This window comes from Vipera berus (assembly GCF_964194415.1).
Source record: "Vipera berus genome assembly, chromosome: 3".
Lineage (NCBI taxonomy): Eukaryota > Metazoa > Chordata > Lepidosauria > Squamata > Viperidae > Vipera > Vipera berus.
In genome coordinates this window covers 149,123,659-149,195,747 of record NC_138204.1, presented here as the reverse complement: position 1 = coordinate 149,195,747, position 72,089 = coordinate 149,123,659, and the positions used below count along the sequence as shown (strand labels likewise).

The 72,089-nt window shown below is 37.9% G+C and overlaps 1 long non-coding RNA gene across 1 annotated transcript; it reads left to right on the top strand.

The window, feature by feature from the left end:
• The first annotated feature begins 34,103 nt into the window (after positions 1–34,103).
• On the top strand, positions 34,104–63,805 carry LOC308665129. Its single transcript, XR_014025827.1, has 3 exons — positions 34,104–34,126; positions 58,965–59,024; positions 63,738–63,805. It is a non-coding gene; the product is annotated as an uncharacterized lncRNA (long non-coding RNA).
• Positions 63,806–72,089: the final 8,284 nt, after the last annotated feature.

Sequence of the window (72,089 nt, the reverse complement as noted above, 5' to 3'; positions counted from 1 at the left end):
GGGACCAGATTGTTGGGGGGCAATGTGCTGACATTTGTAAACCTCTGTAAAGCACTATGGAGTGGTGCATAAGTCTAAGTGCTATTGTTATTACCACTGATGAAGTCCCTAACAGCCTCCTCTGACTAATCCATGTTTCCACCCTTTAAAAGCAGGAAAGATGCAAAGTCTACCATAAGCTAGGCTTAATATATATTTAAAATGCAAAGTGGCTCTGTCCCAAACCCCATAATTGTGATCTTACCCATAGATCAGACATGTCAAATTCGTGACGTCACGTGACGTCCTGCAACGTATCGGAGCTATTTCTCCATAGATGATGCACCCCTTCCCACTGTAATAAGTGCAGAATTTCTTTGGGTTTATAGAATATGTCTAGTTAGTACATTGAAAAATACAAATGATCTCCAAATACAATATGTCTGAATGCAAAATGAACTATTTTAATTCATGACCATTTATATTCTTTGGTACTGTATTACAGTTCTTCAGAAATTTATTTTTCCAGTTAAGCCACTACAAAGAATCATTGTAATGTATGCGTGTTGCATAGCAAAACTCATAGTTCATGGTCACAGTGACAGCTTCTTTTTTTTTCTCATTCTCAGCGTCCAAATCAGTTTCTATTTAGCAGAAACGTCCCTTCACTTTAGGAGACTTAAAAGCTTGGCTTTGAGAATAAATTTTTTTTGCTATTTTATTATGGCCTGTAAATTTGTGGATCAATGGATGATGTAGCATATTATTAAGCTATAAAGCAACTAGCAAACATTACAAAAACCCTGTTCATTCTATATGTGGAAACACTGAAGATGAGACTAGGCCAAAGGACAATTAGTAGGAAGTCACATCATACTGATTACAAAACATTTAAACATCAATGTTCCTCCTCTCCCTGATTCATCATAACTTTGTTGTGGTTTTTATTTACCAAAACAAAGCTGGCATAGACAATGTCATCAATTATTACCTCACAGTCCATTTTGCCATTTTTAATGGTACCTCAGTAAAACAGGGGTGCAAATACTGAGTTGATCCTTCTAACAGATTCACCAAATATTTGTGGAAAACAAAATAAAACTATTTTTGTGATAAATGTCATATGGTCAGGAAAATCAACTCTGCCCCTATGGTGTGTATGTGTGTTTGGAAGGTCCAAACTCAGATGTAATTCCTCCAACCCACCTATCCACCATTATAAAGTCTTATTTTTTAAGAAAAAATATTTTCTCTCCTAAGTTAAAATACAAAAGAAAAAGAAAAAAGAAGACATCAAATTAACACATTAACATTAACAATCAACATAAAATGTCCATTAAAATGTCTTCTTGTTTATTTTTAGGTCTTTCACATCTGTATGATATTCAATAAATATTATACAAATTTGCACTTTTTTCTTAAAATCAGCCAAAACAATTGATGCCCATATTGTTTTTGAAATGTAATGTAATGGAAACCAATCATTAGGTAATGGATGACCTTAACTCTATTTTCAAAGTGCTCTGCTTTTGTTAATCCCTTTTTTATATATATTGTGAGCCTGGACAAATGCTAGCAGTTTTCTTTTCAAAGTTTTTCAGAAGTGGTTTGCCATTGCTTCCTTACTAGGGATGAGAGAAAGTGACCGGCCAAGGTCATCCAGCTGGCTGTGTGCCTAATGTGGAACTATCGCTCACATTCTCCTGGTTTCTAGTCTGGTGCCTTAACCACTAAACCAAACTGGCTCTCAATTCAGTTCCTGTTAATCTGTTCTATTTTTTCTCTGCTTCCTGATTTTTAAAAAAGTTCATCATATTATCTATCTTTACTCTGCTCTGGTAAGCCGCTTAGTGCTTTCAGCAAACTTAATAAGTTACAGTACCCGTAAGGCCTCTAAATTGTTTATACATTTTAATAATAGGCATAACATATATAATAGAATTAGATAAGGATAATTTATTTGTTTGGGATTATTGCTCATCTTAAAATAATCCACAAATTGCAAAACAGGGTGCAGAAAAAGCGCAGAAACTATAAAGCATCCTAATTTTGTAGAAAAATCAATCATTAAAAAAAGCTTATGTTCTTGTTCTAGTCTTAACAATGCTCCAATGTAACAGAGTGAGCGCCTGTTACTCGTCCCAGCTTCTGCTAACCTAGCAGTTCGAAAGCATGTAAAAATGCAAGTAGAAAAATAGGGACCACTACGGTGGGAAGGTAACAGCGTTCTGTGCGCCTTTGGTGTCTAGTCATGCCGGCCACATGACCACGGAGATGTCCTCGGACAAGCGCTGGCTCTTCGGCTTTCAAACAGAGATGAGCACTGGCCCCTAGAGTTGGAAACGACTAGCACGCATGTGCGGGGGAACCTTTGCCTTTACCTTTAATGCTTTTTAAAAATCTGCTTTCCTGGTATGTGTGTTCGTTTTTTTGTTTTACTGATATGTATGTTTCACTGATTCATATTTCTTTCCTTCCTCTCTCATATTTCTCATGGGATTACTGAAAGCCAAACCTTATTCACCAATCTTCTGCAAAGGTGTTTTTTTTAGTTTACCTTCCTTCATCTATTTCTAATATATATTTCCTCATTGTTTAGCCAATCTTTTACAATGGTATATAAAAATTTTCACTTTCATGTGTTAAAAACATAGATGCAGGTTCTTCAACATAAGAATTCAACATAAAAACATCGGCAGGTTTTTTTTCAAATGTGCTATGATATGAAGAATGTTTTTTCTTTTTCACATCCTATGTTATTACCTAACAGAATGAACTTGGGAAACAGATTACAAGTTGTCTAAACACTAGATGTGTACAAGATGGAATTCAGAGTAGAAAATGCAACAGGCCAAGATCAATACTCGATCAACACTTCGAAATAAGTTAATTCTAGTAAATATTTAGTCACAGAAGCTGAAAATTTGATTGCCTGTGGTTATTTGTTTTGTTTCATTAAACTTGATATGTTAACAACTGCTGGAAGTTTTCAGCAGTTTTCCCTAAAACAAACTTAAAATATTAGAAAAAAATAAAATAGGAATTCAAATTAATAAAAGCAAGTAAGGCAAGTAGAATTAATAATAAAGAAGTAAAACAGTTAAAAGCCTGCTCAAAAAGACATGTCAAGAGCCATTTTTAAAAGCTAATAAATCTGTTAAGCTCCTCAGCTTTGCAAGCAAGTACATTCCAGAGACGTTTAGAAAAGCTTTAAGAGTATCTTTTGTTTGATCAAGTCCCTCTAATAAATGAATGCAGAATGTTTACAGTTAATCATAGGATCAACCAGAGAAAAACCAACCTGGAATGAATCAACCCCTGATTTAGTGAAATGTATAAGCATTGCCGAAATTATTGGAAATGAATAATCTAATACAAGGGTGTCAAACTCAATTTCATTGAGGGCCGCATCAGCATTGCGGTTGCCCTCAGGGGGCTGGGTGGGTATGGCCTGGGTGGGTGTGGCCTAGTGGGTGGGCGTGACTAGAGTGCGTATGGCCTACTGGGTGGGCATGACCAGCTCTACATCGTTCGCATCAAGGGTGCATATGGGAGCCTGGGCAGGAGTGAGACAGATCTGAGGGTCTCTGGGCCAGGGCCAAGGCAGTGGGGGCCATTCCCTCACTGTTTCCAGGATGGCTTCGCGGGCCGCATGAAACCACTTCACGGGCTGGATCTGGCCCCCGGGCCTTGTGTTTGACATGTCTGATCTAATACATTTCATTTATATGGATTTGTTTCTTATGCTTTCAATGTATACATGGTTGTACTTTGACAATAAAGGTTCATTCCGCTTTACACAATCTTTATGAAATGAGGAAGCCTTGCATATTTGATCAATAATATATCTGGACTGAAGGGGTTTTAGCTTTTTTAAATGTTGTTTTAATTGGGCTTAATTAATTTAATGTATTTTAATTTTATATTATTTTTATATTGTATTTTATGCTGCCCTGTAAACCGCTCTGAGTCCTTCGGGAATAGGGCGGTATAGAAATTTATTTAAATAAATAAATAAATAAATAAATAAATACATGTGGAAATGGCATAACAACCAGAAGAAAAACCCTTCTGAATTTGGCCATTGGGGCACCTAACCCATACTTTGTATTACCCAGTGGCCAATCAGATATACAGTATTACATGATGGGCCAGTCAGATGTGATCAGGAATATATGGAAAGGAGCACAATACAGGTAGTCCTCGACTTACATCAGTTCATTTAGTGACCATTCAAAGTTACAATGACTCTGAAAAATGTGATTTATGACAGTTTTTCACACTTATGACCTTTGCAGCATCCCCATGGTCACGTGATCAAAATTCAGACTCTTGTCAACTGTCTCATATCTATGACGATGCAGGTGTCTCGGGGCCATGTGATCACCTTGTGTGACCTTCTAACAAGCAAAGTCAATGGGAAATCCAGGTTCACTTAACAACCTTGTTACTATCTTAACAACTGCAGTGATTCACTTAACAACTGTGGCATGAAAGGTCATAACATGGGGGCAAAACTCACTTAACAACTGTCTTGATTAGCAACAGAAATTTTGGGCTCAATTGTGATAGTAAGTTGAGGACTACATGCACAGATGGCCCTTGTTTAATAATCTCTTGTTCAGGTACTATTCAATCTTGCGACTATGCTGAACAGATGGCATTTATAACTGGTCTTCGAAGTTCAAAACATCACAGTGCTCTGCAGTCATGTGATCATGACTTGCATCCTTCTCTGTTGGCTTCCCACAAGCAAAGTCAACGGGAAAGCTGGAGGGAACTCAGAAGTCACATTAATGTGAGGACCTCACTTAATGATAGTAACCTGAGACAGTTCTCGCTAAGTGACATGGTCACATGATATTGCACTTTGAGACTGCATGTTTTAGTGACAGAAATCCCAGTCTCAGTTACCATCATTAAGTGAGGACTACTGATAGGTCTTTTCCAATACTGGCCCCTACTTGCTGTTATTTGTCTAGCAATCAGCCATCAAGATTTGTAGCAATGGATAACTTGGCCCTACATGAAGTTACCATATCCCCTGTTAAAACTGTCTAAACTGATGTTCTTCATTACACCTGATGGCATCAAATTCCAGAGCACTATATCATTTATCTTCCTTGAATGTCCTTGCATTTAATTTTAATGGATGATCCCAGGGTGAAAAAGGAACCTTGAAGTCAGAGAGAGGAGAAATTATCTCTAGCCAGATTTTTTTGTACCATTAATGTTTTGGGTATCATATTCCCCCTTATTAGGTATGGACAAATTAGCCAGCATTCTATTCAAATCTGAGAATCAAGGGTTGCAAATATTTAATTCAAGTTTAAGATTAAGTTAGCAATATTCAAGATGAATCACCATAATAACTATAGGTGGTTCATTATTTGACATAATAAGTGGAAACAGCAGAGACTGAATAATAGAGTAATTTTTGAAAATCAGTCTGAAAAGTGATTCATTCAAAGCTCCTTTAAATCAGACCTCCCCTACTAGGTCGAGACAGTTGATTACTGACCAATAAAATGAAAATGAATTGGTCAGTCTTCATACTATGCACTCCTCAACCTCCTCTCCTTTTTTCTCCCCCCACCCCCATTAAGGATATTGGTGACTAAGATGATTTGGTGATAATTTTTTTAACTTGGGAAGGCATGAGAGGGGAAAGAACAAAAATTAAAAGTTGGTTGGTTGGTTGGTTGGTGGTTGAGAGAGAGAGAGAGAGAGGCAGACAGACAGACAGGCAAGAGAGAGGGAGTGAGAGATGATAAGGATCGGGTCAGAATAGGAATGAGAAAGAGGAAAAGGAATCAGCTGAATGCTTGCAAGAGTGCCACAACACATACGTACACACAAGAGATGCCTGGTGTCAAAACAGTGTGACTGCAGTGACAGTGAATATTCATCAGTCTCTGTCCCCACAATTATAATCTTACAATGTAGCTAAAAGACATGAATCTGAATGACACATTACAAGGACAATTAATTTGAGGACAGATCTGTTAATCCCAGAATCCAGTACAGTTCCTGCCTCCTCCCCAGTCAAGGCATTACGTAAGGAAGAATCAAAAAGGACTACAAATCCCTTTCTGAGTTCCTCAACAACATAATTGAGTGGAACTCCACAGAGGATCTGAAGCAGAGAAAAATGAGAAATGCCTTTCCAGCTTCGACACAGAACTATCCAAAAAAGCTGCATTTTCCATAAACCATCCCCCAAACCTGCATTTTGTATCAGAGTTACAATATGTGCCAAGATGAAATACAATCCTAATGCATATCGTTAATAACATGAATACCCACAATTAAAAGCCTAAAAATAAATCAGAAGCAAGAAATTGGTTAAGGAGATGTTGAGATTATTGAATAAAAAAGGAGTATTAAAAGAGACAAGGTGATTGCAGGGAGGCTGAATATATTCTTTGTGCCTGTTTTCACTATGGAAGGTGCAGACAGGGAAAATACAGACTGGCATTTTCAGAAAGAAAATCTGAGGGACTGAGGTAAATAGTGTGGAGAAGAGATTACATTCTAGGCCTTATTCACAGATTGGAAAGAAATGAATCACTGGTTCCAGATGGTATCTAAGTATTCTTAATAAACTCAAGTATGAATTAATTTCTGAACAAAAACTGATTAATTCATTGTATTTATACACTGCTTCTCATTATGAAAAATCCAAATGCACAAAATAATTTTGAAAATGTTTTGGAATTAAAAAGAGAATAACTTTTGCTGCATGGATAAAAAAATGATTGCCAAATTATATTTGTTGTCAGCCCAGGAGCATTCTCCATTACTGTTGAAGCAGGAGTTAGACCCAAACCTTAGTTTCCCTTCCCTGGCCAATGTGCTCTGTGTTTAAGGGACTTCACATAAAAGCAGAGCAATACACTTATCTTAAGTTGCAGTTCTACATGCTTTTACCTGCGTGTAGATCTCATTGAATTTCTTAGAGTTTTGCTAAGAAAGTAGCAAAGTATCTGTGATGTTAATCTCAATGAAAATAGAACCCTTCTCACATTTAACATATTGTACAAATAATAAAAAGCAGGTATACTTACAACAGACGCCTCTGTGATTCTTGTGAGCAATTTAAAAATAGAAATAGACATAAATAAAATTTGCAGAAACGAAAACGGCACCCATATGTGTCTACTTGGATATATTCCCAGGGGGCTCAAACAAATGCTTTTTAGTCTGGAACTTGCTATTTGTGAATGTTAAAATGAGACAGAAAGATAAGGGGGGGCATTTTTAAATGGTATACCTTCTAAGAAGTGATGTTTTAACCTACAATTTAAACATATAGAAATGTAAAAACAAACAAAATTAGCAAAAGGATTTCAACAGCCCTGCCAAGCAGCACCTTCCAGAATAAACATTCTACATGCCTGAACGTCTAACAGGAAAAAGCTGGAAGGACCAAATGAGCAGGAGGGGAAAATGCAAAAATAAAGGAATCTGCACATCCCTGCTTGTGACCTAGAACTAAGTTATAGGCAGTGCTTTTTTTGTAAAAGAAAAAGGTGCCGGAACTCACGCATGTCATACAACCCGCCTTGCCTACCCTACAAGGTTCCATTCAAAAAAGGTGCCGGAACTGCGTTCTATGAGAAAAAAAGCCCTGGTTATAGGTAGTGTTCAATAAAACATTAATTATCTCTTTTGTAATATGTCAAAAGCAATGTGGATTCAGTTAATGCAAGTTTGAGGTTAGCTTGAACTACGGTACGTGCCACAAGAATTATTTTTTTTCTTTTTGGGTTTTTTTTAATGAAATACCATACCAATATAGATTAATTGTCAATGTGTATCATGGCTTCTCTCTTATGTAATGATTTAATTCATTTCCACTTCAGTTGTGAATTAATCCCTCGCTCCACCCTGGTTTCCCTAACAATATTTCCACATCTTTGTGTAGGTTCTTGTGTGCCTGTGTGTATGCTTTCCAGGTGTAGGATCTTGAGCCAGTCACTCTCTCTTAGCCCAACCTATCTGATGGTGTTTTGAGAAAAATAGGAGGATGAAGAAGTATTATGCATCTTCACCACCTTGAGTTACTTATAAAGTAATAAAGTTGGAATTTAAAAAAGCCTAAAAAATAAAAATGAATGATTTTTTTAAAAATAGTTTTTCTACTATAAAAGGCTTTTCAGGATACTTTTCTTCTATGTACATATTTTGCAGGCCTTTTTAAATTGTAATTGGCAGGCACTCAATTAGTAGTTATATATTAAAATTCAGAGCAAAAAAAACCTTTACCCATATGTACGGTTCTGTAAACCTACATAACTATGTAGATCCCTTTCCCCAAAGGACTTAAATTAGTTTTTGAGCAGACTGGTTAACACTGGCCATTAATGTTGTTGGTTTGGGTTATTTTAATTTTGTACATGCGAAGAGACAACAATTGTAACAGATGCTTTTTGACAGCACAAAATGTCAGTATGCTAGCTTAACTGTAAATTGCAAACAATCCTTTCTTAAGTAGAAAATGATTATACAGAAAGGGGACATCAACCAGGAGTGTTTGTAAACCAAATGGAGAGAAAGAAATGATTGCAAAAAACAGAACTGATGAGAAAAGTTGGCCAAAAAAAGGGCTTAGAGTTTTCAGAATAAGAGAACTAAGGCTTGTAGATAGCAATGACATGGATCATGGACTGTAAAGGCATTAGGTCAAACTGCAGTGAAGCCCAATGCTAACGGGAAAGCAAAATGTTACACAATGTAAGCTTAGGCTGAAGGAAACCGTCAAGGTTCCATATTAAAATAACATGAGAATGAACATATGGATGTCGCAAAGGCAGTTTGTGAGGCAAATCTCATTTTACTTGGAATAATAGACCTGAGAATAAAACAGAAACTTAAATTTTTACTGTTCATTTGTCAGTTTATAAGAGCACAAAAGTAGTTGCTGATCTAGGCCAATTTCCAAATTAAAATAGTAACTTATTCACTATTTAAAATGTATTTAATTAAAAAAATTAAAATAACCTAGTATTTGATTGCAAGTTGAAGAATTTGTAAAAGAAGAAAAGAAAAGAAAAGAAAAAAAAGAATGATCTGCATTCAGCAAACCCTGAAATGGGGTTTTTCTAGTACTACTAGAGCTGGCCTAGAAATGTCTAAACAAATATTAATAGCACTGTTCCCAAATAGTACTTCTGCTTGCAAATGTAAAAATAAAGAAGAGAACTACAGTTTACATAGCGTTCATATTTAAGCATTCAAATGTGTATACTTACTCTCCTCATCCCTCAAATAAAATTTTAATAATGACCTTTAGGATACAGATCATTCCATTCATAAATTTGGGCTGGAGTTTCATCAAAAGTAATGAAAGACAGGGAGAGAAGGAAGGAAAGAAGGAAGGAAGGAAGGAAGGAAGGAAGGAAGGAAGGAAGGAAGGAAGGAAGGAAGGAAGGAAGGAAGTTTTATCACACTTATTATAGATTATTGAAGCACACTGTATATGTGCCAAAAAGTTCTTATGTATTGAAATATAGTATGATAGAACAGATCAGGCAAACACTGCCTGCCATCCTTTCACATAATCTCCCAGATATATCAAGATATGCCTGGAGGTGATACATTTATTTATTTGTTTGTTTGTTTGTTTGTTTGTTTGTTTGTTTGTTTGTTTGTTTATAATGAGACTTGTATGCCACCCTATCTCCCGAAGGACTCAGGGCGGCTAACAACAATAAAATACAATAAATACAAATATTTAAAAAAATTAAATTATGTCAAAGTCCCACTAAAACCAATAAAAACATTTAAAATCATAATTAAAACCCCATTATCATCAGTCCAGGTCGGCCTGTTGAAAAAGATATGTCTTAAGGTCACGACGAAAGGACCGAAGGTCTGGGGCCATCCGGAGCTCCCGGGGGAGCTGATTCCACAAAGTAGGTGCCCCAACAGAGAAGGCCCTCCCGCCTGAGAAAAAAACTAGAAGAGAACAAATAAGGTTTCCAAGCATACAGTTTCTTAGGCATGGGTGTGGAAGAAAATTAAAGTGGACTAAGGAGCTGACAGGAAGGAACTATGATTGGTGACAGAGATAGCAGAGACAGCAAAGATGTCTGGCAAACCAGATCAGAAGTTGGCAGTTTTAGCAGAAATCAGTAATGGTGTTGACCAAAGACCCACTGAATATTGTTCCTTAGTGAAAGACGACCAACAAAGAAGGAGTAAAGCCAATCAATGGATCTGTCTACTCTGCACAGATTTCTCAAGACGGGGAATCAAAGTTCAACATTCTGCTATTGCCAGCTAAGCTTATCTGAACCCCTGGATTAACTGTAAGAGGAATTTAGGATAGTTATGCACTTCACAATAACCTTAGGCACACTGATTTCAAAAGGCAGGCAGGGAAGGAGTGAATACTTAAATGACAGAACAGCTGGAATCATAAAAGGTAATTAGTGTTTTTACTGCTTTTATCAGAGTTGTGCCCAAAGGAGGGACTGGGGAATCAAAAGATCCGTTTGCTTTATCTTGTTGGTTTGCTTTATCTGTAACAGAATTACACAAACACAATGTATGACATTTCACAAGCTATACAACGTACCGTAACTCCCAGAAAACTCAAAAAATTTTATATCTTACAATGTTATGGAATAAAAAAAAACCTCTAAACTGGTTTACAAAGAAGACTTGAGAACTTTTCTCTAGTTGATAATCAGAATCCCTGTTCTCCCCATGACAGCTACTACAGAAGTTGGATTTGTGATTTAGAAACCCTTTTTGCAGTAAAGGTAAAGTCAACATTGTTAATTGGCTGTTACTCTATTTAGAGTACTCAGTACATATGATTTGGCGCTGGGATATGGAAGGTTCCCCTACATGTGTGTGCAGGCCTAACACAAGCAAATATTTTCACTACAGCCACATTTTGTGTCCTATTGTACACTGGCTTCAACTGAAGCTAGGATCTGGAAATAGAGCATTTGGAACAGATTTTCATTTTCCCAGGACAAAGAGGATGGATCTGATCTACCATCATTTCTTCACGAATCTCCAGTGCCAAGATATTTATTTGGATCTTAAATGTACTATGAAAAACTAATATAAAGAAGGAAGGTGGGTGGGAGTTGGTATCCATCGCTTATATAAAACAGTGGAAAGGAATTGATTTAGAAGCAAATAAATCTGCCTTAACTTGTAGTTTGATGACCCACTCAATACTTTCTGGAAGGGGTGAAATCATGGACGTTGAGATGAATCCTTATTGTCTACACTTTACTGTCACTTAAATTTTTATGCTGAATGGAGTTTATTAGCTAGCTCCTTCATTTAATGAAGGGACGCGGTGGCTCAGTGGGTTAGGACGCTGAGCTTGTTGATCAGAAGGTCAGCAGTTTGGCAGGTCGAATCACGAGTGCCACGTAGCAGAGTGAGCACCTGTTACTCGTCCCAGCTTCTGCCAACCTAGCAGTTCGAAAGCACGTAAAAATGCAAGTAGAAAAATAGGGACCACTCCGGTGGGAAGGTAACAGCGTTCCATGCACCTTTGGCGTCTAGTCATGCCGGCCACATGACCACGGAGACGTCCTCAGACAAGCGCTGGCTCTTCGGCTTTGAAACGGAGATGAGCACCGGCCCCTAGAGTCGGGAACGACTAGCACGCATGTGCGGGGGAACCTTTACCTTTACCTTTTACCAGTGCTTTTTTTCTCCTCATCAGCACCTTCTTCATCAGCACCTCTTTTCTTTGCAGAAAAAGTCCCACACCAGAACTACCATGTGAAATAAGTTGGATTAAAAGTGACTGACCCACAGATACCCAATGCACTTCCATGGCTGATGATGGATTGGGACTTTGATCTCCCTATTCTTAGTTCACTCCCTCTACCACTGTACAACACAATTGGGACCCAGCTCCTGTTGCTGGAAATTCCATCCCTTTTTGACCCCAAACAATATTTATTGGTACTTTTTTTCTTAAAAAAGTGAAGGTATAGATAGGTACCACTTCAATGGGAAGCAAACAGTGCTCTGTGTTTCACTGTATGACATCACTGCTGCATGACATCACTGATGCAGTGTGATGTCATGCTGGCCACGTGACCATGGAATTATCTTCAGACAGCACTGACTCAATGGCTTACGGACTCCTGCAACTAGCAGAGTAAAACCCACAGTGACTACCTTTTGCTTTATAGATGGAACGCATTACATTTATTTATAATAAACTGGTCCCACCTTACCTTGACATAATCATCTGAATATGGTCTATAGTTGGGGAAAAGAAGGATGCCTGATGAAATAGTGTTTCTTTATAATATATGAAATCAAACCTTTATTATGGTCAAAGACTAGCATGATTTTATAATACATTTTCCCCCATTGTCAGTGTTATTCATTGTAAAATTCAGAGCTATGAACATTCATTGTTACAAAAAATAAACATCAAAAAAGTGGTTTTCTATAAACTAATATAAACATCAGTAAACTAGGTGTTAATTTCTTTCTTTAAAATACATGCTACCGCTGCTGCTTAAAAATTTACAGCAACTAAGTTTTCTATCTGCAGAATTTTCTTAAAGATTATGCATTTATGTACACATATTCACACACAATATACCAAAAACAAACAAGATCCTGGTGTAGCTGTCTTAAAATTAGGATTTTTTTTAATGCCAAAAAGGGACAACTTTGGCATTTGCAGAACTAGAATTTTAAAAACTACAGTAGTTCCTCTATTATCTCCCAGCCTCTACAATGCATTCAGTATACAAAGTCCTATTTAGATTTTTAATGGCATATTTTCTACTCATCTCTTAAGAAAATCTTTTGGTTGTTTTCTGTTTCACAGAAATCTTTACAGAAGCATGTCCAAAATCTCCTGGATTTCAGTGCTTGTAAACCAACCTTCTGGAATTTGTGACGTTATAGTACTCAGACATTGTCAGTAAGTCAGGAAGTACAAAAGAATGATTCACAACATAAAATATTCCGTTACTTCTACCACTATCAGCTTAGGTGCTTTGGACAGCATAATATTTTTCCTTTTTTCATATCTATGTAATGGCTAGTTATATGGTTGTTTATAGTGATAAGATATTAATAACCACAATATTTAAAATCACACTCTGTCTTAGCTAACTTGGAAAGATTTTAACTTAGCTTGAAAGTAATTGAATCCACATGTACATCTGTCTGTATGCATAAAACTAAAGGCCCAACATAAATCACAAGCATCTGTTGAGTGATTCTCATGGTGATAATAATATTTAGCATTTGTCTATTGCTCCAGAGTCTAGACTATGTAAATCTTACAGCAAACCCATAAAGTAAGCTGATAAAACCCTCTGTAGGTACAGATGTGCAAAAAGAGAGATCAGGGAGTAAGATCCTTGCAGCACTTAAGATTTAATCCACAACATTCTTATTTTATAACTCAGTCTCTTAATTATTGCATTGAATCAGAAAAAAAATAGAAGATTTCATAGTTCAAGCATCTGAAGATAGTTGTGAAGATGGGCTGTGCCTGTCACTTTAAGAATTTCTTGGTAAGGTATTATCTCCATTTCATGAATTATCTGACCTCAAAAAATGGTGTTTTCCCAGCTGCAGGTCTGTCTGCCTCTTCAACTCACACTTATCTGTTCTATATCCCTGGGCTGTTAGCAGATGCTGATCACAGATTCAGCACATGTGACACTAAAGAATTTTTAAAAATGGATAATTGAAAAACTGTACTGAACACAGTCATATTTTCTTTTTAGAAAAAAGCAGCAAAATAATAAAAGGTGTCTGAAGAAGAAATAGTAAGAAGCAGTATATTCTTTTTCCTTCCTATTCATTCACTGAGTACTAGAAAAAGACTGGCAGGAAGGATTAAGCCCTCCCAGCTTCTGTACCATATGAAAGTTGTCCCTTTGAGAAGCAAGCAGGACCTTCGTCTTATTGTCTTCTTTCCCTCACATCTGCATGGTTAATTTGAGCAAAGGCTTGGGATCATTTATTTATTTATTATTGGGACTTATATGCCGCCCTATCTCCCGAAGGACTCAGGGCGGCTGACAACAATAAAACACAATAATACAAATGTTAAAAAAGATTAAACTAACAAGCCCCAGTGATAAAATATTAAAAACATTTTCTTTTTAAAAACCCCTATCATCAGTCCAGGTCAGCCTGATGGAAAAGAAATGTTTTGAGGTCGCGGTGAAAAGACCGGAGATCCGCGGCCATCCGGAGCTCAAGGGGAAGTTGGTTCCACAGGGCTGGCACTCCCACAGAGAAGGCCCTCCCCCTGGGGGTCGCAGCCGACATTGTCTAGCCGACGGCATCCTGAGGAGGCCCTCCCTGTGTGAGCGCACCGGGCGATGGAGTCGTTCCTGGCCAAATCTCTAATCAGCCAGAGAGAGAGATGATGAGTAAGCAAGCCATGGAGGCTTGCTCTATCTTGATTTTAACTAAATCTCAAGAGAGAGAAAAATGGGGTTGATTTTGCTCACCCAGGCAATGTTCTTCCATGTGACTGAAGATTTGTCCCTTCTGGCAACATATTTTACTTTCATGATGGAGCAGGAGAAGGTTTCCCACAGTTGCTTTTATTTGCTACAAATCTATAGCTTTGGAGCCTTCTTTTCCCCCCAAAGCAAAGAGAATGGGAGTTAGAAATGAAGAAGCATGGCACATAGCCCTCCAAGAGGCTGAGTGGATGCTCATTTTTGTAGCAGTCTCTTATCAAAATGAGGTAATACCAAAATGGTGACCTTGGGTGTTGTGAGAGAAAGCACCATGGCCTAGTTGTACTCTTCCTTTCAAAGGATGAAATTAAAGAGTACAGTAAAGTGGCAGTCAAGATTTTGCCAATGAAATAAATTCTAAACTTTGTGAAGGATCTTTGTCGAGTAATTTTAAAAAAAAGACTCCTGTTAATCTTATAGAAGTTTGAAAAACTATTATGAAAGAAAATGTAAATACTGTGGGATATTTGATAACAGTGCAAACCTGCAGTAAATGTACCGTACTAAATGATACGGTTTTGCTGAGATAACATCCTTTGGTCTTTTGCTCTACGCTCTTTGTCAGCACTGCAGGACTGGTTATTTGAATCCTGATGCAATGTTTATCAAACTAGCCATGAAAATAAGCTTGATGGTAGATTGCACTCTCTTTGATAGGAAAAAAAGGGAGGGGGGGAATCCTTGCTACAGGTCCCTTCCTTCCCTGATTCACTTTTTGTTAATCATCTGATGTCACCAGGGAGATGTGAAGTCTTTATAATTACAACTCAAGCCTGAAAAAGAGAAGGCAAAATTAGATTTCATGCATTAATGCAGAATTCCCCTCTGGGCCTTTGTGGCCTGCGAGTTTTTCTTTTGCCCGTTGGAACACTGCATGAATTGTGTCTCCAGGTTCGATTATATAAGTGGCCTCTGAAATGAATTTTCAACCATTTTTTAGAAAATAATTACAAAATGCCCTTTGTCATAAAGAATTGCTTCTTGCAGTCCTGCTGAGTAAGATGTAAAGAAAGCAGAGAGCCTTGGATACGGTGGCCAGTGTCCTACTAAGCAGCAATGCTTCTTTCTTTCATTGGCCCTTGGAGAAAGAATTCAGGTTATCCTCAGCACAATATTAGTGTTCTGTTCAGTTATGTATACGAATAGCTTTGTAACTGTTCCTTGCTTCTAGGTCAAGGGCTCAGCCTGTGGCGAGGTGCCAGTTTTATTCCTGGGCTCTCATAATCCCTTGAAATAAATCAACTTTCCATTGAAATCCTCAACAGTTCTACTTCAAACTATTGCCTCTAGCAGGATGCTCTTTTATACTTTGGTGGTATTAATAATTACCAGAAAGGAGAGAAGGAAATAATGCAGTTATCACTTTGGGCTTGGATACAAAGCTCCAAATATAATCCAAGTTGCATTTTATTCAAGAGCTGTCTGATTTGCAGCCCTAGCTACAGATTTGAGCATTTGTAATAATGAAAGGATCTTGGATTAAAAGTATGATCTGCTTGGTTAATATTGATTAAACTAGAAGTATAATTATAACTAAACTTGAACCCAGATAGGCTGCAAACCTGTTGTTCTACTTCTAGGTAGCAGGCTAAATTCCAAGATAAGTTAAATGATATCCCAAACGCTAAACAGATTAACAAGCGAAAGCTAATGCTTTTATTCTATTCATTTTAAAATAAGCAACACGAAGCGCATATTGTGGTGTTCCTCGAAGAATGTCAAGATTGTATTTCAGTAAATTTAAGGTTTTCAATAAAATCCTGGATAGATTATTTTCCTTTAGGAAATGCAAATTTCCTGCATCTGAAAACTTAATACAACATGTGTATTTTTTATAATTTCTAAAATAAACTTCAAGCTAACTATCTAAATATCAGGTAACCGTATTTACTGTGATTTTCCTTCTTTATTTTCAAAGTGATGCAAATTATACTAGAGTTTTTTGGCATTTGTCAAATAAACCAATCTGTTTGTTTGAGATTTTTACGTGTTATAGATGCAATCCCTTGGCAGATGCTAAGGATGTGATACAGTATTATGGCATCTCTTTTTTTTCTAAAACTCAAATTTCGTTAATTTCCACTTGATATCATATGTCTCAGCATTATATTCCTTATTATGGAGAGGTCTTAGCTGTTTTACAGTTTCTTGCAATCTTGATGAAAAAAAGTTGAATAAAAACTTTGGAGGAAAAATATATAGATTATTGAAACTTCTAATTGCTGTGATACAAAGATGCAGAATTTAACTGAGATATATTTATCACAACAGCTATTATTTTTATTTCTTTATTTATGCTGCTCTGTTTTTCCCAGCAGGAGCTTTATTCAACATAAAACAATAAAAACTGATGACACTAATATTGCCATTTTTAGTAAATAATTTGACTCTTTTCTAAATTATGTCTATACTCCCAAATACACTGTTTTTCCCAAGATTAAAAAATGGAAATCAAAAATGGTAACACAATTTATCAAATTGTCCTTGCTTCAAATTAACAAATAAATAGAGATAAAAGCTAATCATAAATTCTCAGTCATCCAGACAATGTTAGAAAAGAAATACATTTTGAAAGGGGAAGTCATTACCATAATATAATCAATCTTTTTTAGAACCCACTAAACAGTTTGCAGACAAAATAAATCTAGCTCTCGTTAGAAAACTGCAAGAGGCCACATAAGACAAGATAAATAAGAAACTCCAACAATGGTATCCTATTTATCAAGCCAAGAACTAAAGTGGATGCAAGATTGAAACTAGTCTTAACTCTACAATATAGAACTGCCTTGGCTTGCTGCCACCTAGGGACCAAAAAAAGTAATGTAGTGTCTCTTGAAACTTTTCTTATGTGTTCACACTGCTGTAAGTTCATGTATTAATATCTTCTAGAAACTTTCACAGGGACCTGGGGAGCTTTTAAAAGCAGAAATTAAAACATCAGAATAATAAACTACCATAGGGATGGGATTTGAGATATGAAATGAAAGTTTGGAAGAAATGTTTTGGAACTTGCATAAACCCAGAGTCATTTTGTTGTGCTGTTCATCACAGCAACTCCACCCTTCTTTTTTTCGATTGCAGCTGCCTTAAGAACTGTACTTACTAGCTTTAATGGGCTGGCCATGCGTTTATCTTTCCAATACTAAAGAATGAGCCCTTTAACTATAAGTAAGATACAGAGAATCTACTTTCTTTGTTCAGATGTCAGCTGCCAAGCAATAGGACTATAATTGAAAAGAATGTAAACATTTCAATTCTTGCCTCAAAATCAAGAGCTCGCATGTCAGAGCTTTCTTCCCAAATGGAACAGTTATAGGACTCTTACAAAAATAAATTCAAATGATTTATGTATTTAATTGATTTTAATAGTCACCTATCTCAACAAGTGATTCTGGATGGCAAGCCATATAAAAATAAAAATAAGAACACATACTGTACAGCAAGTACAAACATTAACATACATTGCAAATGAGGAAGTAACACAGTCCGCAATTACTAACTGAGCTATCTCATTGCATCTCTAACAACACCGCCCTAATAAGTAGTTCATTAATAATAGGAGATTAACCTGTTCTTGCACAATGTACATCATGCTATACTTTATTAAAAAGAAAAGAAGTGGAGATAATTGGATAATTTCAACACATTTGCTAAGTCAGCAGTTTTAAAACACATGAGCAATATTTGGTTTTGCACACACACTCTGGGTATTTTGAAATTTGTATGACCTGAGGACACCTAATCATTGTTTTTCTGCTTCAAACTGAAAATGAATTATGAACTTTATATGCTTTATGACAATAGAATAGAATAGAATAGAATAGAATAGAATAGAATAGAATAGAATAGAATAGAATAGAATAGAATAGAATAGAATAGAATAGAATAGAATAGAATAGAACCTTGGAGATCTTCTAGTCTAAAAACTTCCAGTGTTGAAGCATTCACAACTTCTGGAGGCAAGTTGTCCCACTGGTTAATTGTTCTATCAGGACATTTCTTCTCAGTTCTAGGTTGCTTCTCTCCTTGATTAGTTTCCATCCATTGCTTCTTGCACTGCCTTCAGGTGCTTTGGAGAATAGGTTGATTCGTTCTTCTTTATGGCAACCCCTGAGATATTGGAATACTGCTATCATGTCACCCTTTGTCCTTCTCTTCATTAAACTAGACATACTCAATTCCAGCAACTGTTCTTTATATGTTTTAGCCTCCAGTCCCCTAATCATCTTTATTGCTCTTCTCTGCACTCTTTCTAGTGTCTCAACATCTTTTTTACATCGTCATGAGCAAAACTGGATGGAGTATTCCAAGTGTGGCCTTACCAAGGACTTATAAAGTGGTATTAACACTTCACGTGATCTTGATTCTATCCCTCTGTTAATGCAGCCTAGCACTGTGTTGGCTTTTTTGGCAGCTGCAGCACACTGCTGGCTCATATTTAAGTGATTGTCCACGAGGACTCCAAGATCCCTCTCAGAGTTACTACTGAATGAGGTACCACCTATACTGTACCTGTCTATTTGGTTTTTCTTGCCTAAATATAGAACCTTACTTTTTCATCATTAAATTTCATTTTGTTAGATAGTGCCCAATGTTCAAGTCTGTCAAGATCCTTCTGTATCTTAAGCCTATCTTCTGGAGTGCTGTCTGTTCCTCCCAGCTTGCTGTCTTGAAGACCATGGTATAAATGTTTTAAATAAACATGCATACTTATGTAAATATATATTTATATTATTACAATAGCAATGGTAGGCAGTTGGACCAAGCAAGGTAAATTTCTTTTTAATACCTTGAATTATAATTGCATAGGTCACTGAGAGTGTACAGTAGCTTAGAACTTTTAAACATTCAAGCTTTCATCTTGTCATTATGATATGTGCAACACATAATTACCGGTATGCTATTTGTAATTGTTCTATTCCTTTACTCAACACATTAATCCTCCCTTATGTCTATGCAATATTTCCTTTTACTACCTGGATTAAACATGCAACAATTCATATTAACATACCAGATCCACTTGCAGAAATGTATGCATATGTATATTTTGCTGCAAAAATTACAAACAATAATTATATCTTAATTGCTGTTATTTAAAATTGGATTTTTAGGATTTGATTTACGGTAATCTACAGTTTTCCCAAAATACCATGCTTAACCAATCTTCTTCCTTATATATCAATACCAATAGTAGACGATTCCTTGCAACTGAGCATCTTTTTTTAGATGGATGGCCAGATTGCTGGCTGTAAATCTTTTGGGGCTGGCATTGCTGAGAAAGACAAACCTGCGATTTCCTATGGTAGGCAGTGGGGCGAAGGGCAGGGCTGCATACACAGTACATGTCTCCTTCCTTTTCACTCGTAAGCTCATGTACAGTCCCTTTTCTTTCAATAGCACACACAGATACAGGTAGTCCTCAAATTGAGGACTACCACAATTAAGCCCAAAATGTATGTTGCTAAGTGCAACATTTGTTAAGTGAGTTTTGTCCCATTTTACGACTTTTCTTGCCACAGTTGTTAAGAGAATCAGTGCAGCTGTTAAATTGATAACCCAGTTGTTAAGTGAATCTGGCTTCCCCATGGACTTTGCTTGTCAGAAGGTCACAGAAGGTGATCACGTCACCCTGGGGGGACACCTGCAACCGTCATCAGTGTGAGTCAGTTGTCAAGCATCCCAATATAAATCACATGACCCTGGGGATGCTGCAAAGGTCATAAGTGTGAAAAATGGTCTCTTTTTCAGTGCTGTTGTAACTTTGAATGGTCACTAAGTGAACTGTTGTAAGTTGAGGACTACCAGTATATCTTTTAGCCCTATCAACAGCCCACAATAGCAAATCATCAAAAGGCTAAAATTATTCTTATCGAGATTGATTATAAGAACAGAAACCTGCAAGACTGATTGTGTAGTTCCTCCTCCTCCTCCACCACCTCCTCCTCCTCCTCCCCCCTCTAATAGCTCAGTGAATTAGAGTAGAGGTCCCCAACCTTTTGGGCACCAGGGACCGGTTCCATGGAAAAAGATTTTCCCGTGGACTGGAGAGTGCGTGCTTTTGTGTGCTGCCTGCACCCCACGGAGGGGGCTTTGCTTGTTTGTGCAGACCAGTTGCTGGCATGCCATGGCCCAGTAACAGTCCACAGACCGGAGTTTGGGGATCCCTGAATTAGAGAGGTGTCTGCATGAGCTGTTTCTAGATGTTATCTGGCTGATCTAGGCTTTAGCCCCCTTGACCTAGGCAACAACTTCTGCTTATCTCCATCAAGCTCATCTTCCTTATTCTGTGCAGCAGTTTCCCTTTACAAGGACATAATAGTCAATTTTCCCCCTTGGTAGTTATTCACAACTCCCATTGAAACAATCCCATGGTTTCTCCAGATTGACCTGCTAATCTCAAACTCTCTCACATCTAGTGGAGATGTGTGTATTTACCGGTGTGGAACTCACGAGGTGTCTTCAGCCAATCACTGTTGAAGCCAAGCTAGCGGTAGCTGATCATTGGGAAGGCTTTTTCTGTTTTATCCAAGTCAGCAATCATTGGGTGCACTGCCTCCATAGCGTCAATACTCCTCGAATTAACCTGCCTGCAGAAAAGAGAAGCAGATACATTTTAACATCACAGAGCAAGGAAGAGAACAAACCCATGGTGTTTCCACATGTCTTTTTGTGCACGTGTATCTGGTAGTTTGGATGCAATGAGTGCAGGGGAAAATCCATTTCAAAATGATTAACCCATGAACAAAGAAGCTTCAAAACTCTTCTGTTCACTATGGCACTAAGATCCAACTTGCAACATAGGAAGGAAGTGTCCTAATAAGAGCCTTGGTGGAGCAGTGGGCTAATGCCTCCTTAAGTAACACCAGCTGCCTGCAATTAGTGCAGGTTCGCATCCCACCAGGCTCAAGGTTGACTCAGCCTTCCATCCTTCCGAGGTAGGTAAAATGAGGACCCAGATTGTTGGGGGCAATTAAGCTGACTTTGTAATAATGCCGCTTGGGGGTGTGTGTGAAAGCCCTAATAAGCAGGCATATACATAGAATGAAGGCTACTGCTAAGCTTGTAAGCCGCCCTGAGTCTTTGGAGAAGGGCGGGATATAAATGGAATTAAAATAAAAAAAAAATAAATAAAATAATAAGTCCCGTTGAACTGTTATTATTTTCAGCAATTCTTTCCCCCTCGTTGGATTGAATGAAATCATAACCCAGAGGTAGGCAGTAGAAGTATGGCAGTAGTCTCTCCAATGGGAAAGCAATGCACCCAATCACAGGATGACATTTGAAGAACATGTTTTGTCCATGTCTGAGAAATTCCGAGACTTTTTCCCTTTATACACATAGTCCTCAATTGGCAACAGTTCATTTAACCGTTCCAAGTTACAATGGCACTAAAACAAGCGGTGTATGACCATTTTTCACACTTACAACACCGCCGCCATGGTCATGTGATCAAAATTTGGACGCTTGGCAACTGACTCATATTATGACAGTTGCAGTGTCTTGTGTGATCAGCTTTTGCGACCTTCTGACAAGCAAAATCAATTGGGAAGCCGGATTCGCTTAACAGCCATGTTACAAAACCTAACAACAGCAGTGATTCACTTAACAACCGTGGCAAGAAAGGTTGCAAAATGGGGCAAAACTCACTTATAACAACAAAAAACCTGGGCTCAATTATGGTTGTAAGTACCTCAACCATAACTCACACGCATCGTTCCTCTTTTGTATAAAGACACATACACACAGGTCCCAGGTAGTGGCACTGTTTTCTCTCACAGAGGTACTAGTTTCAAGGCAGGATGATATGGAGCTTTTGTTCTTGTCTTTACCGGGTTTGTTTTTTTAATTTGTTGTTTGCTGCCCAGACAACAGCCATACAAATCAAAACAAATCTATAATCCTTCTCCTGCTCATTCCCAAAGACACATTTTCCCCTCATGGAGACATACTCTCTCCTCTTTGTGCCCTTGAAAATCTACTGTCCACAATAGGCTCTTAGGAAATGTTCTCCAGGTTGCCACTGGTTTTCCTGCCTCTATAATTCCAGCTTGAAGTGTGTGCAGAGAATATTACTCTCTAGGCACACTTTAAGACTGACCCTCTTAGCACAACGGATAATGCATCTTCTGCTTCTCACTAAGTTAAAACCAGCATTTGCTGATCTTGAAAACTCAAGTAAGGTCTAACCTGTTTACTACTTGGAAGAGAGGGAAGTAGCAAATTCCAGGCTACACTCAGAAGTAAAAGAAAATCCTGAAAAAGATGAAAGTAAAGCTCTCTCGTATTATGGTCAAGAAAAGTATACTGCATAAAAATGTCCATCAGGTTATCAGAGGAGTTGGGCCCAAAAGAGACTTTACTTTTGAAATTTAGGGACAAACCGCCATGTGGGATGCATTTTAGGCAAGTTTTTAAACAATTAGCATGTTGAGATGGGTTTTTTTTTAATCCAGTCTACCCAGTTTTCATTTTATGAGTAATCATGTTATTAAACATAAAGGCTATTCCCCCCCACCACATCCCTCAAAATTACTTCATTTAATCTTTCCAAATAGGTTATGCTCCATATGCATGGAGTATAGATTATTCAAAGTATTCTTTCATTTTTTAGTCTCATATACAATATTCCTGTTGTACTTAACTTTAAATCCATTTTAATTTGAAATAAGTCTATTTTTTCAGTTTATATCATTTTCACATAGGGTTTCATCTGCTATTTGGCTTTCTTTTTAATCCCACTTAGAATTCTTAATTTTGTTTGCTGATTTTTCTGAGGTTAAGCTCTAGTTTCTGTCACTCTTCTGTCACACAAATTAAAGAAGCTTCTTGCATTATATGACATATGTACTTTAGGAAAATGGTTTAGATATAATGTTTTGAACAGATTAGTCTTACAGTCTCTAAATGCTTTGATTAGTCTGTCTCTAACTCTAGACCATTATGGTTACCAACAATGTGCTGAGCTTTAATGGTACAGGTAGTTCTTGACTTACGACCACAACTAAGCCCAAATTTTATGTTGCTAAACGAGAGATTTGTTAAGTGAGTTTGGCCCCACTTTACGAGTTTTCTTTACACAATTGTTTAAGTGAATCATTGTAGCTGTTAAATTAGTCACATGGTTGTTAAGTGAATCTGGTTTGCCCATTGACTTGGCTTGTTAGAAAGTTGCAGAAGATGATCACATGTTCACAGGGCACTGCAATTGTCGTCAATGTGAGTCAGTTGCCAACTTTCTGAATTTCGATTGTGTGACTTTGCGGGTCAGAAGGTCACAAAATGTGATCATGTGACCCGGGGACACCGTGACTGTCACAAATATGAACCAGTCTGAATTTTAATCATGTGACCATCGGAATGCTGCGACGGTCGTAAGTGTGCGAAATGGCCGCATGTCACTTTTTTCAGTGATGTTGTAACTTTGAATGGTCGCTAAATGAACTGTTGTAAGTCAAGGACTGCCTGTGTATGAGAATGACCTTGGGAGACAGCAGGAAGAACCGAAAACCTGATGGTAGTCATCCAATTGGCAGGTGAGTCCACAGAGGGAAGGGTGGGGTTTAGCAAACACTTCAGAAGGGACCCTCTCTAATTTCTTGGACCATCCAGGTGAGGCGAAGAGATGTACTTTCAGACTTCCAAAATTTTATTCATGTAACGTTAACGAAAAGATTAGAGCTAGTTCTTCCGCGTGTGCTTCTTGTCTGGACTACCTTGTCAGGCTGACGTGAGCTTTAAAAACGATTATATTTTCCCCACCGCAGAGATAGAATTGGGCTTTCTGTAAACCTCCTGAGAAAACGCTGCCCTTTTCACCCTCCCCATTAGACTTTCCCCTCCCTCTAGCCTTGTTTGTACAATGTTCTGCCAGTGCTGGATACTGGAGCATAGTATTGACCTATATAGTCAGCCAGTCTAATTAGTAACAGGATTATATCAGGCAGTTGTTTTATTTGGCTGAAATCTTTATGCGTTGCCCAGCCTGTCTCCATAGCTGCTACAGCTGCTTCTCGCACTGTTTTGGCCTATTCCGTGCCTGATGCATTGGTGGTGAAACTGAGTTCTTTCCAGTTGTTTTTTTCCCTGAAGTTTCTTTCCATTTTCATGAAACACAACTTCCTTTAAAAAAAAACCAGAAGAACTTCTCCACCATTATTACAGAGTATTTTCCATGCACTGTCCCCATCTTTATGCTTCCATCCCTACTTTTCTGTTAAAATTGAGGAAAATAAATACACTGGAGAGAAGGCACCTGAGATACAGTTTGATCAAAGGAACGCATAGGCATGGGAATTTGGCTGCCTCCTTAATCCCCCAAAACCTTTCATCTTGAGGCAGAGGCTGGTCTCATCCCTGTACAGGCATCTGGATTCCTCTTTCATTGTGGAACTTGAGGTTCCTGGGGAAGGCAGACTGGGACAGTCTTTTCAGAATACATCAAAAGGCGAAGCGTACAGGGAGGAGTCAGTGTTGGCGATTCTCCCAGTTTTTCCTGTAAATTCTGTCAGTTTTCTGTTCCTGTATCTCCAGGCTGTGCAGATTTGGATGGGAAGCAACCGTCTCCAACTCAATCCTATCAAAACTGGTGGCTGTGGATGTTAGGGGCTCCTAGATCTGGGGATAGTCCATTTTTACCCTTGGATGGGATGGAGCTTCTCCCCTCAAGAATGGTGCAATCTGGGGGTCTTCCTGGACTCCCTCCTCAATACGCAGGAGGTGGCCACGGGCCGGAAGGTCTTTGCACAGCTTCATCCAGTACACCAATTGTGCCTTTTCTTAGATCCTACTAACTAGACAGAGGGACTATCTCCCATAATGTCATCCTGGCCCATTTGATCCAACAGGGTTTGCACACTTCAGGTTCTTTCAATCAATGTCAGCTCTGCAAGGTAAACCAAGAGTAAGAAGGCAATATGCCAGATAGGTTAGGGCTTTTTTATTATTATTACAGCTATAAAACCTTGCAAATCTGAATGTGCTTTTCCCCTCCCTCATTTACATCTTCATGTGAACTAAGGAAAGCTTGTCCGAGATGTTTGGTGAAATTTGTTTCTTGGAACAGGTTCAAGCTGATACTGTCTGATTATTGCCTGGGTTGTCGCTGTTCCCTTGAGGCTATTCCCTATGCCCTCTACGTTCAAGCAGTGTCTTCTCTCAAGACCCCGCAAGTGTGCTTTCTCTGTTGCAGTCTGGCTGTGAAATGAGATGCCCCCCAAAGTCCAGGTGGCTGAGATCCAATTGAGATCTGGAATGCCCCTAATGGCCTGACTCTTCTCCCAGGCATTGTGCTAGGATGATTGGAATAGCATAGCATAGCATAGCATAGCATAATATGAATTAGCCTATTTCCTAGAGTGTATACTCTCAAAGCAAAACATTTTTTATTTAGTTTTCCGGCTTTCGTGAACTTTCACATTATCTGGATATTGCTGTCCCAAGGCAAAGGTTATACCACCCAGGGATTCTCAAAGGTGACACTATAAACCATGCTGACCTGGCCAATGTAATTATTTGCTTTCCAGTACCACAGATGTAATCTAAATATTTCAATAGTATGCATTCCTATGTGCCAAAGTCTCTGCTGAGATCATCTGGTCAAAGGCACCCACAGTTTTGACCACCTGCGCTTTAATGAAATAAAATCTTTATTACGATCATAGACTCAGTTTAGACACACAAATAGCCAGTTCCTTTCAAAACTAGTAGGACTAGTGACACACAAATGAAAGGAGACGGGAGGCAGAGGCATTGGATGGCCACCATGACACACTTAAGAAAGGGCTACCACTACTACAGATGCCTCTGAGTCAGGGAGCTCCTCAGACTTCAAAATGGCTGGTGACTAGGTATCAAAGCCCCACCCCTTTTACATGTAAGTAGCATGTACAAGACATGTTAAAAGGGGAGGGGCTTTAATTTCCCTTTTGAAGCCAGTGACGGTCAGTGAAGATATCCTTGCTCTGAAAGGAGGTGCCAATTTGTTCATTCCTAGAACTTTTTATTTGCTTATAAAACTGACTTTCTGCCCTAAGAATAATACATGACAATGATTTCCAGCCTCTTCATAGGAGAACACTATAAAGGCTTTACAAGTCATGCTTTTTAAGGCTCTTTGTTATACTAGCCTAGAAATATATCAGTGTTTCTACTGAGCTTGAGTCTAATACATTTGTGGATTATCACGCCAAAGCAGATGTTCCCATATAGCAAAAGCTAGATACAACCCTTTTGACAAGAAAATTGGTTTCCTAACAAGAGTCATGTCTTAAACTGAAACCAAACCTTTCACTCTGAAGGCAGCTTCTCACTTAGAGGAAGGGAATGGTATTGTTGCTGTAGCAAAATATGCCACATGTTTCCCAGGAAAGATTAAAATGCGTTTTATGCAGCCCATAGGCTAAAATAGCCACCCAGCTGTCTACTGTTATTAGAATCTTAAGATCCTCAATATAAATCTAGAGATAGCAATGGGGAATGTATTTCTAACATCTATGATTATCAACGGTAGGTCATAAGCAAAGATTCTGTATCCCCACTGTGTTGTGTGACTGCTATGGCAAAATCCAAGCCAACATAATATAGTTGCAGTTCTTTGCTAAAAAAAACACCCAGCAAAGACAACAATAAAATACCTAGGAAAACAAACAAACACCTATGTTGTAATTCTGCCACGTATTTCACATCCTTAATAACTCGAATCTTAGGTTGTACTGTTATTTATTTATGATTATTTATTCATTGCATTTGTAGACCTCCTTTTTTCGGACTGCTCAATCCTGCTTACAAGGAGATCAATTTTATCAACACCATAATAACCATGTGAGATGAGTTGGTGAGACAAAATCAATGATCTAAAGGCAGCCAATGAATTTCTTGGTCAAGTAGTAAAGTAAATCTGGAACTTTTCACTTCCAGACCTTATTTTCCAAGCATGAGCTTGCTTGTTTTGGCCATTCTTCATTCCTTTCCCGTCTTCATTACCTATTCAGAGAAGATACCAACAAATGCACAATAATGCCTGAGCCATTACGTGGTGCTTTCCAAATCAGCACAAATATTGCTTTAGATACAACAGGAAAGTTAGACAGACCACAGTGTTCTTCCAAGTACTGATTGTCATGGTTTGGAAAAGTATTAATGATTCTATCTAGAAAAATTCACTTAACTGTTACAAGTCTGCCAGAGGGAAGTTGAAAAACTAAATAATGGTGAAGAAAGGTGCAAAGGAGAAGCCTAAAATGAATAAAAAATCTATCATAAATCCCATGGATTTATTATATAGTCGCTATTTTTTTAAAAACACACACACAACAACAACAAGGTTCTATAATGGAAAGTGTATCTTTTAATTCCAGACAGGGAAAGGAATGAATTATTTAGAATCCATTTCAGTCTATGTTTCCACAGGACTTGGGACAAAAGAGGTTTGGTAAATCTAATTACACTTTCTAGAACACAGATTGTGAGGGTTGTATCCAATGAATCCACTATTTTATGACAGATTGTGTTCTAACAGTGGAATAGATTCTCTTAACCTGTCATTGCTCCCAGTTACCACTAAACTAGGTCACTGCAATGCATTTTACATTGGTTTACCTTTGAAAAAAGGTGAAAAGAGCAGCCAACAGAATGCTGATCTTGGCCAATAAATTTAAATGTACGTGCCAGTAACACAACTTTCCTTTTTTTAAAAATAAGTTTTTGGGAAGAAAGGAGCTTAAGATGAATTATGACCATCTCCATTCCATCTAAGCTGGTGCATAGACATAGCTATGGTCCACTTCTATCTTATCTTTCTCAGATCTCCCTTTAAAAGGTGCTGCTATCCATTTTCTGTCACAGCAAAGTCAATGGTACATTGATTACACTGTTGATACTGTAAAACCTTGACCAGTATCAGATATTAATTTTTCATCACACTGTACTGGTGGCAAGGCTGGTGATTTCAAGAGCAGTAATTTTCACAGAAATTTTTTCCCCTCCCCTTGCAACCGCTAAATGTGGGGAATAAAAAGCATTTCCTTCAGTCTCTGCCTCTTTTGGATAATTAAAACAAAGAACAAAACTGTTTCCATTATGATATATGTGCCATCTGAAATGTTGGAATGACTCTTCCAAGTAGCTACCACAGTAACAGTTTATATTATTACAACTGTTCAACTAGAAGATTTTGAGCAGGATATCTCCAACCATTTGAGTAGGAGGATGGTGACAGAAAAGCCCTCTTGATTCAGGGCCCATCATTTAATGAGCAGGTCAAAAGCCTGAGTACTGTTCCATAACCCTCCTCCTCATTCTTCATGAACTCAGGAGACTTCTAGCTATTCAGTCCTATGTCTGACATAGCAGCCTCACTATAGACTGTAAAAGATAATCCTCCCATAGCTGAACTATTGAGTTCTTTGTTCTCATCAATGCTAATTTTAAAGCAGAACCATTATAAATGTACCGGGAAACACTATAAACTTGATTTATAGTGATCATTGTTGGGTTTGTTGTTGGCTTTCAATAGATAGACCACATTTGTTTGATGTAAACCATGGGCTGTTTGAAGCAGGGGTGAAGCTCTTCTATCTCAAGTCCTTGGAAACTGTCAAAATTTCCAGTTTGGAAAGAATAAGAAATTTTGTAATGATATTGTGAGTTTTGGACCAGCAACTTTTAGGTTATGAGACAGCATTTATATGACTGTGGTACTGTAACAGTCAGGATAAAGGTGGGTCAAAATGCCCTAAGAAAAAAGGATAAAAGGATTGTTTTAATAAAACGCCTTTTGTTGTTCTTGCGTGTTTCTGATGCCTTAAATGTACTGTACACATAATAATTTAATTTCACTTTGTAGGCATGTATTTCATTTTAATTTCTTGAATTTATATGCACAACAACTCCAAAAAGACTCTGTGTGTGTATGTGAAAAAGAGAGAGAGGTTTATAGTTGTCTGCATATATGGAAAAGCAGGATAGAAACAATATTGATGTTTTTGAAATTTGGCATTGGAGAGAACTCCTGAGAATTGACAACCAAGGAAAGAAACAAATGGATTATGGAACAAATTAGTCCTAGCAAACTGCTCAAAATATAGCTTAGGTAATTAGCATTGGCTAGAACCAGGATTGGCTACAACATGTTCAAATATCCACAATATCGAAGGTTATTCCTTGTCTGACATTCCAACTACTAAGCTCCAGTAGTGGCTTCAGAAATATTTTTCAGGCCAATCTCCTTCCCTCCCTCCCTGTGACAGACAACTATGTAAACAACAGGCAGTCCTCCAGATTACAAAATCTATTTCTAATTCTGTCAGTCAAATATTTGTCTTAGTATATAGCATATATTTTACCTTTCAGTGCATAAAAACACTTAAGAAACTTCCAAATACACAAAAACATGTTAAACATAATAATACAGTATAAAATAATAATAAAAATAATTACATACAGTAGTGTACTGAAGAGGGAAACTATGTGTGTGTACAAGTAGTCCTTGATATACAATCATAATGAAGCCTGCCCTGAAAATTAAAATTAAATTATAACTAAATTTTATGACCTTTTTTACATAACATGAATGCCATGTCTTAAACAAATGCCATGATGGACGTCGTGGCAAGACGGGCGCAGGAAGACGGGGTTCTGTCTTTCGTGTTCAATTTTGCCCCGTTAGGGACCCTGGAAAGGGTTGAAGGTCACCCTGTAGAGGCAACGAGCAAAGAGGGGATCCTCGTTGATCGTGGGAGGGCGGCATCCCTTCCATTTGATCTGAGGAAGCCTTCAAAACCAGTGGGGGAAAGACTGGCTACATGAATGTAGCCAGTCAGAAATTGTTGACAACTGAAGAAAATAACTTTTCAGCAACATGGATGAAACTGGGTGAGATTCTATCCTCTCTTTATGACTCTAAGAACTTTTCCTGGAAAAAATTGCCCAAAGCACCCTCCCCGATGAGAGAGGGAAGGTGAATTTCCACCCAATTCCCTTAGAAAAAGAAAATCGGTGAATTAATTGCTTGGGGGAAAATAGAGAAAATTACAAGATTAACTTGGAATTAATACACAAATATGGCTTTGAAATTTGGGGAACAAATGTTGTGATCATTAAGCAAACTTATTGTTCATTGTGACAGTTTTGCTGAAAACCAGAAGTAAATGAACTGCAGTCAAGAGACCACAGGATGCTGCAAAGGGCATACAAGCATCTGTGTTGTTGAGTGGCCAAGGTTCAGTCATGTGACCACAGAGGGGCCCAACCATCAGACCTTTGAATCCAGGTCATAAGTAGTCCAAAGATAAATCTGTCATAACATCAATCTGTCTTAAGACTACCTCTTAAAAAAATTAAAAGAAATCATTCTTAAAGCAGTTTAGGTAGAAGAAAAAAGATCATGATTCAAGGTTAAAGTTTACTGTTGTTCCATCAGTGTCTTGTCTACTAGAAAGGGTATTCATGAAGTTAACATTATGATAACATTAATAACTAGATGATGCAGAAGAAGGCGATGGAGAGATGACTACTGTTGAAGATGATGGGCCTGGTGTTAGAATGGGAGGGTTTACTACTGCAGTCAATTTCCTGAAGTAGACATCAAGGAAGATTTGTTCAGAGCTTTTCTTTTGCTCATCATTAATGGTCCTGTCGCTGAGGCCCTCGGTAACTGTGTGATAACTTGGGTGAACCTCTCTCTGTATTAGGATCTTGCTCCTCTAACTTTGCTATCCCTGCTTCAAACAGGCGAAGGGCTTCAACTAATTCTTTTATCAAAAACTTTTTCAGTTCTGGAGTTTTAGGCCCCAGTCTTTTTCCTCAAATGCTATCACATGGTGCACTAGTTCCATAAAGTCTTTATTGGTCAGTAACTGTATGATATCATTTTCACCAATGTCTAACTGCAGTGGTTTACCAATATCAACCATAGTTTGCCTGACTTTGACAATGTCATCAACTGTAAAACCCTGAAAAGCATGCACAAATTGGAGGCACAATTTGCTCCACCCTTCTTTCCTATCTGACTGCTTTACTTCAACCCAAGAATCAGCAATATTTTGAAGGCATCACAGATGGTATAGTTCCTCTAGAACTCCCTTAAGCTCATTGCATCATCCTGTGTAGTCATAACTGCTTACGAGAAGGTCCACTGTAAATGATAAGTCTTAAAGTGGAAGCTATGATTTCCTGATCCATTGGTTGAAATGCAGTATTATGGGGTAAAAATATGACCTTTTCATTGGGCTGAAGGTCATCTAAAGTGCTTGGGTGTGTTGTCAAGGTGAATCGTGAAAGGAATTTTGTTGGCTAAGCAATAACATTTAATAGTAGGGACAAAATGGTTCAAAAACCAATTTTTAAAGATGGCAATTATAACCCAAACTTTTGCATTTGCCTTCCAAATAACATGAAGAGATGCCATAATGATAGGATAAAGTGCTCTTGGTTTTAGAGACTAATACACAAGCAAAGGCTTGAGTTTGAAATTCCCAGATAGGTTACCTCCTAGTAATAACATTAGCATATCTTTAGTACCTTCTGCACTTTTTTCTTTTTTTCCAAAATTTCAGACATTTTCCCACCAAAACAAGCCAGTCTCATATACATTAAATATTTGATCTGGCTAATAATCTCTCTCAATGATTTTTTTCAACATTTCAGGAAAATCATGTACAGCACTTACATTGACATTCTCTGTTTCAGCTTGCATGTTAATATTATATAAATTTGTCCTCACTTTGAAGCAATTAAACCAACTCCTTCATTCTTTATCATAATCACCTTTGCTTGCTGCGTGTGCAGCTTTTAAATCATTGAAAAGGCTTTGAGCCTTTTCTTACAATACAGTAAGGCTAAAAGGCATATTAAACTGATTTTGACTGTCTAACTAAATTATCAATAGCCTTTCCATTTCAGTGATTAAACGACTGCATTGCTTTAAAAAAATTGTAGTTTTCATCAGGGTAGGGCCTTTCACACGCTCCATTATTCTCACTTTACCTTTAAACTGACCAACTATAGCTAACACTTTTCCAGTGATTGATGATATTGCTTTATTCTACTTTACTTTATTTTCAAACGTAATCATTTCCCCTTTTTTGATCCATAACCAGGCCTTGCGTTGGATTTGCTCTCTGGAGTCACGGTTACAAGGGTACATAAGAGAAAAAATTAAGCCATATACAAACTTACACATTCAATAGTGGGGCAATAAGCTGACTTTGTAATAATGCCGCTGGGGGGGGGGGCGAAAGCCCTAATAAGCAGGCATATACATAGAATAAAGGCTATTGCTAAGCACATTGATTTGTGCTTTCAATTGTAAGCCGCCCTGAGTCTTCGGAGAAGGGCGGGATATAAATGGGATAAAACAATATAAAAAATAATCTGATTTAAAATGGTGGACTGCATTCTCCTTCTTCAAGCTGATGAACCCTGGAAGCTGCACAACCTTACAAAGTAGTGTGTGCATTCGTTATTATGAACCATTATACTTAACTCATTTTTTTAATATATAAGAGGCTTTATAGCAGTCTGTTTGTAAGTAGGAGTTGTCCTTAAGCCAGAAATTCTTAACCAGGGGACTGCCTGTATTTGAAATATAAACATAATGATATGTGTAGGATATGTATCAACCACTTTCATCTGCAGTGTACGGTAAATTTAATCCTCAATTATACATAGGATTAATTCAAGGATTGTTGAAATAATGCATGCAAAGGGCTTTCAGCACATCAAAAGTTATATAAAAACGAAGGGCTGTAATACTGGATGGATGATATACCACATATGCAACACTTATTTCTTTTTTTTTTCTAAAAGAAAAGTGCCAAAATGAAATGAACTGCCCTGAGTCTTCGGAGAAGGGTGGGATATAAATGGAATTAAAAAAAATATGTTTGCATTGCTAATTTCTTGCGACCTTTTGACCTCAAAACAAGGAAGAAAACATGAGAAACAGTTTGCTAAACACATCCTTTCATTCTAGTGAGGGAGAACCACATTGCCCTTTACAAATGCAGCATCACCTTATAACTGATGCTAATTATCTGATCAGATGGCAAACACAAACGCTGCTCAGTTCCATATGAAATGTGTTAGTCTCAAAAGAGGAGGACGTGGGAGGAAAGCCCTCTTTTTTTCAAGCTGATTTACAGCTCCTGGGAAACTCCACTTGCTTTTCAATTGAAGGCAAGCCTTCTGCAGCTAAGCAATAAATTCACCAAAGAAAAGAAGAAAATGCAATCTTAATTGGCAGCATTTGGGAAAATTGCTTGTTTCACAGCCGAAATGATTTCTTCTGATAAGGAGAAAGAAGTCTAAGCGATATAAAACATGATACATAATTTAGCCATCCGATGAGCTGTGTATGTAACAATATCAATTTTAGCGAGGGCACAATGGATTCTTGATTAATCACAGCTCCTTCCATGGATAGGTAACTCAGCCTGAAATTCTATATTTGTTCCTCCCCCCCACACACACCCGTTTGCTTTTATTGGAAGGGTGACAAAAAAAAAACCAGAAGCTGTATTTCCTTTCACTGGCTAGCAGCTCCCTAATTCTGCAACCCTGTGCAATACATATGCTGTCATCATGAAGAATCGAAACATAAGCCGTCAAAGCAAAGCTTCATGGAAAGAATGCACAATTGCATCTGGATGACCACAAAAGTATGTCTGTTTGTCTGTCTGTCTGTCTCTCTGTGTGTGTGTGTGTATTTGCATCTTTTTTTTATTATTTGATTCTGGCAAACGCCTCTAGAATGATTTTTCTTTGCACACTCGTTTGATGGCACCCTTCCAAGCTAATTTGTGAACCTTGTTTCACACCATTTTCAAAGTAGGTCATATGCAGTAATCTCAGCTGCGGAGAGATACCCTATCAGCAGCAGTCACTAGAGGATACAGGGAGGACGGCAGGCCCAGCCAATCACAGGGAAGGTTGGTCTAAGGAGCACCAGAGCTGTGCAATGGCACAAGGCCATTCACCTCAGGGTGTGTGCCTTGTTCAAACAGCTGACAGACATGCTCCCACAGAGCTGGCTTCACTCTCTGCCATTAACCGCTGTCCAAGGGCCAACCAGTTCTTTGGAAGGGACCAGCGGCATGGCTTAAATATTAACCTTAATGAAAATACAGAATAAGGAGAAATCTAACCTTTACTCAGAGGAGCCAGACTCAGCTAATGCTGATGTGTAGGATTTCCACAAGAAGAGTTTACTACAGCCTCTAGCATATTGCCTCATTACAAAACTCACTCAAGTATTCCTCATTTCTTTAAAATGTTTGTACATATTATGCCTTGAAACAAAGAACACTGAGTTACTCTTTCAAAATTGCAAAATTTGCTGCATTGTGGGGAGGATTTAATCTCAATTGAAAAATCAATTTTGGCAGGGATGTTTGATGTGTGTGTGTGTATATATATATTGTATATATATATTATTAGCAATCCAAAAAAATTTACACAAATATGAGCTGTCACTACTGTGACCACTGCCTGTGGATGGCCTTGGGTTAGGCTGAACCAGGAAATAAAGATTTGTCCCATGTTTGGGGCCTAGCAAGGTAATCTAAATACTTAACAAACATTTAACATATTATAAGCCTTCTTTTAGGCTAGTACATCTATGTTGTCATATGTTCGATATTATAGATTTCTCTATGTGGTTAAGTAGACGTGATTTCACTTGCTTCCTGTTAATTATTAGTCTCTGCTGGGCAGCTAACTTTATTTATTGTGCTGCAATGTTTAATTGCTTCATTTTTCTTGATTGGATGACTTCCATGTATGCCATATTGAAATACTGGCCTTATAAACTGGGAATGAAGAGATTTATAATCTAACATAGATAAACAAAATCAGTACAGAAAATTGCTTAAGGGCTTAGTTCTCATAGATTTGGAGAGTATGCATACATCCATGGGCCGACTGAGAAGAGAGGGATCAAAAAAAAAAAGAAACCCCACCCCTTAATATTTGTTAACACACACAAATACACATAAACGTGTTTGCCTGCTTGTAGTGCTCTTCTTCTTAGGGTGAGCAACATTATGTAGAGCACAGAAAAAAAGTGTTGATGGGAGAAGTGATCAAACTGTGTGGGGGGTGGGGGTGGGGGTGTATTCAGTGTTAGTAATTTTTTAAAAAAATCATCATTATTAAATGGCAAAAAACGTAATTTTATCTATAAAAACGGCAACCCGTCAAATCTAGTATTAGGTAAATAGATCAATAAATAACTTCTTAGTGCCTGTTTTTGTCTAATATCTTTTACTCATGCTCCAGGAGCACAAAGGCTATTATAATTCCTGCCCCTGTAAAAAGAAAGTTGCTGGCTTGAAACCTGATAGAAGTTTTAAAATTACATCTTACTTTAAAACAAAACAAAGAGCCCTCCTTTAATACTGCTTGTATTGTTTTATTGTTTTCCCAGTCACCTGAGGTGTTTTATTCCAACTCCCAACGAGACTTTATATAATGATCCTACTGGGTTCAAATTACAACTTTTGTATTTGCAAGGCAAGAATGAACCACTGTGCTATTATAGCACTCATTGCTACATTGACTACATTATAGGGATGTTATGTTTTTTTCCTATAAAGTAGTCAAACAGTTGTTGGCATTAGCCTGCTATAAACCAAAAGTCATGATCCAAAACAGACAGGAGTGTTTAAGGCAACATATCATAGAAACGGATATTTCAGAAGTAGAACAGAAAAATGTGCCCTGGTGAGTGGGGGATTAATAAAGGGCAATGTTGCCCATTTCTGCTCTCCAAAAATGCTTATTCTGGTGACAAAATACTTGGATAAATCCAGAGTCTACATTCCCCGTTCAATCTTCGACAATACATGAATATTATGTATGCTGTAACATGCTAAATATATAAACAGATGCTGAGGCAGTATTTTAAAAAATAAAATTCCATTTAAAACCCTCTTACAATCTTGAAACATTGTATTCCTATGCCAGACAAATATTTCTGCCAGTCGCATAAGGAGAAAAGTTTATTTTAGTAGATGGTACAAGGAACAGTTCTAATCTTAATGGACTGGAACTGGTGACAGTAATTAATATTGGACTGGAGGAACTTTTAAAGCCAATGAGGTCTTTACTTTTTCTTTGGAAACACGTAATCTATATAATGTAGAAGCAGAATGTTTTCCAACTCAATAGAGCAGGGGTGTGAAACTGCTGGCCCGTGGGCCGGACATGTCACAACAAAACCCCGCCCTCCCCATTGCTGGCTATGGGGGGAAAGTTCCAATACGTCACATGACATCACGTGACATCTCAGGTTTGACATGTCTGCAATAGAGCATTGGAAAGAAATTATTTTAAGAGAATGATAACTGTCCATCCAGCTGTTTGTCTCACAGCACAATTCTTTGAAAATGACAAAACAGGACTAGCTTGGATGTGGAAAGAAAAACTGGCACAAAAAAAAACCGAGTTTAAAAATGGGACAGATCAGGCTGGGGCCTATGGAGAAAAAAAGAGAATTCTGAAAAATTCTGCCAGTGGATCTGTGTGGGAGATTCAATTTGGAAGTGGCTAGAATGTTGCTGACTCCTCCATTCTAAGCCTCCCTTCATTCTGGCTGTGTAGCCCAGTGGAATATAAACAGGCTGAGTAGTGTTTTCCCTCTACACACAAACACACAGAGAAACAACATAAAAGAAACACCTTTCAACATCAATCAGAATAGAGCTGAAGGGACATTGAAAGTCTTCTAGTCCAACCCCATGCTCAACCAGGAGACCCTATACCATCTCAGACGAGCTGACCGTCCAGTCTTTTCTTAACAACTTCCACTGATGAAGCACCTACAGCTTCTGAAGGCAAACTGTTCCATTGGTTAGGAAGTTTTCTTCTTAATTCCAGGTTGCTTTTCTCCTTGATTAGTTTCCATCCATTGTTTCTTGTCCTGCCTTCGGGTGCTTTGGAAAATAAGTTGACCACCTCCTCTTTGTGACAACCTCTCAAATATTGGAATACTGCTATTGTGTCCTCTCTAGTCCTTCTTTTCTCTAGAGTAGCCAAACCCAAATCCTGCAACCATTCTTCACGTATTTTAGTTTCCAGGCCTTTAATCGTCTTACAGTAGTTGCTCTTCTTTGCACGTTTTCCAAAGTCTTAACATCTTTTTTTTAATGTGGTGACCAAAACTGGATGAAGTATTCTAGGTGTGGCCTTACTAAGGCTTTATAAAGTGGTACTAATACTTCATGTGATTTTGATTCTATGCCTTGGCTTAGAATATCCCAGATAATTCTGTTGGTAAAGGCTTGGCAAGAATTCCAGAAGTCAGTGGAATGTTGGGGGAAAATGTACAACGGAGTTGAAGTTTTGCCCATATGTAGGTCCATGAGCATGGTTGCTCTCCAAAAACCAGACAAAATTTGATCAATTCTACTTGATCAGAATTTGTCGTTTCTGAGCCACTTCTGAGTGTGATATTGCATAAGAAATGCAGCTATACAAATCTTGTACATAAATAGAAGTGAAGTGGGTGGAGAAGCCTGCCAAAGAAAGTTTGAATTTAAAAATAACTGGATCAGACTAGGCTTGGGGGAGGGGGGAATCCCCCTGTCCAATTCTCAGTGCTTCCCTATGAGAGTGGAGAGCTGGAGAGCTGCATGGAATGTTGGTAACTGCACCATTCCAAGCGCCCTTCTGCCCTTCCTGTCATGTGATCCAGAGCAGAGAATATGCAGCTGGCCTCATGCTTCCTATTGTTCATATACACTCAACTTACTTTAGGCATTGCCCCACCTAAGATCAGGAAAGAGGTAGAAGCAGATGGCGAGAGAACAAAGGAAGAGAATGACCCCAGACATCCTCTGCCTGACAAACCTGCCAACTCAGATCTAGGAAAAGCTTTATGGCAAGAACACACATTCTTGAGGGTATGCAAGAACAAAATTGAATGAAAAGATGGAAGAAGTGACCACTGAGCAAGAAATAACATTAAAGCAGGATATGGTTGAAGGGAAGGATACCTCCCTTATACTACTTGGAGGATCCTGAATAGGTTGAGGATTGGAATGCCTAAATGTAAAGAACAACTCAACTTATATGGTTGTAAGGACTACCTGCATTCCAGAGAAGAAATCACAAACTGCAAATATGAGAAGTAGAATACTATTTTGGCCCTGCCAAGGGACAAAGGAAGGCCTGCTTTGCTTCAGTAAGGTTTTCATCTTTTTATGCTACGTAACTGTGAAATTATTTCACGAAACGAGTGAGAAACAAGTGTAAAAGCAAATAAAAGGATAAAGGAATAAGGAAGTCATTATGCAAACAACTTTTAGTATTACAGAAATGTTAATTATTCACCTTCCATAGAGCAAATGAATGCGTAAAATATTTCCAGAGAATGACTAAGCACATGATTAAGAAAGTGAATTTGGTAAATTATGTAATTAGTCATTTTGGCAAGAATGACCAAAAATAGGATTATACCACAGTCAGATCATGAATAGTAATTGATGAATGATATTATGACTATATTGAACCTCAAAAATCATGAAAGAACAACGCCAATTAGATATATATTTGGAATCTAACATAATTAAGTTACTAACTACATGGAGCTTGTTGATTGATTGAGAATATAAACCAATCAATTTTATAAAATGGTTGCCAAAAAAAATCAAAAAAATCTATTAAATACATTAATTAGTTTAGTTACATGTTTTCCCCAAAGATTTAGGTGTAGAAATTCTATCTTGCTAGTATATGTGTGTGTGTTGTATTAAAATATAGTAAAATATATACAGTAGCCCTGTGATGCATAAGCTTCATTGATGTGGTCCAGTTTGAGAAAAATTGTACCATTTCAGTTTTATTGACTGGACTAACAGGATTGATTTTCCTTTTATCTGGCAGATTAAACACCTGAATAAAAATGGGCTTTAGCATGGTTTACATATATAATGGCCAGATGGATAATGGTGACAAATAACAACAGATTAAAAACACCTTATCTTTTTTTGTTAATGTAGGACTGGAAACCTATGATCAGCAAGCCATGAATTTAACTGCAAATTAAATTAAAACAAACTTTCCTTGTAGATCTAACTCATCATTTTGTTCACTGTAAAGAGAAGCTGAAACAGCCAATGGTATATATTACTTTGTTCTCATTATGCACAAAGATGTGGAACAGAAAGTGAAGACATCCAGTGTAACCGTTTTTACTGTGTACAATATAATAATACCATGCCCAAATTTAAAAAATGGGTTTTGGATACTTTTTTTAGAAATACTCATACTGAAGCTATGGAAGGAAATCACACGTCCCAATATACTGTAGCTCCAATTCCATATAAAGGATCTGGAACACAATGGGCTCCACTGTTGTTGTTGTTAGTTGCGAAGTTGTGACCGACCCATCACGACCCCATGGACAATGTTCCTCCAGGCCTTTCTGTCCTCTACTATCTTCTGGAGTCCATTTAGGCTCATGCCTACTGCTTCAGTGACTCCATCCAGCCACCTCATTCTCTGTCATCCCCTTCTTCTCTTGCCTTCAACCTTTCCCAGCATTAGGCTCTTCTCCAGTGAGTCCTTCCTTCTTATTAGGTGGTCAAAGTATTTGAGTTTCAACTTCAGGATCTGGCCTTCTAAAGAGCAGTCAGGGTTGATCTCCTCCAAGGGACTCGCAGGAGTCTTCTCCAGCACCATAGTTCAAAGGCTTCAATTCTTTGGCACTCAGCCTTTCTTAGGGTCCAACTTTCACAGCCATACATTGCAACTGGGAAGACCATAGCCTTGACTATACACACTTTTGTTGACAGGGTGATGTCTCTGCTTTTTAGTGTGCTATCTAGATTTGCAATTGCTTTCCTCCCCAGGAGCAAGCATCTTTTAATTTCTTGGCTACAGTCCCCATCTGCAGTGATCTTGGAGCCCAGGAAAATAAAATCTGTCACTACCTCCATTTCTTCCCCATCTATTTGCCTGGAATTGAGAGGGCCAGATGCCATGATCTTGGTTTTCTTAATGTTTAGTTTTAACCCAACTTTTGCACTTTCCTTCTTCACCTGCAACAAGAGGCTCTTTAGTTCCTCTTCACTTTCTGCTATTAGAATGGTATCATCTGCATATCTTAGGTTGTTGATATTTCTTCCGGCAATCTTAATTCCAACTTTTGATTCATCTAGCCCTGCCTTTCTCATGATGTGCTCTGCATATAAGTTAAACAGGCAGGGTGACAGTATACAGCCTTGCTGGACTCCTTTCCCAATTTTGGAACCAATCAGTGGTTCCGTGTCCAGTTCTCACTGTTGCTTCTTGACCCTCATATAGGTTTCTCAAGAGACAAATGAGATGGTCTGGTACTCCCATCTCTTTAAGAACTTGCCACAGTTTTTGTGATCCACACAATCAAAGGCTTTAGCATAGTCAATGAAGCAGAAGTAGATGTTTTTCTGGAACTCCCTAGCTTTCTCCATGATCCAGCATATGTTGGCAATTTGATCTCTAGTTCCTCTGCCTCTTCGAAATCCTGCCTGTACTTCTGGTAGTTCTCGATCCACATACTGCTGGAGTCTAGCTTGTAGGATTTTAAACATAACTTTACTAGCATGTGAAATGAGTGCAATGGTGCGATAGTTTGAACATTCTTTGGCACTGCCTTTCTTTGGAATTGGAATGTAAACTGATCTTTTCCAATCCTGTGGCCACTGTTGAGTTTTCCAAATTTGCTGGCAAATTGAATGTAGCACGTTTACTGCATCGTCTTTTAAGATTTTGAATAGCTCAGCTGAAATACTATCACCTCCGCTAGCTTTGTTGTTGCTCAGCTTTTCTAAGGCCCACTTCACTTCACATTCTAGGATGTCTGGCTCGAGGTCAGTGACCACCTCATCGTGGTTATCAAGGACGTTAAGCTCGTTCTTGTATAGTTCTTCTGTGTAATTTTGCCATCTCTCTTAATCTCTTCTGCCTGTGTTAGGTCCCTACCATTTTGGTCCTTTATCATGCCCATTTTTGCATTAAACATTCCCTTCATCTCTCCAATTTTCTTGAAGAGATCTCTGGTCCTCCCTATTCTATTGTTTTCTTCTATTTCTTTGCACTGTTCATTTAAGAAGGCATCTCTTTGAGCTATTCTCTGGAATTCTGCATTCAATTGGGTGTATCTTTCTTTTTCTCCCTTACCTTTTGCTTTCCTCCTGTCCTCAGCTATTTGCAAAGCTTCCTCAGACAGCCATTTTGCTTTCTTCCATTTCTTTTTCTCTGGGATGGTTTTAGTTGCTACTACTTGTACAATGTTGCGAACTTCCGTCCAAAATTCTTCAGGCACTCTGTCTATCAGATCTAATTCCTTAAATCTATTTGTCACCTCTACTGTATATTCGTCAGGGATATGATTTAGTTCATACCTGAGTGGCCTAGTGCTTTTCCCTACTTTCTTCAGTTTAAGCCTAAATATTGCAATGAGAAGCTCATGGTCTGAGCCATAATCAGCTCCTGGTCTTGTTTTTACTGACTGTATAGAGCTTCTCCATCTTTGGCTGCAGAGCATATAGTCAATCTGATTTCTGTGTTGACCGTCTGGTGATGTCCATGTGTAGAGCCGTCTCTTGGGTTGTTGGAAAAGAGTGTTTGCTATCACCATCGTATTCTCTTGACAAAATTCTATCAGCCTGTACCCTGCTTCATTTTGTACTCCAAGGCCAAACTTGCCTGTTATTCCGGTTATCTTTTGGCTTCCTACTTTAGCATTCCAATCCCCCATGATGATAAGGACATCATTTTTTGGTGTTAGTTCTATAAGGTGCTATAGGGCCTCATAGAACTGGTCAACTGGTCTCTACGCATCTGTATAAATTTGTAAATACACTTAGTATTGCCTTTTTAAAGAAATTAAAGTTAAATTTGCCAGCAGTTATTAATATTACATAATATTATAAACAGAGACAAGCCTGGGTACTCTGGATGTGATAACCTGTTCCATTTTATTTTTGTAGCTATTTCTGCCCACCCACATATTTGTACCACAGTTTTAGGACACTGATCTGCAAAAAATAGATATGCAATTCTTGTGAAGCAGATGGAAGCCTCTACTCCTCATTACATGCATATTATTATCCACTATTGTATACGGTGCCATTTATTCAAAAGCACAAGCTGTAGTTTGCATTTGTTTGATTGAAGAACATGTTTCCCATGCAAAGTCAGAGAGAAAAGCATACTAACAATCATCATTAAACTGATAGATTATATGAACACGTAAGATGCAGTGCTAAATGGCAGAAACAGAAGTATTTTCAGAGCATGTGACACGAATAAAAAAATGGGTGAAGTTTCAATTGCAGATCTTGGCTATCATCTCGACTTTTTCATCCATCTCTGTAGACATCACTGGGCAGAACAAAGAGCATAATAAAGAGCAAACTACAGATCAGAGTCTTTGTCTTTGGGAAGACATAACAAAAGTTTTTTGAGACTAAGTCTAGTAATTTGAGAAACTGAAAGATGTAAATGTACTTACAGGTAGTCCTCAACTTATGACCACAATTGAGCCAAAGTTTTTTTTGTTGCTAAGTAAAACTTGAAAGTGAATTTTGCCCCATTTTATGACCTTTCATGCCACAGCTGCGAAGTGAATCACTGCAGACGTTAAATTAGTAAGGCGGTTGTTAAGTGAATCTGGCTTCCCTATTGACTTTGCTTGTCAGCTCACAAAAGGTGATCACATGACGCTGGGACACTGCAACCATCATAAATATGAATCAGTTGTCAAGCATCCAAATTTTGATCAAGTGACTATGGGGATACGGCAATGGTCGTAACTGTGAAAAATGGTCATAAGTCATTTTTTTCAGTGCTTTGTAACTCTGAATGGTCACTAAATGAACTGTGGTAAGACGAGGACTACCTGTACTGGAAATACACAATTTTGTCAAGCATTCCTTCTCTGCAGCCAGAAGAACTCAGCAGTGTATGCATCCAGAAGGCAGCAAGAGAGGCAACTAAATGGTATCAGAGGTATTTACATCTTTGAGACAGTTCTGTTGATAAGAAATGCAGGCTTCAGAATGGATGTGAGTAAAGGGGATAGACCTTAGGTCTCATCTAGTGCTTAGATGAAATAACACCAGGCCTAGGAATAGCTTTATAATGCTATTTGTCACTCGTGTAAAATGACACACTGGCAGATCTGTCTATAAATAGAAAGCAGGTAATCAAACACAGTATGGAGCTTAAACAAAGGGATCTGAAACACCTAAAGGTCCATCACCCCATACACATATTTTTTTTTTACTGTAAATGCAGTTTTCAAAAGCTTCAAAAGCAGCTTTGGGGAAGGATTATCCATTTCATAGTTTTAACCGATGCACTGATTTTGGAAACAGGAACAAGTTGGATCTTTCCTACGGTCCATCTCAGTGTTTTTCTGCTAAAACCTTTTTAAGACTAGCATGCTGGTGACGGGCAACTCTGTCTCTGAAGCTGTGGCTGGGCTGCTTTTAGGCAAGGCTTTTCTTTAACAATAGCTCCACTTTGCAGAATTTTATAGTAGTGTGGTAAGTAGATGCTATTTTGCTCCACTTATAACCTCCCCCATTGCTTCTTTCATCTCCCCCTCCATCTCTCTCAACCCCTTCCTGTTGAAGAAAATTATTTGGAGGGGGAAATGGAAATGCCATGAAATGAGTTTGCATTTTCAGCCCTGCTCTGCTAATCACAAAGCCCACCATTCCCAGCAGACTGGCACAGCTTTGAAGTTTAATCTGCAGCGACAATAGAGTTTCTCTGAGTTTCTTCCTGCTGCTGAGTCAAAGTGATCCCCACCCACCCTTGAGTTGGCAAAAAAGGGGTGATTTGGGCTGCTGCCTTATCCTGCTTTTGCTTCATCTGTGTTGTCTCCCTGCCACATGGTGCAGTTGTGATTATGTGTGGCTGATGATAAGCTGCCCTCTTCTCCAGAACATCACTAGCAGGAGGAGAAAACTGTCACCAATGAGATACATCTTTCTGCTGACGTCAGTTTGACAGGTCTAGGCTATCTTCCTATGCTCCTCCTCCAGTATCCTATTTCGTTGAAGCTCAAGTTAAATGGATTTTTTTTAAAAAAAATCAGAGTCACAAGAGAGATGAATCACAAGCAATGCATACTGGCCACTTTTCTCCCTTTCCTTTCCTTCCTTTTGTCAACGCCGCTAACATCGGATGTTTTTGCTTTGACAATAGATGGAGATGCAACCATTTTCTTCTTATGTTTTAGAGTTAGAGTTAGAGGATGCTGGGGGGAGGAATGTGCATGAGAGTTTAGCTAGACATAACAATACTGAACTTAGTGTGAGAACCAAGGTTATTGAAATAAGAGATGGTAAGAATTGGCGGGCTGGAGAACTGGAGGGGAAGCCTGCATTTCAAACTAATTGGAGAATGTGATTTATGGCTGTTAATTGAAGGAGGGAATTGTGCTTTGATACTATGTGCTCAGAGGAGGGGAACTCAGTTTTTGGCTTCAACACGGCTTCTGGTGTCATGACACCTTTATGACATCACCAAATGCCTTTTTCTAGTCTTTTATGTTCTGTTCAGAAGACAGCGGGGGGGGGGGAGAAGTTGATTGGTCCCATTTTTCAGTTTCTCTGTTGTATTAGTATAATGTTTTAAGCCCCAGAAAGTACTAGGGGCTTCGTGACTTTTCACACTTCCAGTTCCAACTCTTTAGGCAGATAACAGAATGTTGTAGACAAAGCAGAATGGGGACAGGAAGGGAGCATGCAGTGATCCCTTGAAACAGGCAGAAATTGTATTTACAGTCCTACCCTCTACTGGTGACCTGACTTCATTTTCAATATAAGTGGTGAAGCATAATATACCTCATGTGGTTGACAAGAAGGCTGTTGCCAAAGAGTAAAAACACAACATTATCATTGCAACAAATAAGGATGACCTAAGCCTGTCTTACTAACCCTGAGAACCACATGAAGACAACAACTTAGGGCAATGCTTTGGGGCACATTTGTACTCTCCTCTTTGTCCAAGGCAAATCTTGTTCTGTGTAGGTACTTTGCTTCTTTGGTTAATCTGAGGAGCCCATCATAATACTTTAAACCTTGTTTTCTAAAGAACCTAAAAAACTCTTCTTACTCTAAACACACTTCCTCCTTAAACATATTTATAACGTTTTTAGGGGGGAAAGCAGGTTTGGAATACGTGTAAAAGTTGTACTTTTGCTTCTGACTGAATCAGCAGGAAAATCTGTTTCTTTTTAAAGCTTCATAAATATAACAAAACCCACTGAGAATAGAGTCTCAGGGAAAAAAATTAATGTCTCTTTGAAAGAAAGTGTTCTCAATCACTGTAATTATGTCATGTAAGGTGTTTTCTTTTTAAGCCTAAATTTTAAATGTACAAGCACAGCTTCCAAGAATCCCGGGGGATGGCAAATTGGCATCCACTGGAGAGATAGATTTTAAAGAAACAGATGTAGTTCAGATTGGTATGTGTACTAGGTTGATAATAAGTTATTGCTACATATTGTTTAAAAGAGAACATAAATTATATTCAGTTTTAATGATGAAAATGCTTGACTGTCATGAATGGGTAGGGGAGCTTTACAACCTTAAAACAAAAATAAAAAAGCTGAATCTCTGGACCATTTCTTAACTGTGTTTAAGAAACACAAAACATTGGTGAAATAGAAGTATACTGGTACAGAAAGAGTCCCATAGAGTTTACTCTTAATGGGCAGTTAAAATAAATTGCTTCCTTGTATTCAACAATTGAGAAGATGATTTCAAAATGGCAGGCATGATCTGAAGCCTTGTTGGTTTTTAACATGTGTTGTACACATCTCACACATGTTAAAATGAGCAGGGCTTCAATCATCCTGATATATCTGCCATGTTGAAGTCAATAACTGATACTGCAGAGCATGGGTGTCAAACCCGCGATGTCACATGATGTGTCGTGATGTTTCGTGACTTTTTTCCCATTGCCAGCAATGGGGTGGGCATGGTTTTGGCATGATACATCCGGCCCGCAGGCTGGCAGTTTGACACCCCTGCTTAGAGGTTTCTGGAAGCAAAGAAGCAATCAATCAAAGAAGCAATCAATCTCTTCAGTTCACACAAGTTCCAGTTCCCCTTATTTATCTTGTCCAACCTAGTGGATGAAATTGCCTATGATCAAACATGAGTGGTTTATACCCAAACTCTACAAGTTTGCTTTAACATCTTAAATGGGACATTATTTCAGTGATGTGACCCATAAAATGAAGAAGACAGCTCCTCTTCAGTCATCATTAATAAAGAACTCCAAATAATGAAAAGGGAGGAAAACTAGATAAGCTTACATACTCTTGATATCCTACAAAAAGAGGAACAATCCTTGCCTCTCCAGGACTCTTCTGGCATAGATAGAGCAATATTAACCCTAGATATCTAGCTATCTCAGTGAGAAAAAGAAAATTACAAGTGTTAAATTCATGGTAAAACTTCAGGCAATCCCTAAATAAGTGGAATCAGATTTACAGCTCAGGAAATTGGGATCCATAAAGAACCTATAATTATGAAAGGCCCAGCTATTAAGTTTGATGAAGATTCGGAAGCATTAAAAGAGAAGTATTATTTCTTACGAAATCAGAACGAAGACTTTTGAAGAAAAGTCATGACAAACGTATTACAAATCTGCAAGCTGAATGACTAAAATTTCAAGAGCAGTTCATCGGAAGCAACTTAAACATAAGTTTGATTCTGCCTTTGGATGTGGAGTAACAGAACCCTTTGTTAATTAAATGGAAGACTGTATTAAAAAATATCTCATTGCCAGTTGCTTATAGATTAAGAGTAAGAGACAATCCTTCACTAAAATCTGCCCCTATAATCGTCACATTTCTGATGTCTAGCACCTTCTATAACTTTTAAGACAAATTTGAAAATGAAATTTATCCAGACTTTCCTTCACAATTTTTAAGTTTAAGAAGAGACTTTGGTTTTTGCCTGCACAACAGCAAGGAACAAAAATGTTAAATACTTTTCTGTATCCAGCAATTTTCTGCCTTTCCTTTGGAGAAGAGTTCAAAAGATGTACAGGTCCATCTGCTGCTATGGAATTTTTAGAGGCTTTTTGCTAATCTAATAAATAAAATGCTTTCTTCCTTTTTCACTTTCCTTGAACAGTTGTTGCTAGTATATGACTATATTCTAGAAGTGTTTTATTCCCAGAATTAGAGGGGAAACAATGGGTGAGGGGGGGCAGTACCTTAGTGTTCTGTGACAGGCAGTTGTATTGCGAATATAATTCCTTGTTAAGACACTTATTGGTCTGTTTAAGAGAATTTAGTCACATTTAACGGCCCTTTCCAGACAGTGAACTCATAAAGCACCTGGTTCATCTGAAATACCTTTATTTTGCATGTAGAAGGTGGTTACAGCAGAGAAGGTGTGGTCAGGTGAATCTGGCCAGAGCTTTAAGGTCAAAAGACAGTAACAGGATTACTGTCCGCATGGCTTGTGTTCAGATGTTACAATGGAGGATGGAACACAAGGGAGCAAGGAGAAGGAGGAAGTCCAACCCAGAAGGGGTGGATCCTAGTACAGCATCATGAGCAGGATAGGAAATACATCACAAATGGGGAAGGCACTGGCAGACCCAATTAGCCTATTGGTAATTTCCCAAGAACAGCCACGTGGTGGCAGCACACTTAGATTAAAATGGAGTTTTAAAGTAGTTATTTTCTTTCTTCATCTTCTTTATTGTTAGTAGATATTTACAGTAGATATTTTCCTTTGTATCACATTATTACATTTTTAAAAATTTTGATTCATATCCTTTACTTAAATGTTCTTTTCTCTGAGTAAACTTGCTATTTATTCAGTTTACTGGAGTACAAGATGGCTATTAACATTTTAAATTTGATTTTGAGAAGTATTTCATCTACACAGGGGTACTGACAGTAATTAATAAAATTTGAAGAGACTTAAGATTTTTTTTAAAAAAAATATAAATTTGTAACAAGTTGGGAAAAGTATAACCAATTATAATTATGATCCCACATCACTCCTTTATACTCATTCATCCTAAAAGAAGAGATAGCTGAGCCTCCAGGAACTTTTGTTCAAGCTCTCAGTGCCACCAGGGACTCAACAGCCCCCTCCTCGCATAACCTGCCTACAATGGCCTCCTCCATCAAACACTGTCAGTAGGCTGGCCAGGGGTCGTCCTATTTTATTCAACCCCAATCCCTCTCCTGGTTCTCATTCAAGGAAAACAACTCACCCTAAACATGGGACACTCCCACCATTTTGGCCTCAGCTTGGGACCCAGAAATGCAATGGCGTTTGGAAAGGAACCATGACACCTCCAAGGAATCTGCCCTAAACTATCATTGGCCCTCTCAATCCAGCCCATCCTAACCTTCAGTCTTCTGAGTCCTTTGCAGAGTCCCAGCCAGCCTCTCAATCCACAAAGCCCATGAAAAGCAACGCACCACACCACCATCTGCCCAGGAGCAGGTTGATCTGTTGCACTGAGTCTCCCAAGAAACAAAGCATTGGCACTGAATGACATCACAAAGCCACAGCTAGGCAATTTCACAAGTCACAATGGGGCAACTTTAATCTTGGCACCAGTAACAAGCTCACTGCCAAGGTCCATGCTAGACTAACCAATAAGCAGGGTTGCCTCTTATAAAAGACAGAGTATATATCTGAAACATGTACTAATAAAACAGTAATGCCCATATACTTTAATAGGCTCTGTAGTAAATTGCTGTCCTTGAAAATACAGAAAGAGTCCTTACCTGGAGACAGAGAAACAATAAAGCATGAACTTCTCCAATGCCTGTTGTTATAGAGACATTCATACTAGCTTCATCTTACAACTAATGCATAAATATCCAGGTCGTACAGGACAATTTTACATCTCCCTGCTGCTCTCAGATATTAACCTTGCTACAACATATAATGTTGTCGGGATCTGCACAGCAAGTCTTAAAATTTATCAGGTGCGCCATAAACTAGTCTTAATGAGTATCTAATTTGGTCATTTTAGAAAGTTTTGGGTTGTGTTGTGATACATTTAATCTGTATATTAACCTTCATGCTTTCCTACACCCATCTAATGCTCATACCCCTTCTTTAAGATTACTTTTAGAAATTTTTTGTGCATATAGCTTTGCTTATCTTTTAACTTTTTATTATTTTTAAACCTTGTGGTATTTTAAAGCTTTTTAATTGACTGTATTCCTCTCTCCTTATGCTGGGCTTTGACCATAATAAAGATTTGAGTGACTGACTGATCTGTGGCACCTTAAGATCTTTTAGAGATGCAGCCCTTTATATTCAATGAACAATTCAATTGTATATGGAATTAAAATATCAAATGACGATTGGCATTATTTGCATACCTGAACTATGGAACCAAGAATTGGATTATTCAGACTTGAAAAATCACCAGACCAAGGCTTTAAGAAATGTATAACTTACTTCTTATGGTTAAGAATGAAGTCAATTGATCAGAAATATTATGTTCTGTCTGTTGGGCTCCTGTTTAAAAAAGATGGGACATCAGCTTTTTTGCACAGGCCCTATATTTTGGTTTCAAATTGTAGCATATATTAATACAATTTTGGGGAAAAAATAAGGAAATAATGCAGTAAAATAATAAAATAAAAAATAATAATAAAATAAAAGTCCACCAGTCAGGACTGTACACCATCCAGAAAGAGGACAGGGGGATCTGATGAGTGTCAAAGCCACTGTCCTGGAAGAAATCCAAAGCACCCAGAGGTTCGTCCATAAAATGGTACTCAAAGATAAGCTGCTGAGAGAATGCATGACATGGGATGAAGATCAAGCAAAGGAAGTGCCATCGCAAGACCCTGCATGGGATCTACATCAACAGATAGCTGAGGTGGCAGAGACTGGGAAATCCTGTCAATGACTGGAAAGGACTAGACTAAAACAGAGGTGCCCAAAAGGAACCCTGGTTCCATAGAGAGAGGTTTTTGTGTGGACTGGAGAGTTTGTGGTTTTGTGTATTGCCTGCATCCCACGGATGGGACTTTACTTGTTTGTGTGGACTGGTTGCTGGCATGCCGTGGCTCAGTACCAGTCCATGAACCGGGGTTGGGGACCTCTGGACTAAAAGACAGTTCTGGGGCACTGATCATAGCAGCAGCAGAATATGTAATAAGCATCAGATTTATAGAAACGGGGTCTACCACATACAATTATGTATGTTTGTTTCTAACTTTCTAACTTATCAGAAAATAAGCTGTCATTTTTAATGGTGGTAATTGTAGTCAGAAGTGATACTGGGAGCTATAAGGAAGGAGTCTGGGGGCCAAATGAGACCCAGGGGCCACAGGTTGCCTATTGTGTTCTAAAGACTCAGAGCAGCATTTATATCTCACAATAATCTAATTTCTTAAAGGCTACTGGATGCATTTATTATCTCACAAATGTATTTTTTTGTTCTCTAATAGTTCAAATTATGGGAAACATAAGTTCCATTTGTTTACTTTTACTACAAAAGACTATGTCTTGAAGATATATTTAATTTAAAGCTACTTGATGCAAACTTATAGAGATTTATATTGTGTTAATTTATGAAACACAGTACAGAAGGCTGAGAATGATTTGCATCCCATTTCTTCCCACAATTTGCTGAAATATTCATTTCCAGGTTTTCCCACCCTTTATTCCCATATTTTCTTTAGCAATGCCACAGATGTTTGGGCAGCTTGTGCTAGAAGAGACTGTTTTACCAGAAGTATATTTGTACATTTTATGGAATGTATTGTAGGTAATCTGCATGCCAATTTACATGACTGGCTGTTCATTAATACAATTAATGGCCTCTATGAATATTTATTCCTATTCAAGTTGAAGAATTGCTATGCATTACATCACTACAGCTTTGATGCAGCTGTTCAGTCAGAAAAACCACACTTTGTCAACTGCATAAGCTTCACCAATAATACAGTTGTTGCCAATGATGGATGATGAAAGTAAATAAACCTCTAGATTTTATTTAATCATGACTTGATTTATGGCTACTATCTTCAGCTCCACAATATGCTTTAGAAGAGATAATCAATCATGTACAAAAGCTGTTAATATTGTTAAAAATGTATCAACAACAATTTTAATGCACTGTGTACCTGAATACTCAAATTGATAATTTCTTGTAGTTCTTCATATCTCTAGAATATTCACAGGAATGGAAAATTATTACATCATTTCTAGACCACCAGTATAATTTGACCGTAATGGTGGTCTTTGTGTGGTCATTTGTGCAAATGCATATATGGGTCCTTTGATGCAGAAAGGAAGTTTAAGATTTGGAGTAGTGCTTAAAGGCTCCAGAAGTTGCTAAAGAGACATAGTTCCCACCTTCCTACTTGGTTCCTAAGTATGAATATATAAATCAATCAATAGCAGATTATAGTGATATAATAGAAGGTCAGATCTCGGCTCTAAGTTACCAACTGAAGAACAATAGTTACAGCTAAGCAACCTACTTTCTGTATGATCACAATTTACCAGAGGTAAATTATCTTTATTATCTATCTTTAAAATGAATTTCTTGCTGCTTCTTTCTTGCCTTGAATGTGTAGGGCCTGTTCTGTGTTTTCAAAACACTCCAATGTAGTCTCTGGTTCTTTATTTCTAGCATACTCAGCTTTTAGCACGTATGGAAATATGTTTTTATACTGGATAGTTTTTATTCTTTCAATCTGGTTTTAGCTGGCGCTCCCCTCCGGGCTCGGCTCCTAAGGGAGCAGCAGATGCTCTTCTGCCAAATAGTTTCTTAGTCTGAAGCAAGAAAAAGTCAAAGGGAGCACTCTGCCCACCTCCTTGCTGGCTTGGAGAACAGTTGCAAGACATGGGGGGGCATGGTGGAAGACATGGGGGGGCACGGTGCTCCTGAAGTCTGATGGCTCCCTTCTCCCCATCTTCTTTAAGCACAGTCATGTCATCCCCTGCCGCCTAGAGGAGGCGAGGAAGACAAACTGTTTCTTCCATGGGAGAACAACATTTTCACCTCTTCCTATAAATAGAGCTCTTCTTGTTGCCCTTACAGACCCTTTTCCCACCACGGGAGAGTCCTTACTGGCAGATTTCTTCAGGAATTCCAGGACCTTGGAAGAATGGCAGGTCATAGATGTGGAGAAGGAGCACTGACTGAATGGTGGAGAATGGAAGGATCTATATTCTTTGCAGTCATCTGGTTGTTAGCACTCTCTCTAAGATGGCCATTGAGGCCATTTGGAGGTTTACCTGCACCCTCAAGGTCACCTGAATTGTGTAAATGAGTATGGAGCTTTCTTGGAACTGCTGAAAGGACTGGGCTGTACACCGGAGGTAGGTGGTGTCGTATCCCACCTCCCTCTGTTGAAAGACATTTGTTCAATTTTAATGTAGATGGCCTCTTTGATCCCTCTTTCAAATCTATAGTCCTCTCTGTCCAGAATGTGGACTTTAATGTCTTCAAAAGAGTGGCCTTTGAAGCTTCTTGGATGTGATGACTCCCTCAGACGTTTCCCCAGATACCTCTTTAGATGCCAGCTCAGGGGAGGATGAACCAGTTCCTGGAATATTAGGAGCTGAGTTGATTGATGGCTCCAAGCAGCTGTCTGTGAGGGATTTGGCTGAAGCACAGCTGCAGCAGAACAGTCCTGAGGCTTCAGGTGAGGAAAGCATGCAGTTGTAGCTGGTCAGTGATGAGGAAGAGGATCTGCCTTCTACACCTGATCCAAGAATATGTAGGGCAGAGAAAAGGCAGGAGCAGAAAAGGTCAGCCAGATTACTCACAAGGAGAAAGCCTCGGCCTTCTTGAGGGGCTGCACTGGAAGCTGGCTATTTAGCATAGCAGAGTGATGGAGGCGATGCTGGGAACAATGTGTTTGTTTCCTAGCTGTGTCTTTTCTGGTTGTGTGATTCCTGCCTCACTTTGGATTGACACCATGCCTTGACTTGGATCGTGCCTTGGAAAATCTGGAGTCTTCTTGCCTTGTGAACTCTCTTGTGTTGTGGATTTAAGTTTGCCTGGTGGATTTATTTTGATTGAGAAACTTTCAAGTACCTTGTGGACTCTTTGGTCATTGCTCTGTGGACTAGCATTGGTCTGCTTGTGGCTGGACTTAATTGGGACAGTTCTGAGTCTTTGGTGAAGGGAATTGCTGGAGAATATTAATAAACTCACTAAGCCACAGTTATGTTTGTGTGTGAATAACCGGGACAGCACACTGGATGAGAAGCAAAACATCTTCAGAGAAAAACAAAGAAAGTCCAGGTTTTTTTTTCATCCTATATTAAATTTCTAAGGATAGTCTAAATCACTAATCTGACTCTTAAGGCTTTGCCATTAGACTTCAAATGATGTAGTGGCATACAATTCTGCCAACTTAAAGGACTGGTAAATAGCACGCTAACTTGACCATGAGGAAAAGCCCAAATGTCATACTGAATTTCAGCATTAGCAAAACCTACTATGAGAGTATGGGATCTGCAATGGATTGATTTCACACAAATTAACAAAGGAAATCAGCAAAGAGAGGCATGCAAGATGAAGATAGAACATACTTTCTTGTTAACTAATTCTGAACACAATGTGTAAACCACACATACAACAGAATGGAAATGGCATTTATAAAAATGTGAGATTAAGCTACAGCATTTTGAGACATGTGGCATGCCTTTCGTGTCACACATTTCCTTCCCCCCATTGAGGCATGTCACAACCCAGAGAACAAATCGCAGCCAAAACCCAAACTATTATTCTGTCCTTTGCTAAATTGAGACATATGTCAAAAAGCAAAGCTTCAATTCTAATATTATAAGACTATTTAAACTTTCTTGGCCAATATATGTAACCAAAAGAATCTAGAAACCACGAATGGCCCAATATGTGCCTTGAGATATAACTGGCAGCTGGTACTCCTAATTAACAGCTTCTATCTTCCAAAAGGTCAAATGGCAATAACCTTCTGATCTAGTAGCAAGATGCAACATTTTAGTTTTAAAATAGGATGTCTTTGGGGGATTTTTCCCCCCCTGCGTATTAATAGAACACCATCTGTGTGGGGTGGCAGTGACTGCATTTCACCCGTTACAACTCTAGCACCAGATGGAAACTGGGTCAGTGTGGTAGAGCTGCATTTTGTACCGATTAGAGGGTTTTACAAAAGATTAGGCAATGGCAAAAATGACACATGGCAAACAAAATAATTTGATATAGCTAGAAGCCTCATGGCAGCAACACTAGGCTCAAACCAGGCAAACAGATCCTGATCAGCAGTACAGCCAATCAGCTGAAATGTTCGGAAACCAACCCACAAGCTTGGAGAACGAATCTTCATCTTCATCTTACACCTGAGCTACAGATATTCACCACTACTGCAAATAGCTGATTTGGTTTATCATGCTTTTACTTGACCACAACCTCACTTTTACTGTTCAGATGGTTTAAGGAAGATTCGCCCCTCCATCTGGGGCAGGAATACACAACTACAGCCCCTTTATGACCTGTGGACTTCAACTCCCAGAATTCCTTAGCCAGCATAGCAGTCTGGGAGTTGAGGCCCACAAGTCATTAAGGGCCATTGTTGCCTACCCCTGCTCTGCAGAATAGCAAGGAAACAATAAGCTAGATTTCAAAATACCTATGGTGACATTCTATGAAAAATGACCTTCTGTCTGTTTCCTGTGAGAATATTCCATCATGTTCTTTCCCCTCTCTCTTCCCTTCTATCCCCTGCTATATCCTTCAGCTTCACTTGCCTCCTGGGTCCCAGCTGAAAATGCTGAGGATTTTGCACTTTCCCTTTTTAAGTTCAAAATTACACAGTTCCACCACCCTGAAAAATATGCTCAGTTAACCTCATGGAAGATAAGTAATTTCCAAATTTCCAAATTATGCAAGGGAGTCACAATTTGTTGTTAGTACAGGAAAGAAAGAAACAGCTGCTGGCACATTGAAACAGAGAAGCAAGCTCAGTGGTCTCTCTCATTTCAATCAATGCAGTTGCATCAAGGTATTGAAATTGCCCTAGTTGGTAAGGGCTTAGGCCTAGACCAGTGATGGCAAACCTTAGAGACTGAGTGCCCAAAAATTGTCCCGCCCCCACTCCGCCCACCACTCAGCCAGATTCACTCAAAAACTGTGTTACTAACTTAACAACTGCAGTGATTCACTTAACAACTGGGGCTAGAAAGGTCGTAAAATGGGGCAAAATTTACTTGACAACTGTCATGTTTAGCAACAGAAATGTTGGGCTTAATTGTGGTCATAAGTCGAGGACTACTTATAGACACTTCAACTTGTTTACAAGGGGATGGAAACAAAAGCCCTCTGCTTGGAGGTTGTTACAGAAAAAACTTTCCAGTGTGCTTATTTTAGCCCTGAGAGAGGCAATCTGGTCATCAAAGTAAGCCTCAAAGGCTCACCAATGAATGAGGCAATCAGAAAATTTGAATACCTCTCAGGTTAACTTGGTGATCAGCATAAAAGTGCTGCCTATTGATTTATTGTAAGATAGCCAAATCTAGAAGTTTGGAGAAGAGAAGAGAAAAGAGAAAGATTCTCCTAAACATTGTACCAATCTAGTTTTAAGTGCGCCTTAAAACTTGCATTCTTTTCTCTTTTCCACTTTTGTTGCCTGGATATACTCTCTCTCTCTCTCTCTCTCTCTCTCTCTCTCTCTCTCTCTCTCTCTCTCTCTCTCTCTCTCTCTCTCTCTCTCTCACACACACACACACACACACACACACACACACACACACTATATGTACTCCCAGATTTTTTTCACAACCCCATCAAAATGGGCGGCTTCAGAAAGTTATCAGATTCCCAACTGGCCTTAAAAAGGTGATCTGCTTTCTCTGCTTTCTCCCAAAAATAAAGACTAGGTTTTTGTTGTTGCTCTAAGAAAAGTAACATTGGCATTTTGAATTTTTATTTTCCTGCTTCTGTCTCCTGTTAGCTGCTTTTTCTCTTTGAATCAACTAAATTTTTGCTTGTCACCTATGTAACTGAACTTCCTCCCTGAAGTTAGGCCTTTTCCCTCACAGGGCTTATCTCGCCAACATTTGTACAGTATTCTCAGTTCACATTGCACATTTGTTTTATTTATTTGTTCAATTGTCTACTTTCTTAACACAAAGTAATAGCATTAATAAAGTAAGATCTAAGATGTGATCTGGCTTTGGGCTACATGGGGGATGGAGTTAAAAAGTCAAGTTGGAGCCATGACCACACAATCAAGGCCCCAATCAATATGAGTTGTTTTGCCATTACCTTCTTTAAGAGAATTGTGACTAAATTGGTTATTCTTAATATTTGTTTTATACTGTGTCAGGCTGCTAGAGGACAATATATTTAGCCTTGTATTTCAATGCTCACTGAATAGCTGATATTCTCATATTGCAAAATATTCTCATATTGCAAAAACCATTTACATCAAAATGGCCTACTTGACTTCACTGGCCCTCTTCTGGAAGAACTAACTGGTCGCAAGTATTGCTGCTTACATAAGAACAATACATATTCAAAATGCATTAGGCAGATAGAAAGACAGATTCAGATGATCGTTCTGTTTCTTTTCTTGTCCAAACTGTATTAAAAGGGGTTTAATCAACTCAGCTCAAAATACATGCTATTGATTCAGTTTGCCTACAAATCCAAAGCATAAATCCTCATGTTTGGATGTCACAAAGTAGGTTAGCCAAATGGATTAACATATAATCAAAATGCAAATGTAATATTTTTCCTCTCAAGCCACATACTGGTAAAGTAATTCCCTTTAACCTGTATACATTTTAATTGAGTTGTAAGTGAGGAGGAAAAAGTAAAATTTGTCCCCTATGTACTAAAACCATGGCCTCTTATGCTTAATATTAATTTGATTAATATTTTAAAATAATTTTCTGCTTGTTCAATAGAGTCAGAACTCTAGAAAGTCAGGCTATACGTACTTACAAAACCAGCCTTAGTAGAAGACACATCATCCTGATTCTAAGGGACAACATCATAGTTAGAATATTTTTTTAATTTGTTTGTGACGCAACTTTCATCTCCAGACAATGAAACAAAGTTAGACCTACATCAGCAAATTTGCAGCTCCATTTTTTTTCCAAATTAATCTGTCCCAGTGTGCATTCTTCAGATGTACTAGGTGACCAGAATTCCCAGATTTATAATAGTTAAGACTGTTCATTAAGAATATGAAAAAGTCTATTTTCCCTATTAAATGGTTTTTCTTGCACAATCACAAACTTTTATACCAAGGACAAGTGCCAGAATCTCCGACCTAGAACATATGAGATAAAGATACCACTGAGAGCATTTCCCTTACTAATTGCCTCATGACTGGGATTACTTTTCTGGGATTTTTTTTCTCTCTTCCCCTTCCTGTTCCCATCCTCCTATTCCTTTTCTATCTTGTTCTCTTTCTTCTTGTGTGTGTGGTAGTGATGACTTTGTACATCAGCATTTCATATTGGAATGACACTTCCCATTAAACAAGCCAATGAACTTCATACATCCTAGAAGAGGGGAGGAAAGGAGTTTTCTGAGGAAATTTTTGAGTATGCTTGAGCTCTGTGGTTTCTTCTTTTTAGAAGTAATATAAAGCAATTTCAATATTATGAGGAACTCTGTTGTGTGTAAAGCCATATATAAAACAGTATCTGATCTGATCTCATCCTTAATTCACATTGGTAAAGTAAAGACAGGGTTGCAATCATTTCCAAGTTGTTATGCAAATGTATATGGGTATTTTTAATATGTTTTTTCACCTCCTTTAACGCTGTAATTTAAGCATTTTTAGAAATTAGAGAGACCCCTTGAAAAACATGTTTCAGTCTCCTGGCAGGAGGGGGTTCATTTGCCCTGGGCTTCAAAATGAAAGGCAGGGGCTCACCTTTACATTCTTGAGAACTTATTTAATTTAAAAGATTTATATTATGTGTCACTTTTTGTGCCTTGCATTATTTTTGTATGTTATTTAGCCATCACTTATGCTGGATGTGACAACCATAGGATCCATTTCATGATAAGGTGGCTTCTGAGCACTAATCATTCATAATATGTAGTGATAAAGAATGAATAAGTATTGGATGTATGCTTCTTTAATAGTAATTTGATTAAAATTACAGTTATGAGAATAAAAACTAACACAACAATAAAAAGAAAAGAAAGAAAAAAACAAGAATAAAGGAAAAGAAAAGACATATATAAAGAAATTACTTCCCTCTTCACCACAACCACAATTTTAGTAACATCACCTTCTCTTAAAATACAATGATCTCTTCTTCCCTTATCCCATTTCTTATTTATAAACAAATCCTTAAAGGCTCCTCATTTTAGTTCTGATGTCAGAAAAAGTTCATTAACCCTGTTTAAACCTTGATCAAATAAGCCGACTTTATATTCCTTTCTTTTGCTTTTAGTAATCTTAAGCTTTAGACTCTTCAGAAAATATCCTCAGACTTGATTACTTTTCATTTTTTCTTTATCTCTTCTCAGAAAGTTCTTCAAAGCTTTAACAAGACTGTTTTGTAAATCCACCACAGGAAAATTATCCAGGTCAGTCTTTTATGTTGTTATTTGTATATTCCTTATATAAACCATTATTAAAACATCAGCTGGTTCCTTTCTGCGTTCAGTGTAACATCTTTTTCCCTGTCATTCATGTACTCTGTCATTTTTAAATCTAGTTTCAGATGAGTCTCAGTGTTGTCCAGTAAAATTTGTTCTTTCATAATGTCTTTTAAACATTGTATGTTTATAGAGGCAGACATCTTAGAACTAACTTCTGAATCCATTATTCAAAAATATATTTCAATATGTCTAATGTTAAAATATTTTGCTTCATTTTGTATCTGTGAGTCAAATTTAAATATTCTTTTTCTTTAATAGCAGTCTTTAGTTCCATCTAGTTCCCTCTACTCTCCAATTTTTAAACTTTTACATTATTATTTTTTAAAGAATTCAGAACAAAAAGACTTTCACATGGGATGGTTTCTGTATAATTAATTCTAAACTCTTGTTTCAAATTTACCTGTAACTTTCCAAAATCAAAGTTCTAATCACCCTTTTGCTGTTTATTTAAAAAACTTTTGTTTTGGACTTCCGGGTGGCAAGGCTCTGTTGCCGGCAGCCATTTAGGCTGTCAGCCCCGTCGTTCCATAGAACCGCCAAAAACAGTGCCGATCAGCTGTTTTGGCCGCTCGGAAGCCTGCTCCTCGGGAGAAGAGGAGGGGGTGAGCGCCCAGGCAGGGGTAGAGCTCTCCCAGACTGCCAGAGTTGAAACTCTGGTGGTTGAAGGATTGAGCCCCCCCCCAAAGCCTGAGTCTGCTCCGGACCTCGGGACGCCTCTGCTCCAGGGCTTTGGAGCAGAGCAGGATGCAGCAACCATCCCTGCCAGTGAGAGTGAACTTTGGATTACTTGGATGCAGGCAGAGCTGTACAGGATAATTATGTCAGAGCAAGTATATGATCTTTAACTCAGTGGATTTTGTGGAGACTTTTAAAAGTGAAAGTGTGCAACAGAATTGAGTGGGCGAAAATGGCTGCCAAATCATCTAAAGTTCCCAGAAGCACGGGGGCTTCCCCGGTGCAGCAATCTTCGTTACAGACCTTAATGCCCCCCCCCCTGTACCTGCGCCTGCACCAGCTTTGACAGTAAAAGATTTGCAGGATGTTTTGCAAGAGGCTTTGAAAAAGCAATCCCAACAATTAGCTGAACTTATGGAGGAGAAGCTTACAGAAATGAGGGCAGACATCTTACTTGCATTTCAAGGCATGGCCGTTTGTATTGAATGTTTGGATGAGAGAGTGGAAGAACTTAGCCAAAATAATATCAGATTAGATGCTAAAATGACGGATGCTGAAACTGTGATGGATAAGATTGATGATGATTTAACCTTGGTGCAGTACCGCGAGATGGAGTTCACCGTGAGAATCAGAGGTTTAAAAGAGGATTCTAAGGAAAATTTGAAAAAAATAGTTTCAGAAGCCCTTGAAGATATTATGGTGGATATAGATAAAATATTTTGTGTTAATTCATGGATTGCAAGACAAAGGAAATTACCTAGAGATGTGGTGGTTTATTTTACAAAGAGAGCAATTAGAAATGAGGTTATTCAAGCTTTTTATAATAGTAAATTCGCAATTGCAGAGCAAGAAGTTTTAATTTTAAGAGATCCCTCCAAGAATTTTAAGGAGAAGGAAGGAGTTTGCTTTTCTGGCAGAAGAATTAAGAAGACGGGAGATTCAGTTCAGATGGGAGATTCCAGTGGGTATGGTGGTGATGTATGCAGGCACGAGACATCGTCTTCTTACAGTGTTAAAGGGACGTGATTTCTATGCTAATATTTTAAAGGCAGTCCCTATACCATTTTTTGAATCTAAAAAGAAGAATGGTGAAGGAGAGCATCAACCACAAAGTGAGAGCACACAAGGTTGTAAAAAACAGATGAAGGAATTTTTTAAAATTAATATGCATAAAGGTACTTCTATTGAGATGGTTTGGGATGCAGGTAAAGCTTATATGAGAGGTGTATTAATATATTTGAACAATAAACATAGACGTAAATTGGAATTTAGGAGGAAAGAATTAGAGGATGAAATTAAGGAAAAAGAAAAGTCTTTAATTCTGAATCCATCTGATGGGAAGATCAAAGAGGTAATTACTTTATTAAGGGGTCAGTTTGATAAGTTAATGGCAGATCAAGTGGCAACTAACTTACGGTATGTTAGACATAACACTTTTTGTAATGCTAATAAACCAGGTAGATGGTTAGCTTACTTGTTAAGGAAGAAGCAAAGGGCTTCTAATATAGATAGAATAGAGCATAAGGGCAAAGTAGTGTACCAGCAGAGTCTTATTAAAAAGACTTTTGTTGATTTTTATTCTAAGTTGTATGCTAGAGATAAGATTAGAGATGTAGATATAGATGATTATTTGACAAAAGCTAATATTCCTGTTCTTACCCTAGAAGAAAAGGAAGGGATGAATCAATTGATAACTGATGAAGAAATTTTTTTAGCAATCAAACAATTAAAAGTGGGTAAAGCGCCGGGTACTGACGGTTTGACTGCCGTGTACTATAAAAACTTACGGTTAGAAATGGTGGAACCTTTAAGGGAATTGTTTAAGACAATTCAAATGGGAGGAGGGGTACCTCCATCCTGGAAGACTGCTTTTATTTCCTTGATTCCGAAGGAAGATCAGGATGTCACCCAAGCTAAAAATTATAGGCCAATATCGCTTTTCAATACTGATTATAAGATATTTGCAAAAATCTTAGCTAATAGATTAATGAGGGTAATACAACAAGTGATTCAAGTTTCAAGTTTCAAGTTTTATTTAATTTGTATACCGCCCTTCTCCTTGGTAGGGACTCAGGGCGGTTCACAGGTGATCAAACTGGATTTATAAGTGGTAGACAAATGAAGAATAATGTGAGACATATTGTAGATTTATTGGAATTTTTGGAAAGAAACAATCAGATCCCCGCAGCGTTGATCTTTTTGGATGCTGAAAAAGCCTTTGATCAATTGGATTGGCAATTTTTGATGAAAGTATTAGAGAAAATGGAATTTGGGGACAAATTTTTACAACCAATTAGGGCAATATATCAAAAGCAAACAGCCCGTATAATAGTTAATAATAGTTTGACTGAACTATGTAATATTGAAAAGGGTACAAGGCAGGGGTGCCCGTTGTCACCTCTATTATTTGTTTTAACATTAGAAATATTACTGATTAAAATATGTGACTCGGAAAAAATTAGGGGAATTCAAATAAGAGACCAGGATTATAGATTGAGGGCATTTGCAGATGACCTGGTTGTTACAGTAACTCAGCCAGATTATTCAGTTGTAGAATTGATGGAGATAATAATGCTATATGGGAAAGTTTCTGGATTTAAGATCAATATACAAAAAACTAAAATATTGTCTAAAAATATGACAGTATCAGAAAAGGCTGTTTTAGAAGAGCTAACGGGATTTGAAATAGTTAAAAAGATTAAATATTTGGGGATATATCTGTCAGCCTCAAATGTGAAGTTATATAAAAATAATTATGAAATGTTATGGGGAAAAATACAAAAAGAATTAGATAGTTGGAAAAAATTACAATTATCTTTATTGGGAAGAATTGCAGCAGTGAAAATGAATGTTTTGCCAAAATTTTTATTTTTATTTCAAATGATTCCTATACTTAAAAAGGATTTAAATTTGGAGGAATGGCAAAAAGGAATTAATAAATTTGTTTGGGCAGGGAAAAAGCCACGAGTTAAATTTAAGATAATGCAAGATACGCGTGAAAGAGGTGGTCTTAAAATGCCTAATTTTAAATTATATTATGAGGCTGCTGCTTTGTCAACGATAAGTGACTGGTTTAATTTAACACAAGGGAGATTATTAAATCTTGAGGGTCATGATTTGTTATTTGGTTGGCATGCATATTTATTGTATGATAAGAAGGTGGATAATGTGTTTAAGATACATATTTTAAGGTATGCTCTGTTGCGAGTTTGGAAAAAGTATAGACATAAGTTAAATTATAAGATACCCATTTGGGCAATACCTAAACATGCAATAGAAAATATAAATGTGGGATTTAAACATGATGAGACTACATATAAGGAAATCTTAAGTTTAGAGAGGAATGTATGGCAATTAAAGCCATATAATATTTTAAAAGAAGAAAAGATTGTACAAACTTGGTTTCAGTATGGGCAATTACAGGCTAATGGAAAGAGGACCAGAAAGTTGGTTTTTTGATGACTGATGAAAATTTGGTAAAACAAATTAGAGATCAAGGTCAAGCACATATAAAAAGGCTATATAATGCATTGATAGAAATTGATTCAGAAACGGAACTTGTTAAAGATTGTATGATAAAGTGGGCTCAGAATTTTCAAGAAGTTATAACAATGGATACTTGGGAAAAGATCTGGGTTAGAAATGTAAATTTTACACAGGCCCAAAATTTAAGAGAGAATTTTTACAAAATGTTTTATAGGTGGCACTTAGATCCTAAAAAATTAGCAAGTATGTATCCGAACTGCCAGCCCAAATGTTGGAGGTGTGGTTGTGAGGATGCAACGTATTTTCATATATGGTGGCCTTGTAAAAAGGTTAAAGCTTTTTGGATTAAAATTTGGTGGAATATGCAAAAGATATTTAAGAAAAGGATAAAGTTTTCTCCGCAATTGTTTTTATTGGGTATTATTACAGATACTACTGTTATAGATACTAAGTTGATGTTGAATTTAATTATGGCAGCGAGACTTTTAGTAGCGCAATATTGGAAGAAGGAAGAACTACCAACTATAGAAGAGTGGACTTTAAAAGTTTCTAACTTGGCGGAAATGGCAAAGATTTCAGCGTATTTGAAAGACCAATCGCAACAGAGATACATTGTGGAATGGAGGAGATGGATTGAATATATTCAGAATAAATATGGGACTAAAAAGTTTCATTTAGCATTTGAACAGTAGTGGATCTATATGATGTATAATTAGTTAGTAGTTATTTTATTAATATTTTGATGATGGAGAGTTAAAGTGCGACAGAATTTAATGTTTTATTGTTATTAGCATATTTTAGATTATGCTTGTTTGTATTTTTATACCCTGTATTCAGCTCTGGGAAGTCGGGGAGGGGGGAGGGGAGGGGAGGGAGGGATTGGGGAGAGGGGAGGGGGAGGAGGAGGGGTTTTGTATTCAAAAATGTATTGTAAAACTTTTCAATAAAAAAAACTTTTGTTTTAAAAAAAGTCCAAATTTGTATTTAAAATTTCTTTCACTAAGGATTGAAGGAAACTCACCTGGTGTTTTCAGACTTGCTGATCCAAAGGTTTGTATTAACTGGAAAGCAGTTAACAAGCAATTTCTGAAAGTGATTAGAAAATGAAGTATGTGAACTTAGTGTCTCTTCAAAGGCACCAACTATGGTCTGAATAAGATGGTTATGCTCTTGTCCCCCAGATCTCTAAACTCACCTGAGATCACTATCTTGTGGTCTCTTTATGAAGAACAATTGTCTGAAATACTTGTGGGCAATCTCAAGTCCTGACCTTGTCCAGAGAGGAAGTATCAAAGAGCTGGTTTACTTGTCAGCTCTTCATTTCATTTTGATCATTGGCTCCACTTTTCACAGAGCCATCTTCAGTCCACCATTTTTTCCCATGGGCACAAAGTTTGTGATATCGTCTGAAGATATTGTGGTCATTCATATATAGTATAAACACTGCACTCCCTTTCTCTGTTCTACTACCATATGCAGTCCAGAGCATTTAAAGAAGATTTTTCTTCTTATCTTGGCATGACAAGAGTGCCAATCATGTATTTGAAACTATGTACATTCAGATATTTCTTGCTGGTGTTCCAATACTATAAAATGACTGTCAGAGCCTCCTTGGATGTGTATGCAGCACCATATCTTGTTTCTTACAACAAATTATTAAGGCAACACATGACTCAGTCCACCACAAAGGAAGTGGTCTAGTGATAATCATACAAGCTCTCATTATCAGTACAATAACATTATCATACCCTTTACACAACAAAAAGCTTATTCAGGGAGGGGAAATGACATGAATAGTTGCCTAGTAACTTTACAAACATTCTTTATCACTTCTGAAGTACAGTTGGGAAGATGTGACTAACTCTCTGCTACTCAACAGTAGAATCCTCTCTTTGCCTTCATTAGTGGACTCATGCCAACATGTAAGCACCTGACCCTATCAAAAGAGGTTCCATGGCATCCTGAAATTGTCTCATTTCAAGCTGAACTTATGTGCTAGAGACTTAATAACACTTATTCACAACTGGACAAGGGAACCGAAAACATTAGAAATCAGAAACATTATTGTTCTAGGAATGAGGCTAAAATTGGGTGAAAAGACGCATGGAAAAACATGCCTCTTTGTGGGCTATGACTGACAGAACAATTGTTTCCTACTCTTCATGTAATCTTCATTCCAATGTTTCTTTCCATAACTGATGTTTCAAAGGGTATCCTAACATCCTAGCGGAAGATGGTGACTGTAACTCTACATTTGAAATCCTGCCCTTTCCATGATGCATGGAAAGAAGGAGTGGGCTTCAGTTACATGGCTGTGACAATCAACTTGAGACTCCTGGACATTCTTGTCTTCTAATAAAAAAAATAAGAAGCTGGACAATTTATTTTGCTATAAAAGCAGCCCAAAAGCCATAAGGTGGTGTTATTAAACCTGTTCCCCCATTTATGTTTGTGATATGAAACAAAGTGTGTATTAAAATCCAACAAGTACTGTAATAATCCTGTTGGGTGCTTTGATTTGTGCTTTCTCCATTACACTTTTTTTTTCATTATGTACATGGGAGACTTGTAAATGCTCTAATATTCTATCTTTGGAAGATGAAGCTGACAGTCCCAAAGCACTGTGGGTCTTTTATTGCCTGCCTACTTGATAGTTTTCAAACAGACAGCATGTAACTTTCAAATGTTATCTGCATGAATAATTTGAAATACAAGCCTTTTGTACCCTTTTAATAGCATTTTTTAAAACTGACAGTTCTAAAATTTTATGATTATGGAGGAAAAAAGTACTTTCCTGAACTGCCTAGGCTCTGTGTCTGACAAATAAGATAACAAACAAAGAAATACAATAATATTTTATTCCTCTCAGCCTTGCGATTATTTAATATTAGTCAAGCAGAATATTGGTGGCTATCTAAAGTATACAAAACTCAGTTGTTGATGTTAATATTTTGAAACATTCTGCAATACACAGTGTGCCTTTAAACCTTTAAGCTTTCAGATAAATTAATCCCTTTTGAATAAACATTTCACACTGATGATTTGCAGTGTATGTTTTTCAGCATGTAATATTTCAAGAACAGTTCTGTTTTAATAAAAGTTTATCCATCCTTGAAACTCACTACACATGTCACTGATTATTTAATATTCTGTGTAATTTGAGATTACATGGAATATTATGCCCTCATACGAATATAATAATCCATTTTTTAAAGCAGGCGGTCCTTTGAATCCTAACCTCTTACACAAATCATCTCGCTCCCTACAAATCCCAAGAAGCATTGCTCTCAGAACATGAACTGTTTTCTTGTGATCTTCTGAAAACTATTTGGCTTCCACGTGGTTTGACCAAAGATGAAAAGCAATTAACTTTGGAGTATTCTTTATGAGAGAGAATTGGGAAGCCATACTTTTCTTTCATTCCCATTCTATCTCAGTTAAATAAGCTCAATCAAAATATATGCCTGCAATATGAAGGGATGCCAACTGGGGTCAGTATATGGGTAGATATACAACGCCCACCCCACTATCAATGAGCCCCTAGTTATCAATCAATTAATAATAAGAACTCGGATGAAAAAGTTCCTAGATACATAGAACTTATGAGTGTGTTAAGATGCACATACAGTGACAAACATTTGCAGGCACTCTGACTCCATGATTACAAACCTCTAAGGCTGCCAGATACACACCAGGTGTGATGTAGAAGAATTTCTACCACAAGCTGCCCTGGAAACAAATTTAGGATTCTTACTCTTGCCACCTTTCACACAAAATGCTATTGTCCAGTAAACTCCATTAATGTCCTTCCTCCCAAACTCATTAATTAATTGGTTTAGAGAAAGAATGGGTTGTTGAAAATGGTGTGCAAACCCCAGTTTTTACAGGAAAAAAAAGGAACTTTTGTTGCATTTTTTTAAAACTATGGCAGAGAAATTGCATATCAAAGAATGAAAGCAAAATGATTTTTCATAGAACGAGAGTTCTTGAGCAATTGACATTAACAATTATGTTAGTTAGCTGAAGATATGTCGAAAGCCTCCATATGTTGTCAGACATTGGAAACATTCATGAATATGAAATTTTCGATGATGTTTATAATGTGTACAAAAACATCAAACTGAAATACTGCTCTACTAACATAGGCAATAAAACATGATAGTGTAATATCTATCAGGCACATACTTGTCTAAACCTATGCGTTGTCCAGTGCTAACTTATATTCTTTGATATTAATCATAAACCTGGAAAGTCCCTGTAGGCCATCTAGACCAACCATCTGAACACTGCCAAAGTATCAGCAGTGCATAGCTGTGAATTCCCGACTTGTATTCCTGTGAAAGAGATCTTCTAGTATTCTAGAAAAAAGGATCTTCTTCCACTCATCTTCTAGTAAAAGATTCCACCATCAAACTCTTCTTGCCATCAAGAGATTTCTGCTAAAAAAAAATTATCCAAACTATAACTCATTGTGTTTTCTGTCTCTTCTCCACTAAAGATACTGAATTCTTCTTCAATTTTTTTCTCATAGAACTTGTTTTCTATAGTCCTAGGTGTACTGGATGAAAGTGCTATACTTGAAAAAACATTCACATTTTATGCAACAGCACAGGATAAATATTCTGATAATCAACTGTTCTATCATATAGCCCACTGGAAACCAGTTTGCTAACAAGAATATTAGATGAAACTAGGCAATCCATGCTCTATCTATTGGGACATTGTTTCAGAGATATTTCCTTACCTAAACAGAGAGTTAGAAGGCGCACAGATAGAAGAAAAAGCAGTGGGAGCAGCAAGGATTTCCAACTTCCTACTGGCTTCCCCATTGAGTTTCCTTGCGATAATCTGACAAGGAGCATGGATAATCCTTCCTTCCTTCCTTCCTTCCTTCCTTCCTTCCTTCCTTCCTTCCTTCCTTCCTTCCTTCCTTCTTTCCTTCCTTCTTTCTTCACTCCCCTTCCTTCCCTTCCCCTCCCTTCCGTTCTCTTCCCTTCCCAGCAGGCAGATAACTAGCTTTTGCTGGATGTGGGAGGAAGTGAGGAATTTTGTGGAAGGCTGGGAAACTGCTATGGAACATTGAAAATGAAGCTCGTATGACCACAGCAGCCCAGCAGCACATCAGCACCCAGTAACAATGAAGCAGCCCCAACTTCCTCAAATTTCATTCCTTCAGGAGTCATGAGGTCCCCAATTTTGGACACATTCTGTAAGCTAGCTCATTTGAGATAGCTTGCTTCAAAAGTCGTTGCCCTATGATGCACCATATCATCTAGTTAAAGGTCATGATGAGGGTTTTTAGTACTATATAGATTCTCATTTGCTTTGCTGATACCAACTAAATTGCATTCACAACACTTCCCAAATTTATTAAAGCAGTAACCCAATTAAAAAGAATAGATAAAATCTGCACAACACAAGAATTTGTTCTTGAGAAATCCATGCTAGCTTCTACTAATTGCTGCACTATTTGAAGCTAGCTTAACAATTTGGTGTAGAAGGTTACAAAAGTACTTGGAGTTGCCTAATCAGATATTTTAAATGTCGGGTTTCTCTGAAGTTATCTTCACATGAGTTATTCTATAGCTACTATCATTTTGTTTAAAACAAGATCCCTTTTATTTTGATTTGGGTAGCCAAGAAAATGTTATTATCTGTTTAGATACCACATTACCCAAGAAGTTAGAGAATAATTTGAAACTTATCTCATTGTCTCCTTTTTCCTTACAATCTGATTGATTTTGGCTTTGCTCTTTGCAATATAGATTCTTTGGCTCTTTTAGACCAATTTGATTTTATCTATGATTGCACTGATGAATGCATTTATTACGTTACCTCTTTGCTTACTGTGATGGTACAGAAAATTCCAGTAAGGAATAGTTGAAGGAATTGGATACACAGAAGTTCCATAGGAGAGGGGTGGGGTGGGAAATGATAGGTTCATTCTTATGAAATACTTAAAAGCCAGAGACACAAAAAGGGCAAATGCCTGCCTGAGCAGGGTAAGGTCTCATTTTTATTATTTATTTATTTATTTATTTGTTTGTTTGTTTGTTTGTTTGTTTTTATATACCGCCCTTCTCCCGAGGGACTCGGGGCGGTGTACAGAGTAAGGTAGGTATACAGTTGAACAATAGTCAGAAACAATAGTAATAACAACTGAGACCCCAAGAGCTATCAGGCCAGGCCGGACTGCTGGAACAGGTAAGTTTTTAATTCGCGCCGGAAGGTGCGGAGGTTGGGGGCCATCCGGATTTCGGTAGGCAAGCAGTTCCAGAGGGTTGGCGCACCCACTGAGAATGCCCTCCCCCTGGGGACCACCAGCCGACATTCTTTGAGCGGTGGCACCCTGAGGAGGCCCTCTCTGTGGGAGCTCACAGGACGGAGGGGTGTTGACGTTGGCAGAAGGTGCTCCCGTAGGTAGTCCGGACCCATGCCATGTAGGGCTTTGTATGTCATTGTTAGCACCTTGAATTTCACTCAGAAGGCAACCGGAAGCCAGTGCAGCTCACAGAGGAGAGGTGTGATATGGGAGTATCGGGAGGCCCCCAAAAGTGTCCGTGCAGCTGCACTCTGCACCAGTTGAAGCTTCCGAGTGGCTCTCAAGGGCAGGAGAATGATAGTAATGCCTCCTTCTGAAATTTTTCTGGAAAAATTACTCGTCAGGGGATGATTGTGAGCGACTTTGCAGGAAAACAGTTTGCTTTTTAAATCCTAACTTTGACATCATCTGGCTCCCTGGGTAGGATTAGTATTGATCCAGTCAATCATAGTTCAAGAAACCAGAAGCTTTTAACCCAGTTTTGGACTTACATAACAACATGTTATCGGGTGTAACTTAAGAATTGAAACAGTAGAAACTAAGCTGATACTCATCCATTCACAAATTAAGATTTTCTATTTTGGTTTTTATTTCTGATGTTCATCCGTTGAACAGAGGTTTTTTTTTTAAGATCATGTCCTTTGAAAAATTGTGCTTGTAATTCATGCTCAAATCCTATGCTGACAGTTGTATGAAGAAAGCTGTTCATATCTCTGGTACATTTGATACTTGCTGATCCTGGTATTTGTAAAACCTTCGTGGTCACTTTGACTACAAACATGCTGTCATTTCCCTTTTTCAAACTACATAAAGGGCGGACAAAAACATCTTAGACTTCCCTCAACAAGGAGGAAGTGATGTCATCTCTTCAAACGCCAATAAGGAAGAGTTCTTGGTTTTTGATAGGAATTATAGGCCTGATTAACATCTGACTCTTGGTAAGGAAAAAGCAGTACAGTATCAGATACCATAAAGGAAAAGCTTTTCAATGGATCAAATACTCAAAAAAATACCGTTTAATTTTCAGAACTGAAAGAGTATAAGGGAGTTTTTGCTACTGTGTTGTAGAAGTGATACGAAGACAGAGATGGAAGCAGTAAAATCCAGGTCCCAGTTTGGAGATGGAGGACTTTTTGAGAGGGGAAGAACAATGCTGAATCTTCAGAGATCAATAAAGTAGAAGCAGTCCTTACTTTGAGCATTTTTGTCTTGAAAATGACAATATCCGTGATCACAACATGAAGGCTTTATGTCCTACAATTAAACTACAGGGTGACTGCTATGCACTGATGACTTAATTATATTAGGCACTAGCAGATACAACTGTGTCATTTTTAGTGTGATACCATTTGATTGCTTAATACCACAGCAGCACTCAGAGCAGTTATGAAATACAGTACTTCCCTTCTTACAAAAAATTGCTTACTTTTCTAAAAAGTATGTCAAATATTTTTCAACATTTCCCCCCCCCCCAAAAAAGGGTAACATGTTTACCATTTCTGGATTCTTTTAAGAATAGAACTTTTTTTGTGAGGGGGGGAGTGTGTCAGCTCTATTAGTAAACATATAATACCAGTCTATAACAGTGATTTCAATAATGATAGAATCTTCCCAAAGTAAAATAATACTTTCCATGAAGAAATGGATGTTAAAAAGGAATGAAAAGAAAATTCAGGAAGTATGAATTCTATCAAGTAGAATGATAGAATTTCATTATAACCACCAGATGTTTGCTGAAACAATAGAAAGATTCTTGTGATGATGCTGGCGTAAAAAGGCATTTAAAATTTGTTAAGGCTCTGGAAAACCAAGTATATGACTGAAATTTGAAAAAAGATGTAGAATTTTTGACACTACTCCAGGTGAAGCAAATTCTCAAGAAATCCTCTTCAATCAATGAGATGAGCCTACCAAGTAAACAGTCATTTCTGGCTAAAGCTCACTAGCAACAGCTGTTAATTCTACTGATAAACAGATTTGTTTTCTGCTTGTCAGTGAGCTCCTGGAACAGATGCAAAACTAAAAAACAGATCACTGAAACATGGAAGTAAACGCGTCAGGTTGAAAAACTGTAGAAGTGGCTTATTGCAATAGTACCTGTAATTCCAAATTGTTTCTTATTGTCTCATATATGGTCTTATCCAGTGCTTTTTTTGCAAAAGAAAAAGGTGCCGGAACTCACACATGTCATACAACCCGCCTTGCTTACCCTACAAGGTTCCATCCAAAAAAGGTGCCAGAACTCCGTTCTGAGCGTTCTATGAGGAAAAAAGCCCTGGTCTTATCCTTATCCTATAACTATCTTCATAAAAAGGAATGCAATAAATAAATAAGTGTTGATTCAAAATGACCTTTTCCTTTTGGGACCCTGTTAATATTTATAATAAAGGAAGAACTTAAACACAGACTTGCAAGACAGTTGCTTCAGGTGCACTTATCCAGAAATACTTACTGGTATTTTAAAATGCAGTCTTATGGAGACTTACTTACTTACTTACTTACTTACT